Below are 72,089 nucleotides of genomic sequence, written 5' to 3' on the forward strand. Positions count from 1 at the left end.
GTTCATGTTATTGCTTCGAATACTTGCCAAGCACATACTTTCCCTTCTCTCTTATTCCTCTCTCCTGTCTATGCTCCTCTCTTCCCTCTCCCCTCTGCCCCGTAAGCTCAGGTCTTTGCAAATTGTCAGAGAAGCAACTTAAAACGTTCTTGTTTTTTATTACAGTCATGCTTCATTTTTTATTAAGAGGTAATATCTTTTTGATTGTAAAATTTAATAAAGTATATTCCCTTTCCTCAAAGACTGTAACATTCAATAAGGTATATTCCCCTTTCTCAAAGACAGAAACTTCACCCTAAATATTGAAATAAACCAAATTAAAATTTCTAAAGATATGTCATTTCCAGAAAGAAACCAAATAGCCTGAAGAGAACAATGTGTGATCTGTGTATACATTTTCTCAACGTGACTACTTCCAAAGGAAACCAGTTATTAGGTGTATAATCTCTAAGTTATTTGTACAACATGCATTAATCACTTGTATTTAAATCAGGCACTTGCTGCATATTGTTCCCACACTTTAAATTGTTACATTTTTCTCCATGATATTTTGAGTAACTGATTGTGACTTGAGTCAGACTTTGTCATTAGCACTGTAACCAGTGTTTATTTTTTGTCCCCCAAGGAAACCTATGGGGTCCCACTCTTTCTCGGTCTGGCAATTAAATTGGCCATGATAGTTAATGGAATTCATGTGACTTGCACACAAACGTACTTTCAAGGAGCTAAAACTTAAAGAGTTTTATTGTAACTACATCTTTACCTTGCAGAAAAGGAGAAATGTTAAATATTCCTCAATTCAGTCACTTCTATACATTTATAAATTTACTTCTTTACTAATTAAAAAACACACATAGGCTCTCTTGTTCATTTTGACTTAAAAATTGAAGATCTCTGCCACTTGACTACAGTAATGATTTAAAACACCAATGGGCTGATTTCTGCCCCCTAACATGCTTTTACTGATGCAGTTCTGGGGACACTGTAGAATACTTATATTTTTTGGTACATCTTAGATGGTGTGGGCTCTGAAAATCCAAGTTACACCCAAGATTTCATTCCTCTGTGATCACTCACCTGGACGACAGACATGCAGGACCTGTCTGAAGGAGACACTGACATCAAGTGGGCCCCACCAGTGACTCATCCCTTTAATGTAGCGAAACTGTAGAGGGAAGAGCAGGGAGGATGTATTGGTCGTTAGGAAAGTCCAGTTTACCAGTGGAAAATGACATCCTCCATGAATGAGATCTAAGGTGCGACTCACATAAATGTCCTAATTTGAAGATTGATGGGAGATCATGAAGCATTTCTTTACGTCGATGACAGGTCATCATAAATGCCTCAAGTGTATAGGACAGCATATGGTTTTAGAATGTGACTTTATGAAGAAGGTGGAGATCCCAACTCCCTCTACCATGTCCACACACACACACATATATATACATATGACTGAGTGTGCATTTGGGTGCTCCGGGCAGTGTCTTGACCGAGAACCTGAGCAGGACAAACCAGCCTTGACCTGAGCGAGCTAACTGGCACCATGAAAATATCAGGTGTCTTTCTGCTCCTCTCTCTGGCTCTTTTCTGCTTTTTCTCAGGTGAGTTTTTTTTTTCTTTAAAATTGAAATCCAATATTTATGCTGAACTGGAAATGCCAAGTGTATTTGTCCACCCAGACCAATTCTGAGAGGTTATCCTGATGATGATAATGATTGTGATGGTGAAAATGATAATAGTAATAATGATAAAAATAACTTTCCTTTGTTGAGCATATACTATATTCTAGGCATGTAATAAGAGCTTCTAGGCATTATCTCTAAAACACATAGAAAGATACATTTAGCTGTAGTCTACATGTAAGAAATCAGGGCACAGAAAAATTTAAGAATTGCCAAAGGGATCACAACTCATAAGTAGAATTTGGAATTTGATCAGGTCTTTTAGGCATCTCAGCTTATGCTCGTTCCACAAACTAAGCTGGGGGATGGCTAGTTGTATTAAGTATTAGCTGGGCTTTCTAAGACAAAGAAAAGCATTCTTGTCCTCATTGTTCTTATACAATAATTGGAATTAAAATTAAAACAAGGTGGGTAAAGGAAACTCAATTAGAGAATCCTTCAGAAAAAGAGCTATCCCATGTTCGAAGACTGCAATGTATATGCTGCTGGAGAACTCAACAATTCTTCAAGAAGGGGAATGTCTTTGAGCAATAGTCTTATGTTCTACCAGTTCAGATTGTTCAAAGGACAAGCATACTTCGATCTGATGTCTTCCAGTCCAGGGTCATGTGGATGGGCAGGGCTGTGTATCCCTTTCTGTCCTCCATGCTATGGCAGTGGACAAAGCACACACTAAAGGCTCTAGACCCAAGACCTATGCCCATCTCTTTGGCTTATGGCCATGCCAGCTGGAGATACAGCTCAGCTCTCTGAGATGTTCTCTCATTCATAAAGTTCTAGAAATGAGCCTGGGTCTTGGAACTTTCCATGTCTGACCTATCATTTTCTGGGACAAAAGCTGTTGAATGTGGGGATTATCAGAGATTTTAAAAGCCTGAACATGGAAAAACAACAATTTTTCAATGAAATTAAATAGATAAAGAAGTTGCTGTTCACAGGAAATCAATCATATTTACATGAACAAGCACATTTAGAAATATGAAGACACTGGATAAAGAATTACTTTGATATTAAGAATAAGTTCAACCACTAAGACTAAAAGCATGAAATGGTATTTCTGCCAACTGTGGAGATGGTGTAAAAAATAGATGTGACTATATTAAAGTCTGTTTACTAGGACACTCTTCAAAATTAATTGATATGCTCTTATTGCTTCCCTTTAGAAAGGTAAACTGATTTGTTAATTGGATCTGGTGGACTAATGCACTTAATTTATCAAAATATGGTTCTTCCTAGATAAATTAGTGTTTGGGAAAGCTAATGTCTAAGAGCCTTCATGTTGAATTTCAGTCCTGGCATTTCCATTCTATAGCATGTGATTTTTCTGAGTCTCTCACTCAGCCATAGTAGAGGGGTATGAAAAGAACATTTCTGAGTGTGCAATTAAGTAAGAAAATGCATGTAAAGTGCTTTATATAGTGAAAGGGATACAGTTAAAGTTCAAATGTATGTTAATATTGACATTTTTAAAGTTTAGTAATAAGACCACTGTACTGAACTCAGGCCTTGTTTATGTTAACCCTCCCTCTGCCTTAATACTTCATATGTATAAGACATTGGACACAAATCTCTCCTCTTCTCTGGGATGGAAGTAAAAGATAGACAATTGTACATGAACAATAATTAAAATAAAATTTTAAAAAAATCTCTCCCCTTCTGATAAAAAATTCATACCATGAAGAAATGGCTGAGAATTGTAATAATGAGTTTCCGTCAGCCATAAAAATCACTTTCAGTGGTTTACAAAACTATAGACTTCCATGCCCTGTTTGGTCTATATAATGGCATTTTCAAGTCATTGTCCTCAGCATCTGTATCTTTAATAACAGGGCCGCGGTGAGGTTGGCAGTCATTGCCGCAGATGGCCACTGACTTCATTTCAAATTTAAAAGCCTTGTTCCCTTCTCACCCCCACGAACAGAGAATGTGCTTTAAGATATTGCCAGTTGTCATCCCTCACACGCTGACACTTATCCACACACTTTCTGTCACCGAGGTGGCTCCTGGCTTTGGGAGTGCCACAGAAATGACCAGAATTGGGAGCATACCAGAACTGAACCGAAGATTTTATTATTTCAGTATTTGAAACCATTGAGCTAATTAGCCACAACCTAAAAGCATGGACATAACCACAAAGATGGGAGGAGACAGAGAATCAGGACTGTATTTATAGATGGCTTTTCCTCTTTCAGGAATTTAAAGAGATGTGGCAAGAGCAATGAGTCACAGAAGCCAACTGGACTCTGCCCTTGACAGTGTCTATTTGGGCCAAGTCTTTAAAGCTGAGCATAGAAGTCAGAAAAGCAATTTTGAGCTCAAAGAACAAATGACAAAGTTAATCTCTCCCTGAACTGCCCGTGACAAAGACAATACACTGAGCCTCGAAATGTCCAAGTTAGAGGTGACTTTCCAGCCCAACTTCTCTGAAGGAAGGCCAGGGATGAGGTCATCCCCACTGTGAATTAGCAACTAGGCCAGAACTGTAACGCGAATCTCCAGATCCCCAAACAATTTTCTCCCACCCATCCCCCAACCCCTAAGAAATGTGACCTCATCCTGGTCCATCTCCTTCAACACTTTCCAAGTTTCTACTGCTCCCTAAGAAGTGAAGAGGCATAAAAAAGTAGAACAACCATGCCCTCCCTTGCTGGGAGGGCCAGGAACCAAGAATAAGCATCAGTTCAGGCGTGAGGATTTCTTAATTTTGCAAATGCCACCTTTTGTACCTTCAGCAATTACAGTGTTCAGATTTTGTGCCTTTCTTTTTTCCAGGTGTCTTCAGTCAAGGAGAACAGGTCAGTGTATATTTTTACTACTCTTCAGACCTGGGTGAGGCATGCCTGGTATTTCCCAGGGCCAAACAGAGGTTTGTCTGTGGGTAAAAGAGCAAAAACAAAGAAGCAGGCCAAATCCAGAAATCAGTGGAAGTAATTCATTTTTTAACTCTAAATTCTCTATGAGTTAAAAGACCCTAACCACCCATTCGCAGGTTTTCTTAAAGTAAAATAACTATAAATGAAAATAGGATGAATCTATGTTAACACTCATACTGTATCCCTGCTTTCCCTGTAGGACCTTGGGCAAGTTACTCAGGTCTTCTGAGCTGCAATTTCTGCAACTATAAAAAAAGGGGGACAATCTTATTCACCTCACAGAATCGTAGTCAGATTGAAATTAAATAAACTGTGTGGAAGCATTTGGCAAACTGTAAAAGGACTGGTTATTGACTGATAATTAACAACTTTTGAAGGCATTAGGACAGAGGTTATCTGCTTTGTAGAAGTGAGGCCACCAAGAGTAGACACAGAAGTTGCTCCCTGCTCTGTATTGAGTATACACAGACTCATTCCTGCAAATGCAAATACATTTTGGGCAAAACATTGGAAGGGGCACAGATTGTCTTCATTGTCTGGTTGGTTTTTTCCCAAATGAATCCACCAACTTTTTTCTGGATTGCTTGTTCTATCAAAAGACAACATAAGCAAGTGGTATTTGCACAGTCAATCCATCTTGCTCCTGTGTCCGTTGAGAGCATTTCTACTTGATCTTGACAATGGCTCTCGTTAGCCTTGGTGTGCCCAAGAACCTGACATCAAACGTTTCCAGACCCACCTGCCAACTATTTGGAGTTGGCAAAAGAGTTGAAAACCTATTTCAACTCTAGTACACCTACTATATTGCATAAGACTTTTCTCCTTTCCAATTTTAGGATCTCAGAAATTGAGATGTGTTGTATAATGGATGATGCCCTGTAATTAACTCGCATTGTGTGTGTGCACCCGTGTGTGTAACACACGTGTGTTTGTACTTGTATATGAAATTGTTCATCTTGAAATTAATTTATTATTATGTTTAAACATATATGTTAGCACCATCTATGTTAAATATCAAAGCAAACAAACAAACAAAGACCCCGAGATCCAGCCAGCCCATTTTGTATCCCACCAGGTGGTAAAATATGAGACCATGCCATGCAGATTGAAAACATACGGAATATAATCCCAGTTTTCTCATCAACACATAAGTCTCTTTCCTTGTTTAGGCTTTGATTTCCAGGATTCTTAATGTTTCCCAGATTTTCAGTGTTTTCTAAAGTTCATTTAAAGTCAGCTATTTACTGATTCTATTCCTGACAGGCCCAAGATTCAGAGTGCGCTTGCTGCGGGGTTGCTGGGGCGGCTTGCTACATATATAGATCCCCAGCGCTAAGCCAGACTTACTAAATAGTAATCACACAGGTAGCGGGGTTGAATCTGCATTTTAACTAATTATTCAGTGCTGAGGAACACTAACTTTGCTCAAATATTTCAGGGACAACATACATGAGTTCTAATTCCAATACTTACTGACTGTGTGATCTGAAGAATGTCTCCTTCCCTTGTCATTGCTTTTGTTTCCACATCTCTAAAGTAAAACATTTGGATGCCATGATTTCTAAACCCCCATCTGACTTCAGGTATCTGAGCCAGTGTGAACTACGCCTGGCCTTGCCAGGACCCCTGTCTTTCCCCCACTGAATCAGACAGAGAAGGGAGGGTGCCAACTTTCAGATGGCATCGAGGCTACCATTTCTTTTTTTGTGTGTAATTGTTTTCCATTACCATTTAGTCCTCTTATACCCCTCTGTTCCCTCACAATCACCACACTGTTGTCCATGTCTGTGAGTCTTCTCCCTCTTTTGCTCTCTACCATCTCTCTTCTGCATGGCTGGAAAGATGGTGGTGGTCCCAATGACAGGCAGAAAAAATGGAAACTAACCTCAGGAGCATGCCTGCTCAAGTCTGCCCCCACTGAGACAAAAAGAAGGAAGGTTTCCTGCCACATTTAAGTCATTTCACTTATGCCAAGAAGTTTCTGTGCTGAAGCATCTGATGGTAGATTATAGTTAACAGTCTAAAGAATTGTACAAGAATACTTTTAGAATAATTTACTATGTTGTCTTTATTTTTATTTTCCTACTAGCCATATCCCCGAAGAGTTGTTTAAATGAATATTCCAGATTCAAATGAACACAAATTCCTCAAAAACAATGATTGGCAACCATTTTCTGTTACAGTAATTTTGGAGGGATATCTACATTTATTTTTGTTTGTATTTTAAGATTAAGACACAATGAGTTTTACTACAGTTAGTAGAACAATGCTCCATAACTAGAGTGTGTCTTGGGCTATTCATCTTTCCTAATTAGTTTGAATTCACCTACTATTAAGATACTGGCAAAATACCTAAATACAGTTTGAAGATGTTAACCAGCATCTACAAGTTAACAACAGGTAGGAAAATTGAGGCCTCAGAAAGAGGACCTAAGGTGATTCCAATTTACCAACAGCTTTAATACAGGTATAGTCAACACCTCAGGACCCCTGGCTCCCTAAGGAGTGAGCCTCCATGGCCCTAGGCCACCTTTCAAGAGCGACAGAAAGCCCCCGTGCAATGCACGGCAGTGTGCTTTGGGCAGTACAATCTTCTGAGCAAATAAGCCATAGTTTTTGCTATGCTCCCTTCTTAAACAAAGAAGTCATCATAGTATAATGAAAACAGTAGTTTAAAGTAAGATAACTTGTCTCCACGTTTAGGAGGGACTTTGAGACACAGAGGAAATGAAAGCGGAGAGAATAGGATTTATTGCATTGACTCGGCCAGGACTACTGAGGGTGGGTATAGGTGGTAAATTTGGAATTGGTGAAAGGCATGTGAGACAGAGAAATACACAAAAGGTAACACTTGCAAGGGGAAATAAATGGCAACGTTTTCATCTGAGAGTGGGCTGAGAAAAACTGAAGAATGGTACTGTTCTGTAAAAAGGGAAAATTGGAACGTACAACTAGTTTGGAGGGAAAGATTAAAAGTCATATTTTGGACATAACTGAGCATTAAATATAAATTAAATTGTTACCTAGAGTTGCTCTGTACATTTCTAACCATAGGAATTAGAGGGTTCTTTTAAAAGACTTTATCTATCTTTGGAGAGAGGAGAAGTTAGGGAGAAAGAAAGGGTGAGAAACATAGATGTGAGAGAGAAACACGAGTCCATTGCCCCTTACACACCCCCTGAGTGAGGGCCAAACCCACACCCAGACGTGTGCCCTTGCCGAGAATCGAACCGGAGACCTTCTGCTGTGTGAGATGACATTCAACCAGTGGAGCCACACTGGTCAGAGCATGGAGTTTGAAATTTTGATGAAATCAAGAAAAACCGTCTAAGACTCATCAGTATGATGAGTATGACTTTTCTCTCTTTGAGAGAAAAAAATTGGAATATATAAAATTTCTTGAAAGTGACCATAGGGAACACTCGGGGAGAAAATTAAAACGATGGTAAAAGGGGCGGAGAAGAAACAGGTGGAGAGCCATAGCACTGACCTGTTACAGGAGCCAGGAAAGAGTTCCAAAAAGGAGACAGGGGTGTCCAACCCATGGCCCGCAGGCTGCGTGCGGCCCAGGATGGCTGTGAATGCAGCCCAACACAAAATCGTAAATTTACTTAAAACATTATGGGGGGTTTTATTTGTGATTACGTGTTGCAATATATTTAATGTGTGGCCCAAGGCAACTCTTCTTCTTCCAGTGTGGCCCAGAGATGCCAAAAGGTTGGACACCCCTGGATATCATAAGAAAACCATTAACATTTAATAATAGCCAATGGGTGTATCCTGAGACATTTTTTAGAGCCACTTTTGATAGTGTGGAAGGGGCATAAAAACAGGGAGAGTAGAGGCAAGTTAGGGAGGGGGTTAGAAGACGCCCCTGGTGTGATTTAAAAAGGAGCTGATGCAACCACACGGGTGGTTGCAAAGGGAAGAAGAAGAGGCAAAGTCCTACACTCTAGGGAAGTTTGTGTGTGCGAATTTCCATTGGCTTTATTTGTAGAACCAAAGTGCCAGATTAAAATATTAATGATCCTGCCTTTTGGGGTTAATTTTTGTGATCATATAAGCTCATTTCCCAGCAAAATTCAATGACTATGTAGTTGCCACTAGGTGATTAATCTGGGCACTCACAGTATCCCTGGATTCCAGAATGTTTTTGAAGGTGCAGTTCTTTGACGAACCACAAGGGGTCAGACTGATACTAAACATTGGCACCCAAGTACCTAGATGCAGTCTCAGGAAGCTGGAGGATCTAAGGAAAGCAGTGGAGGCTTTTGTTAAAGCCAACACCATCTGAAAAAACACTCAAACAAAAACAGCAACAAACAGCCCTATTTTCACTGAATAGAGTAAGAAAGAATGGGCTCCAAAAATTCTGGAATGTGAAACAATTTACATCGTTGGAGTTTAAAATAGCAGTCGTGCACACCATACTTGGAACTTTACAAAGTAAAGTTTCAAAGGATTTGTCATTAAAACAACCCTAGAAGACAGACATGTCCAGGCCTCAGGGAAATAAGAAGGAATTCAACTCAGAGCAGCCAAGTGTTTGCATAAGGTAAGGCAGCTAGTGAATGGAAGAAGCAAAATTCAAACCCAGGTCAGCCAGGGGTGTCAAACTCATTTTCACCGGGGGCCACATCAGCCCCGCGGTTGCCTGCAGAGAGCCGAATATAATTTTAGGGCTGTATAAATGTAACTGCTCCTTAACTAGGGGCAGGGAGGTCAGCACTGCCGCTGGGTAGAAACAAGGTGCTGGGCCGCATAAAATGAGGTGGTGGGCTGCATTTGGCCCGCGGGCCTTGTATTTGCTGCCTGTAATCTCCTAATATAAAGCATTACAGCGTTTTAAATAGATCCAGGGGTTTCAGCTCTCCTGGGGGAGAGGGGCTCTCATGGAGGAAATTTTAAAGAAGAAGGATAACCCTATCTCCCTTAGTCTAGACCTGCTTTTTGATGTCCACTAAGAAACCAGTGGTTGGGATTCCATCTAAAGGACACCAAAATAAGAATAAAAAAACAGGAAAAGAAATTTAGGTAGAAGAAAGGAATAGCTTTCTTAGCCTACTTCTCCTTAAGCTGTAAGAGCTGTGCTCTCTTTCCGGTCCAACTGGATACCCTGATATTCTCCTGTCTTGCTGTTTACCGCCCAGAAAGCATTGCTGGTTGGCTCTGCATAGTCATTCTTCACCTTTTCCAACCTCTGGGGGTTCCAGAGTGTGACCCCTATTTGTCCCCAGTCACCTTGCTAAAATTTCTCACACAGCGAGTGAATAGGGGCCCCTAGTTATAAAAGAAAGAAGCATTTGGTCAATAGTTGTTCCTTCTCACACCCAGTTGAGGAACTATGGACTTAGCTTTATTTGAGCCACTGTGTAGAAAGGGGTCACTGTTAAATCTTATATTGGCAAAGCTAGAAGAGGCATTAGAGACCACCTTGTCTCATGGTACTGAACATTTGTACGAGACTCCTTCCAAAATGTGGTAAGAACTAGAGTTGGAACAGGCCTACAATAATAGCTTAGTTTCTGCATGCTTAGTCCAAAACTGTTTCAAACCTTTTATACTGGCTTTCTACAACTTTTGTGTGGCTACATCTGATCCTTATAACAATCCTGGGATTGAAGCATGATGGCTGTTGTCTAACAAACTCTTTGGCTAGCAAATGAGGTGTAGACAGTGACCGGTTTGTCTGAAGCGACACAACCAGCCAAAGGGTAATGGCAGGACAAGTTCTGAAAACATGGTTCTCCAGCCACTTCAGGGATCCTTGAAGGACCGGACAAGTTAGAAGTATGAAATGTATCTACATGCTGAGGAAGTTTGTTCATATACCATTTGGATGATTTGGTTTTATTTACGGGAATCCTTAGCCCTTCTTAGTCTCATAGCTAGGGGGCAGTGGAAGGGGAAAAGTGGGTTTGGAGAGGGGGGTGGAGTCTAGAAGTCCTCCAAGTCAACACCCCCCCCCATGCGCCACTTCCATATCTGCTTTCTAAAGGACAAAAGAGCCGGCATCACAAGATCAGAGGGTCGAAGGCCACGGAAAGGTGGCTTAAGATGGCGTCTCTTTCAAGTAAGAGACTTTTTTTATTTTCTTTTCCTCACTGGCCTGTCTGTAGAGAGACACATATCCCTGACTTAGATGCTCTTTTTCTCAGCTTCCACGCTGCCTGTGTTTGGCCCACGGTAGCATGTATCACACACACTGTGCTGTAATTTTCTGTGTCCTTTCCTGCTTTCCTAACATGAATATGATGGTAAACTTATGGAGACAGTGTTTATACCTGATTCTTTTCTGTATAGCCAGCACCCAGAACCATGTCTTCCAAATATTAGTTATCTATTGGCTGTTGGTGGAATGCATGAAAATATCAATGGTGATTGTATGGTTTACAGTCTGTTTTTGGCTCAAGCACATAATTGCAAATGTGTACATTCATGACAAATACAAAATACATTAGCTTTTAAGAAAAAAGTGCCCTATAGTTAATCATGCCGTAGATTTTCCAGCCTGGTTTCTATTTGGGGACCTGAAGGAAAGGTTACTATCCTAGAAGTAGTATGAAAGAATGGAGTTATTTTTTTAAGGGCACTGGGGGCAGGGGAAGTGGGACCATAAAAAAAACCTAGGTATCTTGTATACAACCAAGCCCTAAGAAGATCTCTGATAAGCACCATACTACACCACCTCAACAGTACAAGATGTGAAATTTCACAACCAAAATGCATGTTATAGTCTCAGGTGCCTTAAGTCTGACATATGTTATAATATTTTGTGACTCAGTTGTGTGACTCAGTTTTATGACTCTTCTGATGAGCTTTTCCCCATGCAAACCTTCGGAGAGCTTTGTCCATGTATAATGGTTTGCTAACATCTTAAAGATATGATTCCTCTTACCAATGCTCACACATGTTTGTAATAAGGTATTTTAATAAAGCTTACATGCTTTGACTCTAAGTGTGTGGTCAAAGGTACATTGTGACAGTTGGCCTCCATTTCCCTCAATGAGGATGTGTTGGAAATCGACCATAGTAGGTTGTTGGAAATTGTGGATCAGCAATCAGAAGGAGTGTGGTCAAGCACTGGTTTGAATGCTCCCTGGCTGGGTGGCATTGGGAAACTACTCAGTTATCCTGAGGATCAATATGCACATCTGTAAACTGATTAATATAATATTGCTCCATGTGCCTCTCAGGGTTCTTGTGAGATTCAACTGAGTTACTCTGTGTGGTTTGGCTATTATAAAGCAATGGATAAACATAAGGCAGTATCCTTTTAAAGGAACTAAAAGAGAAGTGAGTATGGTCCCTCTCTTCACGTTAAGGATCACTTCATTTCCCACATTTGGAAAAGTTTGCTTCTACCTATTGTGCATTGCCTGTACCCTGGAATAACATGGTGTGCATGTCACTTGGACACCAAAGATTGACTGAGTTGACATTGAATCGAGAAGAATTTAAAACTCCAGGCTGCTCCGGAGAGATCACTGTAACTGGGGGCATGTATTAGGCGCTACCGCTGTTCCTTCTATGGAGCCCATGACCTTCATTATTAGTCATCATAGCACGTATTCCCACCAAGGCTGGATGCAGCCTCAGAATCCTAAATGGAGCAACTTAGGCACCAAAGTTCAAATGCTACAAACAGACTTGGGGACAGAGCAAGCTAATATAAAGACATTAAAATTTTTGTTTTCAGGAGAATAAATGAATGTAGCCACCATGGGGAAAATTAACAAGCCATCATGTAACATTTGGAAGCTCCTTGCAATAGTCACCCATATCTTTATAACAATACAGAAGTAGAGATATTAGAGTTACATTAATACAGTGAAAAAAACAAATGTCACTTAAAGACCAAAAACTAGTCTCCAGGGGAACAATTTAGGGTTGGAGCAAAAGTCATACCTGTGGCATTTGCCTTACTCCTTATATTCATAAGGAGTAAGTAAGTAACTGCCATACACCATTAACTTACTCTTGAATGCAATAAATACGGAAATGCGTATCTTGTGTCTCAAATAAAACGTCTGTTATGTTTAACACATTCCAGATGAACAAAGAAGGCTATTTTCTTTTTTTTTAAGATTTTATTTATTTATCTTTAGAGAGGGAAGGGAGGGAGATAGGGAGAGAGAGAGAAACATCAGCGTGCAGTTGCTGGGGGTCATGGCCCGCAACCCAGGCACGTACCCTGACTGGGAATCGAACCTGTGACACTGGTTCACAGCCCACGCTCAATCCACTGAGCTATACCAGCCAGGGCAGAAGGCTGTTTTCTATTTCAGGAAACTTTACCTCATATACATGCACATAATTTCATATAAATATATAAACAAATAAATATATGTAAATAAAGATATATTTGCATATACCTTTATATAAATGTTTATATATTTACATATACCTTTATATAAATATTTGTATATAAATTTGTATAATATTTAGATATACTTATGTATACACCTTTATATAAACAAATCTATGTATTTATGTATACCTTTACATAAATATTCATATATTCTATATAACTAAATAAATGTCTCTATATTTATACATAACTGCATATGAATGTATGTTTATGCATAACTTCACATAAATAAGTGTATATGTATATACATAAATAGTCATGAGCTTGCTGTCCGAAGCTTCTGTTCGGTGGGAGAGCCCCTGGGCGGATGCACTAACACCCACGCCACTGTGTTCGCTCCGGCAGGTTGACTGTGGTGAGTTCCAGGACCCCCAGGTCTTCTGCACTCGGGAATCTAATCCCTACTGTGGCTCCGATGGCCAGACGTATGGCAATAAATGTGCCTTCTGTAAGGCGATGGTGTAAGTATCACACTCACCAACCCGTCCCTTGGAAAAACAAACTTCCAGAGTAAGACAATGACACTTTCTTCGAGATAGTCTAGAAGTTTCTATTCATACCCACCCATAGAAACTAAAGAAATAAGCTTCAGGCAAAGAGACTGAAAACAAATGGGTCAAAAACAAATAAAAATTTACATAATAACTTATTTGAAAGCATAATCTTCATTACTTTGTGATTATTAAATGTGATTTGTCTTAGGGAAATTTTAAAACATTTTACATTTTTAAGAATTTTGATACATTTTCTTGTTTTTTCCACTTCTAACTAAAAATTTTAATAATTTTTATCCAGTTGTGTTTTGTAATTGTTATTATTATTAATTTTAGAGATTAAGTTTGAAAATTCACCAAAATCAGAAACATGAAAATCTTGTGAGAAAATATATTACCAATAAAAGCAATTATTGTATCTACATTATTTTCAAACATTTTATTTTATACCAAATTCTATGTTGCTAAGGCACCAATTTTCATTCATTCCTCTCTTTTGGTCGGATGAAAAGAGCCTTTCGACAAAGAACAGAGGAGAGGATCATTCTTCATTATTCAGACAACTCAAACTTTACAGACAGGGTGCTAGGAAGATTCTACCAAGGGCCAATATTTAATGAGTTTATGTGTTAATAAGGAACAGAACAGGTGCTCTAGATTTTAGCCAATAGACTGTGAGCTTCCAGATGGGACACATTTTATAATTAATAGAAACCTATTCAAACAAGCAATGTCTTAGTCTGATTGCTCCAAACTCCAGGAAATTATAGCCCTCTTTAAAAGTAACCTTACTTCCTTACCACTGTCATCCTTTTCTTATATTGGAGTTTCTTCTATGAATGTCTTAATTTCTCTCAACTTCGCTGTAAAATTTCTAAGCACAGGGGCTATATAACTCTTTATCAATAATAACAGCTAAGCACATAGAATTAAATGAATAAATATTGAATAAATATACAGTAACTATTTCTGCATTTATATACAGCATATCTGATTAATTAACACCAAACTTTTCTCAGGATAAGAGCCATTGGGTAAGTTGAGATTTGATATGATGAACACCCATTACCAAGAAGGCTTAAATGTATGGTCTGCCATAATATACCAGATGCCTGAGTATTCTGTTTAACTTCTTACATCTTCTACTAGCCAGAATTGTGACACTATAGTCTCTTTACCATTATTCCTTTTGTCACTTTTACCTTTTTCAGTTGTATATATATTTACTCCCAGAGAAATAATCATTGAAATCAAACCTCTCTAAGTTTGTTTATTAAATTAGTTGGTTTCAGATTCATGCTTTCTGCTGTTAGGACAGATGTCATTTCTGAGTGGATTTAATTAACGTCTGCCAGATCACTGACATGGGTACCCATACAATCCAATGATTGCACAGATGATGACGTGGTTAGACCCTTGTCCACCCTCTGCAGCGAACACAGATGATATTGCACTGAGCATGTTTTGTCTTTTTCTTTTATAGGAAAAGTGGTGGGAAGATCAACCTAAAGCATCATGGAAAATGCTGAATGAGAGCCAGGGTTCTGTGCTGGCTTCCCAGCTCTCTCATCCTTCTTTTCTTGCTTCTGCTTTTATTTTTCTCTAGCTGATCTCTTAAACGTACCTTCTGCTTTGCCTGGGTCACAGGAAGTTCAATATATATCTATTCCCTTGATTCGCTTAACAATAAAATAAATTCTGCAGAAGCCTGGCCTGTGTTTTTACTTTGAGATCAAGAAAACATACAGATACAATATGGGGTAATTGACCCGACATAAACCTGGGTAAACAGACCTGTTTTTCTGATCCAAATGAACCCTGAAGTCACTGTGGGATCTTGGGAAAATCCCTTCCCATCTCTGTTTTTGGAATTTCCATGTGGCTAATGAAGAATTTTTTTATTGTAATATCTATTATTTAAGGCTTAGGTGAGATAATACTGATTCTCCCCAATTTGGGGGACAATATTTTATATAAAATGAAACATTGATCTTCTTTGGACCATAGTCTCTCATCTCTATGAAATGGTGGATTTAGACTGTAGATTATGAGAACACATACATTATTTGTTTTCGCAGCAATATCATAGAGTCTAGCAGACAGAAAGAAGTGAATAAATATTCAATACATAGTGACTATCCAGTCAATAGTGAATGGAGGCAAAGTCTATAAAAGTGTGTACATTTAAAGAAAACAGTTCATTGATCTTAATCATGGAATGAGAGAAGTGGATAAAATGTAAGGACTCATAAGGCCCAGAGAAAGTTTAATTAGTTAATGGCCGAAGAAAAACGCTCCAGGTGGTAGAAGAATCAAGGTCTCAACACAGGTCTTTCAATGACTCACTCAGTCTCCATTTAGCTGGTTCAATCTTCTGAAGACAATCCAGATATATAGGTGCCTTATTCTGAGTAATCCAGATAGAAGTCTGGGGAGAAATCTCCCTTTGAGCACTTTCTTGGTGCAGATCACGTATTTACTAGTAACATGTTCTGGGGTGAACTCACACAAGACATCCCTAGGTGCATTCACTAGGTAATAACTATCAATAAGCACCAGCAGGGCACCTACTCTGTGGCAGGTAGGCACTTGGACACAGTTACAGTTAGGGATGAAAAGAACTAAAAATCCCATTCTTAATAGAATTTGCATACCAGCAGGGAGAAATAGACAAAAAAACAATAGGGAAGTACATGACATAGTAATGTTTGGGAAGATAATGGCCAATCGCAGTACTAAGTCAGGTAGTTAGAAGAGTTCTTATTAGGAAGATGTGGAGATAAAGGAGTTAGCTGAGCCAATATTCTAGGGAAGAGCAAAAAGTAAAGCTAGAACACAGTCCATCCCTCTTGGTTCAGGGTTCAGCGGGGAAGCAATGTGAATGAAAAGGTGCATGTGAGTGGGCAAGTAATGGGTGATAGGTTCAGAGAAAAATTAATGCAAACCATGAAAAGCCTTGTAGTCACTGGTAAAATTTTTGCTTCTATTCTAACGAACAAAATGTGTTCATTATAAATACTAAGATCTTATTTCTGCTTTTAAAAAATCTATCTTCTGCTTTGAATATACCGTATGGTCTCACCTCTAAGAGGAACCTAATGAACAAAACAAACAAATGAGCAAAATAGAACCTGAAGCATGGAAACAAGGAACAGACTCACAGGGACCAGAAGGGATGGGGGAATGGGATAAGGAGGGAAAGTAGAGGAAGGGTCTAGTCAAGGAACAGGTGCAAATGACCCATGGACATGGACCCACAGTGGGGATTAACTGTGGGAGTCGGAGGTGGGCAAGGCAGGGGCGAGCAATGGGGGAAAACTGGGACAACTATAATAGAACAGCAATAAAAAAAATCTATCTGCTTTAAAAAATGTCTATATTCTGTTAACATTTTAAACAATTTCTCATCAAGTGCTTTTTCTGTCCCTTTGACTGTACTGCCCCTTTATCTTCAGGGCATACATTTCAAGACCACCTCCAACAGATGCCTAAAACCACAAAGAGTAGACTATATACACTATATATACGTACACAAAGGCACCTATACGAAGATACCTATGATAGAGTTTCAATGACTCTCACGCTTCGGGGCCATTAGGAAGGAAAAGAAGGGCTGCGTGTGCAGCAAGCACTGAGGTACCCCAACGGTCGACCTGATGACTGAGGCGGCTCCTAAGTGACTAGGGGTGGGGAGCATATACAGGGTCCCCACCCATTAGTGGACAAAGGGATGATTCACAAACTGGGTGGGAGGAAGTAGGACAGCATGAGATTTCATCACACTACTCAGAAGAGTGAGGAATTTAAAACTTAGGAATTGTTTATTTCTGGAATTTTCCATGTAATATTTTTGGACTACAATAACTGACACTATGAAAAGCAAAACGGTGAATAAAGGGGGACCGCTGTATATGAAATTTCCTTCTTACTTGAGAAATTAAACACTTTTCTCCCTTTTAGTTTCTACCTATGAAGTAATTTAGCTACCACTAACATAAACCCGTGGAGAATAGAGTGCAGTTGGATAAGTGAGCCATCACCCATCTTTAAAAGCGTTGCCCCTCCGCGTGACCTCCCCTTCCTCTCTCTGGTGGGAACCGTCCAAGGCATTCAGCCAGGCCAGGTTCCCATGGGCTGTCCACACAGAAAGTGCATTTCCATCACTCTGCCCAGGCTGCCTGCGATGCCTCTGGGCCACCCACAGCCACTCTGCCTGTCCTTCCTCTCTCCTACAAACCTCTCACCCACATCCTAAGGTGACCATGTATTCCGTGGCTCATGTCAGGTGCTCTCACTGAGGAAATGATCAAAACACTATCTTGTCTAGCTCTGAGCTATTGTTTGGGGAGGGAAGGGAAGCTTATGAATGATAAACCACAGAAGACCTGAAATCTTGTATTTGTTAGAAAGAAGAGGCAAGTCACATATAAAAAATCAACAGTCAAAATATAGACGTTTTGGCTCAGAGGTGTACACATTTGTCAAATCTCAGTGAAAACACTTAAGATGTATAGGTATCATAGTTTGCAAACTTTCCATCAAAAGGAAAGATACAAACATATAGTGTAGTCTTAAATATAACATACATAGTGGAGTTTTTAGAGAAAGGGGTACTGATATCTGCAGTTTACTTTAAATTTCATCAAAGATGGATTAATGGATACACGGATAGATACATTAAAAACAAATATGGTAAAACTAATGGTATAATCTAGGTGGTGGATTTATAGGGGTTCACTATAAAATTATTTTAGCATTGCTGGATGTTTAAATTTTTTTCATTAAATTTTTTTATAATTAATAAAACACAGACTCAACCAAGAGGAACAAATATTCAGAATTTCATTTTTTGTTTGTCATTACTATAAAATCCAGGACAGAACACACTGTTTCAAGTACGGTTTGTACTCTTCTCTTAAAAGCAAAAAAAAAAAAAAAGTATCTGACCTGAACACCCATATCCATCAGCATGCCTCCAGATAGCAATAGGAACATTGCCGAGATGGTGTCGTACCAAACTTATAACCAGTAACTATCTCCATGTGTTTTTCTTTCCATGCCAACTGTTGCTGAGTTACATCTTTCTCAGCTGTTCTTCTTTCATTGAATTTTTTGCAGCTAAATTCATTGTGCAAATGACATGTGTCGATGATTAAGGAGGGAAGGGGCTTGTGTGCAGGCTTTTGTGAAGGTTTCTCGAGATGGCTTACACAGACATATGCACCACACAAATGCACTATAAAGTGACAAGGAGAACAACAGGGGTAAAAGGGCCAGAGAAAATAGTAACTAAGATAAAAATGGAAATGAGCCACCACGAATAAGTTTAGCCAATGTATTTACCGAGGACTTCACATGTTTCCTGGGATAAGCACATAAATATGATCACATTTAAATTGAGCAATAGCAAAGAAGTTGAAATCCCATTTCATGAAAGAGGAGCCTGAGGTAGAGAGATATAAATGACTTGTCCATGATTTTATAGCCAGTGAGTTGCAGAGTCCGGGTTTACTCAAGAGGGTTACATCAATTCCAAATTTCTAAACTTTCTAGCACATCATCATAGTAATTTGAGTAATTTGGATATGTGTTGCATTGGAAAGATTAATCCTATATAATTAGATACATCAGAAATAGAAGTATTCATAATTCAACAATACTTGGGCAAATATATAAAAAGGTGACATTTATCCATCATAATTGTTAATATGTGAGCAATTATGTTAATGTTGTGATGGGGCAACAGCTTTAGCCTGGAAAGTCTTGGTTCAGAGGAGCTATTAACTCGAACTAGGCATTTAGTGAAATGTTTTCTTTCCCCACCTTTCTTTTTGTCTTCCCCAGAGCTGGTATCTGTGACTTTACAGAATTTTGCTTCATTTCAGTGCTGCAGTTTGAGTTCAGAGAAAATACATACAACAGATTTCTCTAGCTTTTGTTGGCAAAAAATTTAGACCTAACCTAATCAGAAAAGGGTATCATTGTGTGGCTCACTTTGGCTCCCTGCAGTTACCCTTCAGATTGATAGGATGTGTACACTAAAAGAATGCACATAATAAAGTACCATTCCGTAAGTTCTGGTGTATTGTTTCCGTTTCCATTTGTCTCAAGTTGTTTGTTGTTGTTGTTGTTGTTTTAGAGAGGGAGGGGAAGGCAGGGGGAAACAGAGAGAAACATGGATGTGAGAGAGAAACATCAATTGGTTGCTTCTCGTATGCGACCTGACCAGGGACCAAAACCACAACCCAGGCCTGTGCTCTGACCAGGAATCTAACTGGCAACTGTTTGCCTTGTGGGATGATGCCCAGCTGAGCCACACTGGTCACGGCTCAAGTTGTTTTTCAATTTCCCTTTTGATTTCCTCCTTTGGCCCATTGGGTTTGGGGAATGTGTTGTTTAATTTCTACATATTTGGGTGTTTTCCAGTTTTCCTCCTGTTATTAATTTCCAGTTCCATACCATTGTGATTGGAAAAGATTCTTGAAATGATAATTTCCTTAAATTTGTTAAGACTTATTTTGTGGTCTAATATATGATCTATCCTAGAGAATGTTTACTGCGCACTTGAGAAGAATGTGTGCCCTGTGCTGTCAGATAAAATGTTCTGTTCCATCTGGTCCATCTGTTAGGTTCATCTGGCCTAAAGTGTATAGTTCAAATCCAATGTTTTCCTATTGAATTTCTGCCTGGATGATCTATCCATTGTTGAAAGAGGGATATTGAGTGCCTACTATTATTATATTGTGGTCTATTTCTCCCTAAAATTTTATTAATATTTGCTTTATATATTCAGGTGATTCAATGTTAGGTACATATACAGGGTAGGGCAAATGTAGGTTTACAGTTGTGAGTATGTGAAAACAGGGTTTATTCTTGTATTATTGTTTATTAATTATTATGTTATTTTACATATGAATAACTGTAAGCCTACTTTTGCCCCACCCTGTATGTTTATAATATATATCCTTTTTGATGAATTAATCCCTTTATTATTTTATAGTGAACTTCTTCATCTCTTCTTAAAGCTTTGATGAAAGAAATTGAAAATACAAATAAATGTAAATATATTCTGTGTTCCTGAGTTAGAAGAATTAATACTGTTGGAATGTCCAGACTGCCCAACTGTTCCACAGGTTCAGTATAAAAACTATCAAAACCCCAATGTCATTTTCCACAGAAACAGGGAAACAATTCTAAAATTCATGTGAAATGAAAACAACCCTTAATAGCTAAGGAAATCTTGAGAAAGAACAAAGCAGGCTGTGACACATTATCTGATTTCAAATTATATTATAAGCTATAGTAATCAAAGCAACATGGCATTAACATAGAAATGGACACATAGACCAATGGAACAGAACAGAGAACTCAAAAATAAACTCACACATATATATGGTCAACTAATCTTCTACAAATGTGTCAAGAATACACAATGGGAAAGGTTAGTCTCTTCAATAAATGGTGTTGGGAAAACTGGATCTCCACATGCAAAAGAATGAAATTAGACCCTTATCTTACACCATACACAAACATCAACTTGAAATGGATTAAAGCTTCAAACATAAAACCTGAAGTTGTAAAACTCCTGTAAGAAAGCATAGGGGAAGAGCTCATTGATATTGACCTTGGCAATGATTTTGACACCAAAAACACAAACAACAAAATCAAAACTAAGCAAGTGGAACTACATCACACTAAAAAGTTTCTGCATGCCAAAAGAAATAACCAACAAAGTTAAAAAGCAACCTATGGACTGGAGAAAATATTTGTAAAATATGTATGTAACATGGGGTTACTATCCAAAATATATAAGTAGCTCATACAACTAAAAATTTTTGTTTGATTAAAAAATGGGTAGAGGAACCAAATAGATGTTTTCCCAAACAAGCCGTACAAATGACTGACATGTACATAAGAGATGCTCAACATCTCTAAGCATTAAGAAAAGGGAAATCAAAATCCCAGCATTACCTCACGCCTGTTAGGATGGCTACTATTAAAAATTCAAGCCCTGGCTGGCATAGCTCAGTGGATTGAGCGCGGGCTGGGAACCAAAGTGTCCCAGGTTCGATTCCCAGCCAGGGTACATTCCTGGGTTGCAGGCCATAACCCCCGGCAACTGCACATTGATCTCTCTCTCTCTTTCACTCTCGCTCTCGCTCTCTCCCCCTCTCTTTCCCTCCTCCCTCCCTTCCCTCTCTTAAAATAAATAAATAAAATATTTAAAAAAAAATTCAAAAGGTAACAAGTGTTGATAAAAAAAAGTGGAGAAAAGGGAGCCCCTGTCGCTATGGGGTTGTAAATTAAGATAGCCGTTATGGAAAACTGTATGGAAATTATCCAAAAAAATTAAACACAATAATGCCATGTAGTCCAGCAATCCCACTCTAGGTGTGTGTCCAAAGGAAGCAGGATCTGGATCTCAAAGAGACAGCTGTGCTCCCACATTCACTGCAGCATTATTTGTAGTAGCCAAAATACCGACACTACTTAAATGTTCATTGACAGATGAATAAAAATATTCTGATATGTACTATTAAGAAATAAAGTGAGGCACATTAAATTCACAGGAGTTTATTTGGAAAAACATGTATTCAAATCACCCAGCTCTGAGAGGAAAACTGTTAGGAGTATCAACTGAAGTTACAGGGAAGGCTTCTATAAAGAAGACACGGAGAAAAAGCTATTTGTCCATAGCTTTTTAAGCTATTTGATTGGCCATAGCTTAAGTGGTTGTCTTATTTAGGAAAGCCTAGTTGGCTGTTCAGGATTGTGTTTTCTTAAGTTTTGTTTCCTTGGGTTTGGGTACATGGACTCGGGCTTAGTTTTGGGTCTGCTTACTATGTAGGCTACGAAGGTAATAGAGTCACCTCAGCCTAATGGCCTCCTTATTTAATTGCTTTAAAAATATGTATAGTAGACTATTATTCACCTATACAAAGGAGGAAATCTGGCTATTTGTGAAAACATGGCTGAACCTAGAAGACATAATGCTAAATGTTATAACCAGACACAGAAAGGCGCTTATATGATCTCACTTGTGTGGAATGTAAAAAAGTTAAACTCATAGAACCAAGAGCAGCATATCAGTTACCAGGAGCTAGGGAAGGGGGTTGGGGGGAATGAGAGGATGTTAGTCAAAGGGTACAAATTTCAATCATAAGATTATAATGATAAGATCAATATGTTCTGGAGATCTATTGTACAGCATGGTGACTATAGTTAATAACACAGTATTGAAAAAGTATAAGAAAGGTATGTAAGATCATCTGCTGAGAAAGGGAAGTGGTGGTGGGAGAAGGGACCACACAAGTCTCAGGTCAGAGCAACAGTGCCACTTAACCTGAACTATTACTTTCCATATGAATGGCTGGACTTGCCAAATACCATCCTCAGGTTCTCATTGTGCAGAAAACTGCTCACCCAATAAAAACCAACTCATTTTTGTGGTAGTAATTTTGTTAGATGCACAATGCTTTCAAAATAGTTTTATAGACTTACGCAGACACCATAAAACACTTTCCTATTTCCTTACCCACAATTTCAAGAGGAACGGAGTCCGTCCCTCCTACAGGCGTCATAACTAATTATAGGTTCATTTCTGGGACTTACTCAAAACCTTCATACACTTTTATGTAAGTGAAACCCGCAGAATCTCGTGAACACATCACTGCTTGTGATTGCATTCCTAGCCGCTCTAAGGACACCAAGCGTTTTTGTTCCCCAGATCCTCGAATCTGGGAAGGGCGTTGCTTCTACTTTCTCAGAAGCTCCTCACATGCCTGATTTGAAGGACACTTGTACCCTGCTGCCTAGAGGAGAAGTGTGATGTTGTAGAACACAGTGAGGAGGTAGCTCTGCTTGATGGAAAGGTGTAGACTAGTAGACTAACAAACAAAAAGATGGCCAAAGGGAAGGCTCATTCCTTCTCGTGGATTTCCTCAGTTGCTCCTCTAGCTCAAATGTCACCTCCTCAGTGGGGGCCTTAGTAACCTCTGTCCTCATCAGCAACCCTATCTGTAGTAGAAATCGCTCTGTCTGTGCTCTTGGTACACCTGTACTATCAACAGTCTGCCGGTCTATTTTCTCCAGGGACGCTGAGTCCTTGGAAGGAAATGAATTTGGACAGATTTCTGTGGTTTGGGTCCTATGAGCAATTTTAGGTTAAATCACACATGTTAAGCCCCAGTAGTGTCACAGGTGCAATAATGGGAAGACTTCACAGATCTAATTTTAGAAAAAGTGAGTGAATAGAATGTGATTAAATTTCTATGCGTACTGTGAAGTGCCGCGCTGTGTGCCTTTCAGGAAGTATGCTCTTAATAATAATAATACTCTCAAAGGAAAATATCTTCCAGTTATAGGGAAACAGCTCTGAAAAAAGGGAAGTAGCCTTACTGAGAATGAGCTGGAACTTCTAAGTATTTTTAATATTGTCTTTGGTTTCTGGCATAATTTATCTTCTTTTAAATTAATAGACTTTATTTTAGAGCACTTTTAAATTTATAGCAAAATGAGCAGGAAGTACAGAGAGCTCCAAAATAGACCCTCCCCTCCTACCCACCGTCAACATCCCCCACCAGAGAGGTGCATTTGTTAAAATTAAAGAATCAACATTGACACATCATTATTAACCAAAGTCTGTAGGTTAATATAAGGTTTACTCTTTGTGTTGTACATTCTCTGGGGTTTGATAAATGTATTAACATGTTTCTGCTATCACAGCATCACACAGAATAGTTTCACAGCCCCAGAAATCACCTGTGTTCTGCCTATTCATTCCTCTCTCCCCTTGAACTTCTGATGACCACTGATGTTTTTACTGTCACTATAGTTTTTCCTTCTCCTGCAAGTCACTTGATTGGAATCATACAGTGTGTAGCTCTTTATGGTTCTTAGATTCCAATTTCCATGTGAGGGGGTAGATTTCCTCCATAGCACCTAGCAATTCTCTAATGCCAGCTGGTTTCCCTAAAATTCAACTCAATTCTGACACTATCTACCTGGAGATAGATTCTAATTCCACAGGTTAAGGGTTCAGCCATATAACACTGGTCCCTACCCCCCTATTTCAGATGACATTCCCAAGTCCAGGTTGTGACCTATGTTTCTGACCACTGGCTATAGATCAGGGATTTCCATGATTCCCTCTTTGGGTTTGATTAATTTGCAAGAATGGCTCAGAGTAACATTTTACTTACTAGACTACCAGTTTATTACAAAAAACTATAACTCAGGAAGAGCCAGAGGGAAGAGATGCCCAGGGCAAGGCATGTGGGAAAAGCACAGAGCTCCCGTGTCCTCTCCAGGGGCACCCCTCTCTCCAGATCTCCACAGGGTCACCAATCCTGAAGCTCTTTGACCCACAGCCTTTTGGATTTTTATGGAGGCTTCATTACATCAGTGTGATTGATAAAAATCATTAGCCATTGGTGACTGATTCTATCTCTATCCCCTCTTTCTTCCCCAGGGGTCAGGAGGGTGGGTGGGACTGAAAGTATTTATCATGTGGCTGGTTCCTCTGGCAACCAGCCACCCCCACCCCCAGCCTTAGGTATTTGCCACCAGTTACCACACTGTCATAACAAAAGACCTCTTTATGGTGCCCAGCATGGAAATTCTAAGGGTTTTGAGGCAGCGAGATAAGAACCTTGAATAAAGACCAAGTGCGTAGAATAAATCACAATATAGCAATAACCTTAACAGAGTAGACTTCTTTCAGTTAAAAAGATGCATTTAAATTTCTTGCTTGTCTTTTTGTGACTTCTGTAGATCCTGTCAGCATTTGCTGTCGTCAGTGTTTTGGATTTTAATCATTCTAATAAGTGTGTAGTGAAAACTCATTGTTTTACTTTGCAGTTCCCTAAGGGTATATGATGTTGAGCATCTTTTCCTGTGTTTATTTACTTTCTGTCTATTTTCTTTGGTGCGGTAAAAGTTAAGATCTTTTTTCTCATTTTTAAGCTTAGTCCTTTGTTTTCTTATTGTTAAATTTTAAGTGTTTTGTTTGGTTTTGTATATTTGGATGACAGTTCTTTGGTTCCTATGTCTTTGGCAAATACCTTCTTTCATTCAGCAGCTCACCTTCTTATTTTCTTGAGAGAGAAGAAATTTTGAATTTTAATAAAGTCCAACTTCTCAATTTTTTTATATATGATATAAAAAAAATTGGTGGTATGTCTAAAAAGTCATCACCAAAACTAAAGTTATCTACACGTTCTCCTATGTTATCTCCCAGCAATTTTGTAGTTTTACATTTTATATTTAGTTCTATGATCCATTTTATTTGTTTATTTGCATGTGGAACTCTGGTGGGTCCAGTGTCTTTTACTGAAAAGGCTACTTCCTCCACTGAGTTGCCTTTCCCCCTCATCAAAGGTCAGTTCAGCATATTTGTGTGTGTAGTTTCTGTTCTTCTTTTGCTAGCATCGCGCTGCCTCTATGGCTGATCCCACAATAAGTCTTGATTGAAGTGTCAGTCTTCCAGCTTGGTGCTTCTCTTTCAACATGGTGTTGATGAACGACATCTAACCTTTTTATACCCAAGTTTCCTTTAGCATTTCAAAAAAATTATTTATGTAAACACATAGTGAAAATATTTGAAGGAATATTAACTTCTAGTAAATAAGAGTGGTGAGCATCTGTGTGTTTGTTCTTTGCTGTTTGTACTTTACTATATATCTAACAGACTTCAGTATTTAAAAATATTAACAATTATAAAATTTCTATATTTGATGAAAAATATAAATCTATACATATATACATACACATATATGTATAGGTTTATATGTATATGCACACATATGTGTGTATACATAGGTATATTTATAGATTTATATGTATATGTGTATGTATGAACATGTAAGTGTATACATGTGGGTGTGTGTATATACATATGTATATAAAATCTGTTCATCCCTGTTTCCTGTTTCCAAGTAATTTATCTGCATCCAAAGACAGAGATAAAAAATATTTACAGAGACAGAAAAATATCCAGTGTCCAAAAAAATTAAAATTTACAATGTCTGTTATTCAAAGAAACAAACAAACAAAAGACCCTAAATCTGTAAATAGATTAATCATATAAACAGATCCAGAAATGACACAAATGATATAATTGTAGTTGAGACTCTTGATAAATCACTCTTTATTTTCAAGAAGGTAAAGGAAAGATAGAACATGTTAATAAAAATATATCTCTTTCATCTGTTTATTATACACGTAAAACAAGGGAGACATAAAATATACCATATAGGAGTAACAGCAGGTTAGCAGTTGAGAAAGAAAAGACAAATGAACTTTAAGACAGCATCAGATGCTAGCAAAAATAAAATGGAGAGGAGAAAAAAAACACCTGAAAGAATATTGGAGAGAGCATCAGGAAGCTGTAGGACAACTTCATGCAGCTTGGGGGAAGGGCAATGAGGCAATTAAACAATTTTGAAGAAATAGTACTTATAAAATTTCTAAATTTGATAAAAACTATAAACCCATACATCCAGGGATCTTGATGGACCCTAAGTACAAAAAATAGGATAATCCTTAACATAGCCTGTAAAACTCTTTTATCTTAAAGCCTTTCTCTGCATTTGAATCTAACCATTACTCTGATTTCTCAAAATAGGGCTCAGTTCTCATTTGCTTTCCTTCTTCCATACTGTTCCTTATTCTTGGGGTGCTGGCTGCTACCTACGTGTCTCTGACTTTCTGTTGACTCTGAGGGCCAGATCCTCTGCGGCGCGTGGTCATGGCCGCCTCCTCTCTGCCATTCCGCCGCTCTGTTCAGATAACTGTGTTCTCCTGTGTGCTCCCCTGAGTTACACACACTTTCTGCATTTGCCCATGAGCTTCACTCGTTCGTTCAGCTTTAAATTTCCAGATCCTGATTAAGTTCCTGACTCAGTAGGTCCCACCCAGCAAGTGTTTGAGAAAAGAAGGAAGATGGTAAGCTCTCTGAATCTGTCTTTATTGTCACATCTTCAGCATCTAGTGATACTTAAAATAATTGGAGTTCAGTAATTAGTTTTGAAGAAAGGAAGGAAGTTTCATTGGTTAGCCTTTGTAAAATCAGAATGGTATCTATGCACTTCTATGTGCAAGATGGTGTTCTGGGCATGGAGACATAGTAGTGGGAAAGATCCATGAGTTTATATTCCAGTCTGTATGCATGCACATGTGTGGATGGTTGTGTGTGCATGTGTATTTGTTTGGTGGTGGAAAAACACACAAGTAAATAATTAACAGGGGTCATTTTAGAGATTGCAAAGCACTAACAATGAATTATATTGATCTGATTTGGGGTGAAGGTGTTTGGAATTGTCAGGGAAATCTTCACTGAGCAGGTGATATTTGGACTTGTAGTTCTAGAAAGAAGGAACTAACCATTCTAGTTTCTGGGTCAGGAGTATTCCCAGTAGAGGAAACTGTAAGAGCTAGAGTCCTAAGGTGAGGACTGAGTACGTGGCATATTTGAGAAAGGAAAAGAAGGCAAGTGTGGATGGCATGTATGCACAATGACTGAAATCCACCTGTGAGAGACTTGTTCAAATAAAAATGTTACTTAGTAACCATCATGCATGTACTGCCCATTAGCAAAAAAAGGTTGAAGAAAATAGACGCCCCCACCCCCTGCTTCAACATTCACCTTGAATATCTAGAATTTTTAATTCAGTGACCATTAGGATTGTGTTCTTAGCCTGCCTAATAAATTCCTCACCTCAAAAACCCTCACATGAGCATTTTTATTTTCCTGGTAGCCATGACACCAAGCACTATAAATGTTGCGCACAAATTGTATGCACCATCCTACAAGTTACTGCCAGATGAAAGCTGTCTGGCCCCAAGGCTTTGCTGGGGGACGGTCCAAAACAAACTAATTGAAAGAAAATGACTTGATTGTAATTATCACCACATGCTGATGAGAGCAAATTCTGGGTGTGTTACATGTAACTCATTTCATTCTGCCCAAACATCACATTTGACCATTGTTTCTGACTGTATGGAAAAGGCATGAAATAAGCTGTGTCTCCAATCGCTGGGGAAATAGGTTACACAACGAGGGCGGAGAATCTGGCTGGCTTCCAAATGTATAGGTACTTAGATGCACGCATATGGATCCACCTATAAATACAGCCTGTAAAACATCCACAGGGTTGCACCCTATTGACAGGTTCCCTACAGGCCTCACAGACCTCATTGATCATGAAGCCGTCAGGCAGCCTTCTGCTTTTGGCTAGCATGGCCTATTTGTTCCTCTGTGCTGGTGAGTACGATGCATCCATGTGAAACAAAATTCTGGGCCAGACGGCTCAGTGTCAGCAGTCATGGTGAGCTGTTGTTTCTGATGATGATGATGATGATGACTATGATGATGAAGACTGTAATGATGATAAATAAGGATAGTTAATGATGGTGGCTGCCCACCACACTTTTTAGAGTTAGCCACTTTAATTATCACTGTAATACTATATCAGGGCTGGTTTTATCAACTTGTAAAGACAACATTACATCTCATAGGACGAGAGGGCCTTTTCTGGGTCACATGGGCCCTGAGTGGCTAATCCAGAACTTCCAGGCCCAGTGGCTGAGCACTTCCGTGCTTGCCTCAGCAGACCACAACTATGGTAACCAATAAGCTTCATTTTTCAAGGAACTGGTTTATATTGAAATTAGACGTTCTCATTTAAAGTCACCTGCAAGAAATTCTTATCTAATGAGCTTCAATGCTGGAATTTTTCTGGGATGCTTTCATTTTACTGAAAGCTAAGTCATACTTACCTCTAAGTAAGGAGAATAAAGAGATAATAGATGATAGCTAGCTAGCTAGCTAGCTAGCTAGCTAGATAGATAATAGATATAAAAAGTAGAAAATACCTGGGATGACAATTTTAAGATTTGGCCTCTAATCCTCATTCTGCTGCTATCCTTTTCTCTAATATTGAGCAACTCACGCCCTTCCTCTGGCTTGTTTCATCGCATGAAAATAGACTGTGAACGTTATGTGCTCTGACTTCCTTCAATAGAAGTTTTTTGTTTGTTTGTTTTTTGTTTTAAAGTACATTGGCTTGAGAATGTAAAAGACCAAGTTTTGCTTTCTGGCTCTGCCATTTACAAGGTGAATGTTCTTAGACAGCTACCTAACAGCTTGGTTTCCTTACCTTTAAAACAAAACTGTTCAACTTAATGTGAATGAAATTTAATACAGTGCTTAAAATATAGAAATCTTGCATGTAAGTTGTAAATATTGTTAGTGTTAGTAGGAATGGTGATAAATCATATGATCTTTTTTGAATGCTCTCAAAAATATTTTGTGTTATATTATTACATTGTTGCCTTTTTTGCCAGTTGTTTTTATTATCCTTTAATCTAATGGCTTTAGATTTTGAAACTTCATCTTCTTTCTGGTGAAATATAGGCCTCCTTGACACAGAAGAGGTCCACAGTTTGCCTTCTTTTGTTCAGGTATAGCCTAGTTTCAAGGTAAACATTATACAAAAGAAAACAGCATGTTGGATAAAAGTCACAAAAGTCACCCAGAGCAAGTGCGGCAGAGAGCACTCTGCCCTGGTCGTTTGAAACTTGTCCTCTGGCTCAGGCATGTAGTGCACAAGGTGAGTGTCCTGGATGAGTTCTCGTCTCTTCTCTGGGCCTCAGTTCTTAATCCATAAAGCAAGACAACTGTCATGGAAGATTTCTAAGGGCAATGTTAACTGTTAACTTCTGGAATTCTCCTGAGGTGCTGTGATTAATCAGCGTCTGTTTTCTCATTGCAGGGGCTGTGAGCCAAGGAGGCCTGCAGGTACGTGCATCTCGGTCACAGGCACTTCTCTGTGACAAGAGGTTGTCTTGCAAGGATGGTGACAAGTTGGGAAGTTCTGTGGCTATTTCAATAGGATCTTCCGAGTTCATTTGGTTGGTCTGGTGAGAGGGTGGAGTGATAAAATGACACATTGATCTAGACAAAGTGTCATCATTCATACAGATGCATTTTTCTTTTTTTAGCCATTTTTAAAATTTTAATTGTTGTTCCAGTACAGTTTTCTGCCATTTACTCCCATCCCAGCCCACCCCCCAGCCCTCCCCACCTCCCTCCCATTTCCACCCCCCCACCCCTTGTTTTTGTCCATGTGTCCTTTCTACTTGTTCCTGCAAACCCTTCCCCTGAAATTCCCTCCCCTCTCGCTTCTGGTCAACCTAATCAACAAAACAAACAAGCAAGCAAAATATAACCAAAGACACTGAAACAGAGAATAGGCTGACAGATGCACTTTTCTTAACAGTGGAAAAGGACTTGAAAATTACCTCCCATTTTCTTTAAATGAGTCAGATGTCACATTTCCATAGTAAGGAGTTTATATGCAGTCAAAACCTTGAAAACAGTATAGTGCTTATAAAAATATGGTATAAATGTCATTTATTTTCCAAGTCAGGATAATTTTGAGAGTAAAAGTAGTATTTACATGAGTTATCACAAGAAGTTAATCATAAACTGAGGACCACAGGCAACTCGGAGCACACAGTTACTGGAGATCTGAGTACCTTGTTCATAAGCCACTACAAATGCTTTGTTAAAACCATATTTATGTTCCCTACACATACATGTTAAACCTATTGATTGAACAGGGATCTCTAGGGCTACTGAGGCCTAGGATCCTACATTTAGAGAGTCCCTTGACATAGCTTTGTAAGGGATCTGGGCATAATTGCCTACAATAATGAAAACCTACAGAAATGTTTAAATTTTTCATTTTCCCATAGGCATATATAGTTTCCCCAACCCTGCAACCTGCTCAAGCAGATTATTCTGAGTGAGTGTGTGCACACAAAATACAAAGACAACTATCATGTTAGTAAAATATTCAACTTGAACTGCCCCCTCCCCCAAAAGAAGCCCCTTGACATTTTGGGGCACATTAAAACTGGAGAATCACAATTCTAAATTTTACTAAACAGACTTGGGTATACAGAGAGAGTATTTGGCAGATTCATAATACTGAATCTCCCAGTAGCTTGGGTTGGCAATTACTAATTACAGGATGTGCAGTTTTGAGAGGGTAATTAGTAATAATAGAGTCTACATTCATAAAAGTAGCTATATACCTTAAAATACAAAAATAAATAAGCAGTAAGCTTTTTTTAAATATAGGCTTTGAGAAAGATAATATTTAGGCTCATATTTCAGCACTATTACTCAGTAAATGTTTGACTTTGAGGTCATTGACTTTACCTTTATAGGTTTTGGTCTCTTTATCAATAAAATTCATCTAATAATAGTACTTAATTAAATGAGTTAGTTTAAATACAGTTCTTAAGAAGGTTTAGTGCATAGTAAATGTTAAATACTTGTAACTGTTAAATACTAATTATAATTTTTATGATTTAATCTTAACTACTGAATTACATTTGTAATTTTATTTTCTAATTGAATATTAAATATTTTTAACAAAATAGTTGTAAAGAGATATAAAGAGAAACAGCTCCATTAATTTTAAAACATTAATTCAGTCAACAAAAATCCTTCACACAGATGCCAAAGAATATTCTTTCTAACATTGTAATACTCTTCACATCTCAATCCAACATTACAGATAACCTCCCAAGAGGGTAAGTTTCCAGATCCTTAGCCGGCCAATCAAGTTCCTTCCCAGTCTGTTGGCAACCTCTTCGTTCAATGCTCGGACCACACCAGATGGTCTACAGTTTCTAACATGCCAGGACCTCTCATATGCTTTTGCTAATGCTGCTCTTCCATTCTGAAACACAATTACCCACCACTATCTGCGTGATTATTAAGAGTCTGTTTATTCTCTCATTTGGAAGGACCCTTATGCCCCCTCTCATGTACCCCACATCCGTGGGAAGCCCCTAAGAGCAAAATCACTTCTACTGTATAGTCCCCATGAATGATACATTGCTTTCTTATCTGCATTTCTATTGGATTTTACTAACACACTTACTTCAACATTTACTATATTTTGTTACCCTTCACAGATAGTATTCTCAGAATGTGAACCCCTTAAGGCCCAGCAAAGTGTTTCCTTTCCTTTAAGGATCCTAGCGCTTTCGTCATGGCACTAATTTACTAACCGATGGATGGATAGATAGGTGGTTTGGTAACTGAATAGATGGATTTATGAGGTAATGAAAGATTCAGCCATTTTAAAGAATATACAAAAAGAACAATCAAATGTGAAATATAATATCATTTCTAGTGTGTAAAAAAGAGTTCAGTACAAACATTTTGAGATGTGCCTTTTTAATCTATACATTTACTTAAACTTAGTTTAAGATATGTTCATGGAGAAGTCTAAGTTGACTTTCTGTACTTTATTTTTGAAAGGGAGTTTTAATCTTTTCATTTTGAAATAATTTGACTTAAAAAGGTGGTAAAAGTAGTACATTGAAATACAATATATCTTTTAGTCAGCTTCCCCAAATGTTAAAATTTTACATAACTTCAGTACAATCTTCAAAAATAAGAAATTAACATTGTTTTGTAACTGCTAACTAATCTATCATCTTGTTCAAATTTTGCCAGTTGTCCCAGAAATATCATTTCTTCTAATGTAGGGTTTAATCTAAGATCACACAGAGTTGTTTTATCCCCTCAGTCTCAACTCTTTTTAAGCAGCAGCTACTACTTTCTTGAGGAAAAAATCAGATTTTTAGATAAATGAGTTACAGGTGATTTAACTAAATCCCTCTTGTACTGCTCTATATTTCTAAAGGTTCTATTACAAATATGCATTGTTTGTATGATTGATAGGTAGAGAGCTAGATAGTTAATTAACAGGTCAGTAATAGAACTATGATTATACATATACATATTTTATTACCCATTTCTTCAAGGAATTTGCATCTAAAAGGAAAAATATAAGTAAAAACTAACGGGTTTGCACTATTGAAATTTGGTGTCAGATCATAAGTTTGTAGCATTTGGAAAGCGGAGCAATCCATTTTTCCCTCAGGGTCATCTGGAAAATTTCAGCGTATAAGATGGTATTTGAGATGGACCTTAAAGAGTGATATGACAGAGAAATTTTATTCCAGGGAAAAACAGTAGTATAGTATTAGGAAAAAGCAAAATGTTTTCAAAGGTTGTTAGGGCACCAGTGTGTCTCAATTAGTGGGTTCCTACACGGCCAGAATGGTGCAAAGGTTAAGACAATAGGCTCTGCAGTTGAACTGTCTTTGTCTGAATCGTGGTTCTACCACTTCATAACTCTGTGATCTTGAACAAGCTGCTTAGCATCTCTTTTACACCCATCCCACCAATGTTTTTCAACATTTGACTTCTACCAGGCTCTGTCTAGGGATTGGATAGAAAGGTGAATCAGATATAGCTTATTATCTCATGATGTTTTGGCTGTGTTGAGGAGTGACATACAAGAGGAATATAGACAAATACTTATAAAAACTCTGAGAAAGTGATGAAGAATTTGTGCCATACAATTATGAAAAAGCAATTTGGCAATCAGTATTGGAAACCTTAAAAGTTATCAACTTTGAGACAGCAATTCTTCTCATAAAAACACACTCTAAGAAAATAATCAAAATACACAAGTATTTTATATCTAAAATGATAACCACAGCTAATTAATGTAAAAAAGAAACATGCAACGATAGGGTATTAGTAAAATAAATTAGTTTACATCTTTATGAAGGCATGTTGCAGCACAAAACTACTCTTTTCTGAATATGCATAATGGTATAGAAAAGGTAAATGATAAAGAGTAAGTGAAACCTATATACAGTGTGACTCTATTTCTAATGTTATACGGTGAAAATAACAATGTATAGAGAAGAGATGAAAGAAAAAATAACAAATGCTAAAGAAGAGGGTGTCTGTGTGCTAGAACTACAAGTGATTTTTACTTCTTTTTATTTTTAGCGTATATTTTAATTGTAATAATAAGAGCTTTCAAAAGGATTGCTAAGCAAAGGGTTAGCATGTTTTTATTGCTTGAGAGGGCTAATGATGTCAATGCCTTTGATCATCTAATAAAAGCAAGAACTTCATTTAAATCACAGGCTTTCTGCAGCAACTATGAGAAAACAGCTACAGATGGAAAGCCTTGTCCCAAGATCCAAAAACCAGTGTGTGGTACTGATGGGCAAACTTACAACAATCGCTGTGAATTCTGCAAAACAGCTATGTAAGCACTTGGAGGCAGATACTGGAACAGCACCCTTAGTTTGGGTCAGCGGGTTATGAGTCAGGGAAGTTATTTACTAAGCCTCTACTATGCTAAATATTTTACATATACTTCATATTTAAAATAAGGCAGTGTTATTATTCCCAAACAAACCTAGAAAGTTTAAGGAATCTTTCAAAGTTCATCCATCCTTGGCTTAAGCCATTTCTGCTGAGTCTCATCCTGAGCATTATCTCTCTTCTTGCAGGGAAAGAAATGGAAAACTTGGTGTCAAACATGATGGGAAATGTTGATTCCTTTGATGCTGCGATGCTGGAAGTGCCTTCAATTTGTCTTTTGTCTTAGAAGATTTATTCCCCCATACCCAATCTCAATTGCAATGTAGTTCCCACCAGTAATTATGCATACAAGAAAGTCATTTTAATAAAGTTACCTTGGCAGAATTTTTACACTGAGATTCTTTTCAGGTAATAGTACAGCTGCCTTTGATTTAGTCAGACCAGCTGCTCAAGGAAATGATAGAATTTGCAAACAAAGCCAGGGCAGAGTGTCTATCACCACGCTGATGGCACCAGGAATTCTTCCTTCAGTGGTGACTCTCAATGCTTCATCCAAAAGAATACACATCACCTGACACAAATTAGCATTCTTTAGTACATGGCATGTTTGGGAAGTGTTTCCCTATGGAACATAGTGAGCTTGTTTTAGAACTTGCATGCAGAGACAAATAAGTAACAAGTGAGACTAAATTTTGACCACTTTAGTCATCAGGGCTGCTGAAAAGGTTATGGGACAGCTGAAGCCTTTCGCCTAGTTGCCTCTGGCTTTATCAGTTTACCGCAGTGTACTCCACAAAATACTATCATTTCCTATGAGCGTTAACTGATGAAAAAACTTACAAGTATAGGTTTATTGACATGTGGGTCCTTAGAAATCTAAAAATAGATCAAGAAACCAGGCATCTTGAGAATGTTTATAGACTATTTGGAGAGACAAATATATATACCACCTAACTAAAATATAGTTCAATATGTTGCTGTTTAAAAACATCCCAGTGAATTATCCCATTTATTAATTGTACAAATAATTATTCAATGTTTATAATGTACCAGATGCCATTCCAAGCACAGGGCAAATAAACTCCCTACTTTAAAGAATTTTATGCTTTAGTGGGTGCACAAGAATAAACACATTAAAATACGTTTTCAGTTATTAATAGATTTATAAAAGAAATAAAGTTGAGGCATATAATGAAGAAAACTAGTACAGTTTGGAGAAAAGAGGATTTATTTGAAATTGATCACTTTGAATAGAATAATGAGACCTGAAGAAAGATTCAGGCACAAGCAAATTTGGAGAAAGTGTGTTCTGAGCCAAGAGAAACATGAACATAAAAACAACAAAACACAAAACACAAAACCCTGGGATGGAAATAAGGCTGACGTGATCAAGGGTGAAAGCCAGTTCATACAGAGCCTTGGGAGCCGACTTAAAGCATTTGGCTTTTATCCTAAGGATGACAGGAAATAACTGAAGTACACTGAGAGAAGACACTAGAGAAGGGATGTCATTGTAGCTGACCCATGACATAGGAACACTTTGCTGGGGAGGGGGTGGGTAACGGTTTAAGCAGAAAACAAAACACACCCCCCCAAAACATTGTTAAAAATGGTATCTTTGAGAAGTTTGTTTTCCAAGTCTCAAACTGAGTATGTGGGCAGAAATAAGATAAGATCAGAACTCTGATAGGGCATGTACCTGCTTTGACATAGTGCTTCTACAGAAAAGCTCTCCAATGAATGATAAACAAGATGGGCATGGCTTATGGGTGGTTCTTTAACTCATAAACTTATGTTCAGGTAGATGCCAATACTTAAAAATTGAGAACGTTCACATAAAAAAAAACAGATTTCTAGAAACTCTTGAAAAGTAAGAAGATATGCTTACACAGTGCCCCTATTTCTTAATAACCAACAATTGGTTAATTTCTGACTCCTCTAGCTGAGTCATTCACACAGTGCCCTGGGATCAGCGGATCATCCCGATAAACCTCACACCCATCTGACGCCATATGTAGTTATTAGAGTATTATTGACTATATTCCCGTGGCTCTATTTACATCCCCATGAATACTCTGTAACAGCCAATTTGTACTTCTTAATCCCTTCACCATTTTGATTTGGGAAAATTCACAATCTAAAGTAGCAGTTAGTATTTGCCTCTTTATCACTTTCACCGAATGGCAATACTTCTTTCAGCTCTGAAACCACATACAAAACATGGCTTCCAAATCAGACATCCATGCACACACACACAAAACTTGAACTCCCCCTTTTGACATCCGTCTTCCTCCTACACTTACCTTCTTTCAACAGAATATCATCAGCAGTCTTAGCAAACTTTATTTAAAATCCTTTGTTCCAATAGTGTCAGCTTAGACTAGTGATCAAATTACACATCTAAACAAAAAATAATAATAGCTAACATTCATTGAGTTTTCTAGTATTTTTATGTGCTAGGCATTGTTCTAAGGACTTTACACATATTGATTAATTAATATTCACAACAACCCAATGAGATAAGTATTGTCATTTTATTTATCTTGCATAAGGGCAATCCGAAGCACTGACACCAAGTTAATGAGTCAGAGACAGAATTTGAACTCAGGTGAACTCTCAGTGTAAGAATTGTGTAAACATTTTGTCCATGGACTTATTAATAATTAATGTCAAAGCATCCTGAGGTACCAGTGGAAAACAAAGGAAATAAATAAACCTGGATGTTTGAGTTGTGCTAAGATGTAATGCTGATTATGAAAGATTTAAGGACTCCCCAACGCACTGTGAAACGTCATACTGCACCATGCTGGGTAGCATCTGATAAAGGGGAGAAGCTTGTTGCTTTTTAAGTCTTTAATACAGTCTTTAAGTGTTTAAGTCTTAATACAGGCAAGTGGCTTATAAAATTGTAATAAAGATAAAATTTAGAATGTGAACTCTGTCACAATATAATTCTGTGACATTAGGCTCTGTTTTGTCATTAGAGAAATGGAGATGATAATAGCTATATAATAGGTTGTTTTAAAAATTGAATAAGCTCATTCATGTAAAGCACTGGCACAGTGTCTGGTCCTGGGCATGTGTTTAATAAATATTAGTTATTTTTAATATAGGGTACATAAGTTATAAATAAAATATTCGGAAAAAAACAGTGAATCAGAATACGAGTGTGACAGAGATGATAGAGATAGTATGACAACCAAAAAGATTTATGTCCTTGGACAATATGTTTCCCTCTTACAAACATTACAGGGACTATGAGGCCACACATAGCCTGGGCTCACAATTTCAAGGTCTCTGGGCCTTCTAACAAAAGAATCTAGAGATTGGGCTCACTTATGTGATGGCATCAATGTTATAGGTTGCCTGTATCTGATCTGGCCACAGTTGAAATGGCCATGTACATATACTCATAACATGGCCATTTACACTCTGTGAACATTACCTACCAAACAAACACACAGAGGAGTGGACACTGGACTAGGAATCAGACCCAAGCTTTGACGTTACTTTTGGAATTTCAGTGATTTTTTTTTCTTGATCCTCCCTTTCCTATAAGTAAAATAAAGTTTTGTTCTTCTCTAAGGTTCTTATAGTTGTGATATTCTACTACTTAGTCATCTATACAACCCAAAGTTCCTTTTGTATAGTAGGTGTTCATCAGTGTGTGAGGTGTTGAAATGAAAAAGAAGTAACCTGAAAATCCATAGGAAATGTGTGATAGAAGTATTGACACAATGTTTCTTAAAGTACTAAACTGATTTCTGCTTTTAAGGTATGTAATATGATGATCTATTGAAAAAAGCTTATATCTATACATTTGTTTTAAAGGGTACTTGGAAAAAGAAAAGTGTCCCATAAAACAAATTATATTAGTTAAAAGAAATGGCTCTAAATAAAAACAGTTGATCAATTTAAGGAAAACTGTAAGCATTAAACAGAACAAAGAGTATATCTCTATACATGCCAAAATAACTTAGATTTTATTCAAGAAAAACTGGTTTCTTTTTGGAAACTCCAAATCAGTAGATTATAAAACTGATTTGTTTGGTTGGTTTGGTTATGGTTATAAATATTTTAAAAATACAATGGGATCCATGAACTTACTCTTCAAGAAATATGTCTACAGACACATAAAATTTAGTTCCACTATCATGCTAAGTCAAATAAGCCAGTCAGTGAAAGACAAATACCATACGGTCTCACTTACAAGAGTAATCTAATGAATAAGATAAACTAATGAGCAAAATGGAACTGGAGGCATACAACCTTGTAACCGACTGACAACGGTAAGAGGCAAGGAGGGAGGTGGGGAGTGTTTCAAAGAAAGTGAAGGGATTAGTCAAGAAACATGTATGAGGGACCCATCAACATGGACAACGGCGTGGGGACTGACTATGGAAGTGGGGGGTGGGCTGGGTAGACACGGGCAAAGGAGGAAGTAATTGGAACACCTGTAACAGCATAAACAACAAAACATTAAAAAAGGAGCAGGCAAAAAAAATTAGTTCCATTTGACTAATGGAATCATCTATCTCAAATTTAAAATGACTATGCTAAAAAAATAAATCACTAAGCCACAGGCTGGTAGAGTCCCCTATAACCCTCCTGAGCAAAAACTTGACCTTGTCATCAGAGATGTAGGCTGTTAACTTAAAATTAACTTGTGAGGTATGACCCAGTGTATACTAGGGGAGTCTCAGAAATCATCTCCATGTGGCTGGACCAAGATCTATTTTCAGCCTTGATTTACACTAGAATCTTAGTTCTATACTGCCAAAGACCAATTGATTTTCAGCTGAGGGATTCATAAGCTGATCTCTTAACCAAATGTTTATTTTCCAAGTCTTTATTTCTAGGAAGGGTATTCCCATGCTTATAGATAGTCAGGAGTGGAGTTCCTTAAGTCAAAGTATCTCTACTAAGGTTAACTGTGTAAAAATGAGTTATTTAACAACCTTGGGCTACAGTTTACTATCAAATATTTATTGTTACCAAAGTAGTGGTAACAATACTTAAAAGACTACTTAAAAGTATTCAATGAGATAATGCATTTAAAATGCCTCCATAAATGGTAGCTATTATAGTTATCATGAAGTGTTAATTCACTGTGGAAAAGTAATCACTCTCTTATCAATAATAATCTATTGTTGCATAACAAATCATTTATCTACCCACAATTCTGCAATGTGTGCAGGCTTTGCAGAAGTGGTCTGCCTCTGCTCATGTCGTGTGGGCTGTGTGGCTCTATTAGGACCCACCAGGTCCTAATTGCTGATGTTTCGGTTTGAGTTGCTAGAGAGGTTTCTCTTTTGTCTGTCTGTCTCTCTCTCTGTTTATTTCTCTTTCCCTCCCCCCTTCCCTTTCCATAGTCTCTCATCCAACCCTGCCAGACTTTTAAGGCTTAGTCCTGAAAATGGAATGTTGTCACATCCACTGCATTCTATTGATCAAAGAAAGTCACATGACCAGCTCAGAGTCAAGGGTAGGGGAAAGGGCCTCTTCTGCAGAAGAGGAATAAATTGCATAAAGAGAGATTGAGGGTTTGTTGGTATTGATTTCTGTATATTCTAAAGATACACTCCTTCCTTTATAATTGTAAGACTGATTATGAATGAATATTATAGGGAAGGCAACTGGAAGTAAGGTTTGAGAAAGCAGTTTATAGCCTGTGTGGACTGGAGTGGCTAAAAATAATAAATCTGAAGATCAACATGGGGCCAAACTGTGTAACTTGTTTTCTCATAAGTTTGAAGATAAGTTTTAAAAAGAGGTACTGCAATTATTTATGGGGGTGGTGATAAAGAGGTTAATATGAGGCTGAGAAAGAGATTTGCTGCAGATTTTTTTCCCATAGAATTTGTAAACTTGCACATCAAAGATTTCCACATAATGAAAGTCTCAGGAATAAGTCAATAGATGCTTATTACAGCCAATTTAGCCCATGACTATTATAATCATGCTCTATTTAGTATTGTATTGTTCTGTAGTCACCACCTGTGTATTTAACTGAAGTGAAGGTGGCAGAGGTCACGTTTCTCATCCCAAATGCTTACATAAGTATTATAACAATAGCCAACTTTAATGGAACACTTTAATGGGTGTGTCAGATACCCGCATTATCTCAATAAACAATGATGAAACTAAATACATTTGAATTCCAGTTTGCATTGAAATTTTTCATGCTGAATGAAAAAATGTAGGCCCAAAGCAGAAAAGAAGTTACCCGAGATTCGATCGCAGGCATTTGCCACCCAGCAGGACTCCGTGTTCTGAAATTAATGGTTTCATGGGGGTGAAGGTGAAGTGAAACGACCAAATAAGTCAGTCAACCAGGAAAGGGCAAAGGCCTTAAGTTAGGGAGATATTACTGAGTGCTTGACCTTGGGCCTATTCCTTTTGTTTTTTTTTTAAAGATTTCATTTATTTATTTTTAGAGAGGGAAGGGAGGGAGATAGACAGAGAGAGAGAGAAACATCCATGTGCGGTTGCTGGGGGTTATGGCCTGCAACCCAGGCATATAACCTGGCTGGGAATTGAACCTGTAACACTTTGGTTCATAGCCTGTGCTCAATCCACTGAGCTACGCCCACCAGGGCTGGGCCTATTCTTAATACAATTGTGAAGTATTTACTGAGACTTGCTGACAGCCTACAAGTCTCCCTCTGATGGTACTGTCAACGTGACACTGAATTTAAAAGACATTTTCTTCCATGCAATATGAACTTAAAAGACCAGACCAAACATTCAATTTGTCTGCTGGATTCAATTCAACTTATTTATGTTTAAGTCTGAATAGCCAGCCTAATGAATGCTATATAACTGAAGTCTTCTAGCTTTTACTATGCTCAGTCTTCACACACCTCCTGAGGTTCAAAGAACAGAACTTGACAGCTGTTATCCCTCCCTCCCCCCGCCACGGGGGAGGAATTGAAGGAAATATAGTGGCTAGAGTCTCCAGCAGGAGAAAGCACACAAGGAGCTCAAAGTTCCCCACCCTTTAGCTGCATGACAAGTGGCTTGTTGAGACAGAATCAAGTATCTGGGTGCAGGACACTATAAAATAGGTCACCATCAGAAACCAAGATGATTAAACTTCAGTGAGGAACTTTTCCACCAAACTACAAAACTCTTGGCAAAATTTGACTCCTGCAGTGGGGTATTATCATAATTCTAGAAATAAGAGAAAAGAGAAATGGAAGAAATAAAAGGCAAATGGAGAGAGAGAGAGAGAAATTAGCTAGCATAAGATCATAAAAAAAAGAGGGGAGCCAAACACCTCAGGTCATTTGACATCGTTGCTGTTGTTATTTCCACCCAAATATGATGACTCCTATAAGAATAGCCTTGACTACCTGGCTGGTGTAGCTCAGTGAACTGAGTGTGGACTGCAAACCAAAGGGTCGCTGGTTTGATTCCCAGTCAGGGCACATGCCCTGTTGCGGGCCATGTCCCCAATTGGGGCCATGTGAGAGGCAACTACATATTGATATTTCTCTCTCTCTTTCTCCCTCTTTTCCCTTTCTAAAAATAAATAAATAAAATCTTTAAAAAAAAGAATAGCCTTGACCTTGAATCCCACTCCAGGATACATGACACAGCCTCTCCCTTTCTCTAATAAGTGGCTGGGGTGAGCCTTTTCGGCGTCTACTCCAGGGCAGAATTTTGACCTTACTCCCAAATGTAAAGGAAGACAATAATGGAAGACAATTCTAAAGGTGGGAGAATTGTCCTTAAAGGAGAAATTAAATATTCCTTTTCAGAGTATTAGAAGATTAAAAGCAATTATTAAAAAGGACCTCTGGAATGGTTTGAAAAATAAGCATACAAAGCGAGAGTGCATTGCCTTACTTAATGCAACAATACTCACTGAGGTCACCTCTGGGCTTCATGAGATTTTATCTTCTCACTGCAACATCCTCACGTACAAGGCACTAGTCATAATTGTTATAAAAAACAAATATGCCTCAAAAGATAATGACACTGGAGAAAAAAGCATGGCTAAGAGAGATGATGGTGCTAAGTGTTTAAGAAGTATTTGTTTTGGAAAAATGCAAATGCAGCTATTGTGGTCTATTTGTTGATATTCAGGAATTCACTGCGTTGAATGCTATAGATGAGTTTCTGGATATGAAATTAACTGGTATCATATTTACCCATTTTGACAAACATGGAATCAGGAAAGTGTATCAAAATATTAGTTGAAGAATTCTGGTGGTCTGTCCATGGATTTTTACTGTACAATTATCTCAATTTGTCTATATTTTGAAACTTTCAAAATGAAATTTTGGTAAAAATCATGTGACCTTTAATAAATGTATATGTAATATGGAGTAAATTATATGAGGTACATTGTATGGGATATATATTAATATGTACATGTATGTATATATATATGTACATTTATATGAATTCTAGTAAGTATAGAGAATAATTATGTAGTGGAAAAAGGTTGCCTTCTTACTATATTTTTTATTTGTCTCTATTGGTGCCTTAAAATAGTTGGCTTGCTTAAAAGAAATCATTTATCGTTTAAAAATATTGCCCTTCTAAATAGGCTAACATAAAAATCAAACACAATCCACAAACCCTAAATCTGGGGATCTTAAAATTGTAAGGGATCGTAAAAATAATCTCGTTCATCTCCCTTTCCAAAGCTGAAATTTTCTTTAGAATTCAAAAATGTTTATCCTACACTTATATTGGAAGAGTTTTGTCATCCAGTACTATGCTGACCAAATTCTATCTTCTTTCTCCATACAAATGCCCTTCAGATGATGAATGCAATGTCAATATCACTGCTAAGTCTGTGTTTATTCAAGCTTATTTTTCTCACTGCCATCAATGAATTTTTTCCTCTATGGTCTCTAGACCTCACTTTATCAAGGTCATTTTCTTTTAGACATGCTTCAATGAATTCAAGTTTTTCTTATACGGGACAGCCAATCTTCAACACAATATTCCAGTGTTTTATAACCTTGAGTTTATGACTGACTAAATATTCCAAGGTGACTTTCACATGAGCTTCTGTTTGGCATAACAGCTTGAGGCAAGAAGGCCAAGAGTGTAATGCTATTCTCACACATGAAATCTATTGTCTCCTGTTACCTCATAAAACTACCTTACCCATCATCATCCCCCACTGGATGTATTCATCCCTTACAAATGTCCAATACTCAATGTGGTTTTACTTGCTTTTAAAATATAATTTGAGGTAAGTAATTGGCACATAATTTGTTTGCAGGGAAAGGTCGTGGGAATGTCTATTGTGGACATACAACCTTACAGGGTCAATAAGATCACTGACTGAACATAAGTCTTCTCTTAGCAATAAAAAAGGTGAACACTGAATTTACTTTCCCAGAAGGGTTTCTTCATTGTAATTTTTTTTCTGTGAGGAACATACCCAATAGAAGCATATTAAAGTTTGGATATTAATGGGAGTTGGGGCGTGAAGCTAATTTTAAAAATGACAATCCACTCAAGACGCAACACCTTCCAGTTTGTGAAAGTTGCTCTGTAATTTTTTGAACACAATGACCGTGTTTAGCAATTAGGGTGGAGGATTTTTCAAATATATAACATGGTGGGGATCACCATGTTTATTCAGACAGTCTCTGCTGAAGCGTGGCCCTTGGCTTCATCCAACTCAGCGGAGTCTGAAACAACTGGCTGTAACATGAAGGCCTTCCTTTTCCTTCCCTTCATGTTCTTGACCATGTTCTCAGGTAAGAAAAGTTACATTCAGTGACTGCTCTTCCAACTCTCGAAGTAAAGAAATAGAAATACTCAGTGACTAGTTCTTCGTCAGAGATTTTTTTAAATAGGAGTGTCTATCAGAGAAATGGAATAAGGTAATTTTGGATAACATACAGACCAGGGGCATAAAAATAGTGATCAGGTGAGACAACAGTGGATAGTTTGGTGTGCCTGAGGAGAAACGAAGACGAGTGAGTGGGAAAAGTAAGACTTCATGCTGGAAGGAAAATTTAGTCTAAAAGGCTTATGAGAGTTTGTGAGTCTTTGTTATGTTCCATAAAAGATATGATTTTGTGTGAGGATCCAGCGCTGCATGGTCAAATAGAAAATGGTTCAACTCCTGGCTTTTCAATGTTCTACTTATGTTTTGGGGTTGGTTTATTTAACTTATTTTAGCCTCATTTTTCTCATTTGAAGAATGGAAATAATTATACACTCCTACACGTGGTTATAGGGATCATGAGTATGCTAGCATCAGCCACCATTACTTGTGTCCTTCTTAGGTGCCGATCATCCAACATACTTCTCTCCATTCCTTACCTCATACAGTTAGGTTGTCCAGCCAGCAGTGTACATTTCTCAAGCTATAAATGGCACAGATACTACATTTCTCAAGACAATGAATTAGGATAAATGAAACCTATTCCAATTTATCTCCAAATTATGATCTCCTGCTTGACCATTTTTTTCCTACACGTAGTGAAAGGAAGTAATGAAAGTAAAGTGCCTATGACCTTCAGCTGCTTATAGCTGGAGCACAAGAAGTAGTGGTCCTCTTCTCATTTTGATCGTTGCAGTTGTTTTCAGGTTTTGAGTACAGGGGTGATCAAACCCATTCCGTTAAGAACTATCAGTCTGTAGTGATATTGAAAATGGATTAGATGTGAGGAAAGTTGTACAGAGATGCCACTTAGGGAGCTATGAAAATAATAGAGTTAAGAAGTAATAATACAGAGCTAAGAAACAGAGTGGGAGAAGGGAAGAGAAATATATATATGTAAAAATATATTTATATGCAAAAAATGCATAAAGTCCCCTACTAAAACATGTATATTTCATGATGGCAGGTACCATATCTCTAGTGTACTTCAGCATCTTGCTAGGTAACATTTAGTATGTATTCAGCAGGCATTTGTTGCTGAAAAAAAGTACATTAATAACACATGTAGTGGTTATATAGATTTGGAGGGTAAATAAGAGTGAGGAATCAGGAATGCCTGATTACAATACATAGCAATGCTTAGCATGTATTTAGAGTTTGTAAAATCAGAAGAGAAAAATGCAAGAGGAAGAGTATGATTGATTGATTGATACTAACGCCTTTATGGGAAATGGTGGGTGTAGACTGATTAAAAAGGAAAGTATGTTCTCAGGAAGGAAAACCATGCCTTTAGAACAGGGCATGGGGAAAGACTATATCTATGGAAGGCAAACATAAAGATGGAGAGAATATGAAAGGAGGGCTCATGTCTGAGGGCTTTTACATGTAGGAAGTTCACGGCATTTTCAGTAAGGTGATGCTGGGAATATGGGAAACAGTTCTGCGATATGGAGGAAGTTTTCAAAAGGCATTAATCAGAGTCTGTTTAATTAATGAGGAAATCATTAAAAGGAGCTTGGAATCATATGAAGGCCCAGTTCAGACAATTCACACTCCAATTTAGAAATGGGGCAAGCTGTCCTGACTCCATGCTTTTGGGAAACCAGGTAATATGGTCAAGAAAGAAATAGAGGAACCAAAATATTCAAGTTGTGAGATGTAACGATAAGATTCCATTCTTGAGTTTGGGTTAGAAAAAATATCAAAGAAGCGTTAAGTACAAACTATATCTTGGGATGAATGCTGGTGATTTTAACTTCTTGAAGTTAAATAACTTTATTTTTATTTTTGTGCTTATGGTATCATTCCAGTGTCTTCAACCCAGACTTTGAAGACAAGTGTTATTAAACTGGAAGAGACTCCAGAACCTGCATTTATGTTAGAGGGAAAAAATGAAGCTAATGCTCAAGGAGGACAAAAAGAATCTAATAAGCAACAAGATGGCAACACACAAAGAAAACCAGGGGTTTTTATCCTGCAAGGACAACGAGGGAAACCAGGGAGTGTTAATCAGCAAGGGAAGCCAGGAGTTTTAAATCAGGCTGGGGGTCTGCAAGGGCATTCAGGGGAGTCTAACCAAAAAGGTAGTTCAGGAAATGCTAATGAGCAAGGACAACTGGGATCTTCCAGCCAACAAGAAAAGTCAGAATCTTCTGGCCAACAACTAAAGCCAGGGTCTGCTACCCAGCAAGGAGTTTCCAGGTCATCTAGCCAGCAAGGAAAACCAGGATCTTCCAACCAGCAAGGGGGTTTAAGGTCATTTAGCCAGCGAAGAAAACTGGGATCTTCCAGCCAGCAACGAAAGCCAGGGTCAGCTAGCCAGCAGGGAAAACCAGGATCTTCTAGCCAGCAAGGGAAGCCGGCATTTTTAAGCCGCCAAGGAGGTTCAGGGTCAGCTAGCCAGCAGGGAAAACAAGGATCTTCTAGCCAGCAAGGAGGTTCAAGGTCAACTAGCCAGCAAGGAAAGCCAGGATCTTCTAGCCAGCAAGGAGATTCAGGGTCAGCTAGCCAGCAAGGAAAATCAGGATCTAGCCAGCAAGGAGACTCAGGGTCAGCTAGCCAGCAAGGAAAACCAGGATCTTCTAGCCAGCAAGGGAAGCCAGCATCTTCAAGCCAGCAAGGAGGTTCAGGGTCAGCTAGCCAGCAAGGAAAACCAGGATCTTCTAGCCAGCAAGGGAAGCCAGCATCTTCAAGCCAGCAAGGAGGTTCAGGGTCAGCTAGCCAGCAAGGAAAACCAGGATCTTCTAGCCAGCAAGAAAAGTCAGAATCTTCTAGCCAGCAAGGGAGTCCAGGATCGTCTAGCCAACAAAGAAAACCAAGGTCTTTTTACAATCAAGAAGAAAGAAAAAATGTAGGCAACCCTTTGGATGGCAATATGGAAAGTCAGGTTTGTGTTAATTTCTTCACTTTCTTCAGTCACCTTATCTCAGCCATTCTATTTTCCCAGTTTTGAAGTGGTTAACAGAATACACTGTACTAATGACAAGCACTTTGCAATGACCCTGATTCGACAAAAGGAGAGGGATTTTAGATATTTGTGTATACATCTATGATTATTAATTAGTGAGTGTCCCGGTCTTCCATTACATCTCTCATGTCCTCCTACCCTTTCCACTCAAGCCTTTCTACCTATACTGGACTAGCTCAAACCCTTATTAACTGAGCCTCATTTCTACCAGATTTAACATTTCATGCTCTTTTCCATCCCATTCATAATCTACAAAGCACTCTGGTGGTAGGTACTTCTAAATCACAAATGTGATCTGATGTATCACTCTTCTGCTGAAACTTCTTCCGTGGTGCCACACTACCTAGAAGGTAAATTCCAACCCCCTGAGCATGGCATTTAAGAGTTTTCAAGACTCAATGCCTTGTTCATAACTGGACATGATCAGACATATCATGCTACTCTTGCTCATTTATTGTATGCATTGTATAGAATCCTTTGATTTTCTACAAATGTATTCCTATTACTAATGATATCCTTTATCGTGGTTGGTGTGTACCTTATTGTTTGGTAATTGACTGCCTGCTCGGTTAGCATAAACTCTTTTAAAAAGTACTATTTCTTTCCAAACTTGTATCTCCAAATGCTAGAAGAACATAGGCATAGGATGGGTCCTCTTGAACTACTGGTCAGATAAGTAGATGAATGCCTGGTGTTTGGGAGCCGTCATGCAAACAGGTGCCCCTCCATGACACCTGCATTGCCTTCTGAGTTCTGCTGTGCTCTGCCTTCACAGCCAGTCCCTCTCTCATCTGCCAGCCTCCTAACGCCATTTAACAGTGACTCTGGACACTTCCCTTAATACACCCAAAGGAGTTTTCTAGAACACTTCCCTCCATTTCCTTATCTTAACAAAACTTCATTTTTATCTCATAACTGATCATTCTTCAATTGCATTTGAAATGAAAGCTGCCTGTCCCTCTTGGTCTAATGTCTTGGCTGGCACGAAGTAACAATCTCTCACAGACATTCCTGCCATTCAGACCTTAATGCCACCACTGGGAGGTCTCTGAGTGTTTAGATGGTCACTTAACAGAGTATGTGGAAATAAAAGTAATGGATGAAGAAGTAATGTATTTTCCATTGGTCAACTCTAAACCAATGGAAAATACCAAGGTATTTGTTCCTCTTCCTTGGCTCTAAGAAGACTAACATCCATGTTGTAGGTCTTCCCCAGGGCATTTAGTGTTTCTGTTCCCATCTGCTAGTCAAAGCCTCTTTCTGTTCAAAGGCTGCTGTCATTCTAGAACTTGATCCTGAGGAAATCCTTCAGGTACTACTTAACTGACTCTGCATAAGTCTACCCCCTGTCTCATTTTCTTTCAGGAAACAAGAAGGAAAGTACAATAAGTATGGCCCTATGTGCTTTTTATTTGCCAGTATTATTTTTCCCTAATTATCATTTCTCAGGGAGGAGAAGGCTTGTCTAGAAAGTTAAAGTAAAGGCATTCTAACATGTAATAAAGCAGGGGCTCTGGAGTCAGATAACTCAGGGTTTGAATCCCAGCTTAGGTATTTAATCCACACATGGTCTTGGATTTATCATTTAAATACACTGTATGCTGGTGACTATACAATGAGGCAGATTTATACTCTTATATTGTTGCATGGACTAAGTGAAAACACAAAGGATCAACCAAATGATTGGTTTAGTATAATGCTTAATCAATAGTTAATGAGCAACAAATGTTTCTTTTCTTACGATATCAGAATTAAATTGAGTCCCCCATATTTATCCAATGGTCTTTCATGTTACTGCAGACTGGCACCACCAGCAGCAAGAACCCAACTGGAAAGACAAAATGTAGCTCTATCTTCAACCCAGTCTGTGGTTCTGATGGGAAAACCTATGGTAACCACTGTCTATTTAATGAAGCCAAAAGGTAAGAGGACTTAATGTTTCTTTGGATCAGAAAGTACTATTCTAACCAAAAGAAATAGAGAACATTTTTCTCTGTGCCTTTGTAATTTCCTCCCAATAGTGCCCTGGGTGTTTGTCCTAAGGGTATGTTTATATTCAGCTTCCCATGTTTATTATTGAGTCATTCATTTAGCAAATATTCATTAAATATCCACTATGTACCAAGAATTGCTCTAAGCACTAGAGATAAGATAATGAGCAAAATACACAGAATTCCCTGCTTCCATGGAGCTTTCATTTTTTTTGCAATTAAAAAAAAAAACCAGCAAACAAATAAAATCTATTGGAGGATAAAGGGGACTTTGAATCCCAAGGATCCCTAATTGTAAACTACTAAGGTATATTTTAAATTTAAAGGACAAAATTAAAGGTCAGTTTTGGTAAGCCATGCCAACCTTTAAGAATTACACTTTATTTACCTATAAAAAATAAGATGATTATAAGGCTGTTTAAAATTAGAATATGTAGCTAAGAAAGAGGTAGATATCTCAGCTTTCAAAACAAATGAACATGTATTTTCTGTGTTTATCTGTGAAGGCAGAAATAAGGTAAAATCATACCTTTTGTGTTTTTGATAGTTCCATAGTTTATCAAGTGCTTGGTAAGTAGTTATTACAGAAATAAATAAATGTTAAAGGCAAGTGTGCCCTATAGTCATAAAAGTTAGAGTTGAAAGGAAAGTTAGGTACCCCTTCTCCACTTTTATAGATAAGGCACCTGGTCCAGGGACCCAAAAGGGCTGGCACAAAGTTCACAAATTCTCAGAACAATCAATATTAAACAGGAAATCCAGAGCCCCCGCCTGCTTTTTCCCACATGATTTTCAAATAATCACATTTTCTATGGTGGTGCCACAATTACTTGGTCCTTGATTTCTCTCAATAACTTTTTTTGAGGTCGAGGGATGGAAACCTGACTCTGGATCATAAAGGAAGATGCTAAGCATTTACAGCAACCAAATTGCCTGGAACCTCAAAATTCGCTTTCAATTCTCTTTAAACAGTGGATTTCCTGGGAGTTCTATTGAGGTCAGCACAAGTCTAACAGATATGATGGATCCTACATTATTTTCAAGTTTGTTTCACCATGAATAAAGTCACTTCCACAGTTGCTTGTGATTTCTGGGACTGTTTATTTTCAAGACTTCCAAAAACCTTGTATCTGTGATCTATCCATTCGAAGCAACTAATACTTCAGGACCTATAGTAGCAACTTGTAAACTCTAATAGATATAAAAGCCTCAGAATTGCATGTAAAAAACATTCCCCACTTTAGAAATACTTACACTATAGGTCTGGTAACAAACTATAGTTTAAACCACAGTCCAAGTAGTCTCTGGACACTTGATTTGAAACTGATTTAAGATTTTTGTAAAGGATGCATTGATTGGCTTCACAATATTCTGGAACCATAGGCAAAATAAATTCTCTGTGTACTTTTTCCTTACAGGTGTCCAAAGCTTTAATCAGATTCTTTTTTAAAGTATTTTAAATTTATTTTAATTGTTGTTGCAGTACAATTTTCTATCTTTTACTCCCATCCCAACCCACCCACCCAGACCTCCCCTTCACCCTCCCATCTCCACCCCCTCCCTAGTTTTTATCCATGTGTCCTTTATACTTGTTTCTGTAAACCCTTCCCCTTTTCGCCTGAAATTCTCTCTCCTCTCACCTCTGAACTCTGTCAGCCTGTTCTTTATTTCAGTGTCTTTGGTTATATTTTGCTTGTTTCTTTGTTTTGTTGTTTAGGTTCCTGTTAAAGGTGAGATCATATGGTATTTGTCTTTCACTGCCTGGCTTATTTCACTTAGCATAATACTTTCCAGTTGCATCCATGCTGTTCCAAAGGGTAGGAGCTCCTTCTTTCTTTCTGCTGCATAGAATTCCATTGTGTAAATGTACGATAGTTTTTTGATCCATTAATTTACTGATGGGCATCTAGGTTGCTTGCAACACTTGGCTATTGTAAATTGTGCTGCTATGAACATTGGGGTGCATAGGTTCTTTTGGATTGGTGTTTCAGGGTTCTTAGGATATAATCCTAGCAGTGGAATTGCTGGGTCAAAAGGCAGATCCATTTTTAGTTTTCTGAGGAAGTTCCATACTGCTTTCCATAGTGGTTGTACCAGTCTGCAATTCCACCAACAGTGCACTAGGGATCCCTTTTCTCCACAACCTCTCCAATACTTGTTGTTTGTTGCTTTGTTTATGATGGCCATTCTGACTGGTGTGAAGTGGTATCTCATTGTGGTTTTAATTTGCATCTCTCTGATAGCTAGCAATATTGAACATTGTTTCAGGTGTCTTTGGATCATCTGTATGTCCTCCTTGGAGAAGTGTCTGTTCAAGTCCTTTGCCCATTTTTTAACTGGGTTGCTTGCCTTAGAATGGAATCGTGTAAGTTCTTTATATATTTTGGAGATTAAACCCTTGTCTGAGGTATCATTGGCAAATATGTTTTCCCATACAGTTGGTTCTCTTTTTATTTTAATACTGTTTTCTTTAGCTGTGCAGAAGCTTTTTATTTTGATTTCATTAGATTCTTATAGGGATGAGCACAGATAGATTTTAAAACCATTAATCCACAGATATTGAAATATAAAAAATTAATGTATTCACCTGAATTGAGATTTAACTCTGGCATAGTCTAAAACCTATCTGATTAGCAAGATCTCACTAAGATATTTATCATGTTGATTAGTGACATGGGTCTCAAGAATAGGAAGAAAACCCAATATGATGGTGAGATCAGAGCTGGCAAAAAGAATGGTTTAATAAAAATGATATCAGAGGTACCGAACAGAGGTCAGTGGCGAAAGCAAGTCGTTTTATATCCAAGGGAGCTCTGTTTAGCAGTAGGGAATTTAGATAGTAATTTGTATTTGGAATACACGGATCCAACACAGCAAGGGTAGCACGAAAGCAGACAATGGAATAGGGCACACAGTTCAGATCAAAGTGTAGAGAAAAGCTGGAGTATCAGACAAAGTAAGTAGTTAAATCTAAGGAGAAGGAAATGTAATAGCAGTCCAATCGTGAAAGTTTTGGCTTAATTCTTACTATCAAAGTTATTTCTAAGATAATTTAACAAAGTAGAATTTTCGACGTAAAATGGTGGCACGCCATGTTCAGTCAAGTGATTCTTTTATATTATTTCCTTGAAAGGATGCATTTTAGAGTTTTCTTGTTTTGAACTTGACTCGTCTGACCCGGATACATTTGTATTGATCATCGCCTGAGCCTCTTTATAGCATAGTATAAGACACCAAACAAATTTGGTCTCTTCTGAGACAGGAGGTAGACTGGAAGACTTTAGACTCCTTTGAAATATTGGGAAATGTGGGCTTTTTAAATCCTTTTTTTCAAAGTATGAAGTTTCAAAAACAGAACCCAAAACTAAACAAAAAACCCACATTATTCAGGGACCTGGGAAAATGTTGCATCCAAGTCTTAGTTGGTGTTTTACATGCTTAGGTTCAATTCAGGTAGCTCCTTCCTGTTATTGCCCAAAGTGATGGGTTTCTTTGCCCACAACATACAGGGCAGTGACACGGAGGAGCATAAACACTGCTCTTACTTCCCATTTTCTCTCTCTCTTTTCCTCTTTATCTCTTTTAGTATTGGTATTATGTTAAAGACACAGTCTTCTGCTTACCTTACCTCACCTCTGGTGCAAATGAAAGGATATATTCTTTTTCTTTCTTCATGAAACTTTTAATTCACACATCTAACTTTCCCTTTACCAGCTAATAAAAAAACGAAACCCCCAAATCTTATAGTCTGCTGTGATTGACAGTCAGTCTCTCCTGCTCCTGATGTCTGCTGATAAATAAATATATCTGTATGGAGAAGTCCAGTGTATGAGACATAGAAGGCTTCACAATAATTTGAACTCCAGGCTTCAGCTGACTTTTTCCTCAAATGTCCTGCACCAGAAGGACTGATTTGCCACAGTTGCCTCCCATATGTAGGCAACCCCCAGGTGTCTATGTAAATGATCCAAAGAGTTACTGTAAGAAACTATAATAATGGAGTAATTCCTGTACTCATCAGATTTTGTGTTCTTCTGCTAACTTGGAATTGAATACTGCTACACTCAAAGTGCCCTACTTGAATCCTAGCTTTTTCCATTGCTCTGAAAGGCAGGTTAGATCATGATGGCAAATGTAAGTCTAACACCCAACCTGAATGCAGACTGTCTTAATATTTTATCCCTAGCATCTAAGAGACAGGGATTTTTGCTTGCCTATTCAAAATAAAGAATTTACTTATTAGACAGTTTAAATATTGTGTCAAGGTTACTCAATGGCAAATGGGATTTGGACTCAGGTATTTCAACTGCCAAAGTCTTTTCAGAAATCGGACTATGAAAGTTAGTTAGTTGGGGAGACATGTAATTTCAGGCATTGCCCCATGTGGCCTCACCCTCACTCCCATGAGCCTTCTTTATTTTTTTCCCCAGTTTTATTGAGATATAATTGACATAAAACATTGTGTAAATTTAAGGTGGACAACGTGTGTATGTCAAAAATGATTAACACAATAAGGTCTCTCCTGTTTCTGCTATTCACACCCTATCCTCTAGTCTGGGTTCCAGAGCTGGTTGATCAGATAAAACATAGCTCATTTATAAACAATTAATTCACAATCTTGAAGGTGACATCTGACATTGATAAAAGGTCTCTAGCCAATGTTACATCCCGCTTGGGAAATGTGTACAATAGTTTTACAAGATGTTCCCATAGGCAGAAACTAGTTAAAGGATTCGGCTGAACTCTATTGTTTCTTACAATGGTATATGAATCTACAAATATTGCAAAATAAAAGGTTAAATTTAAACTTTAAGGAGAGTTTAAATTTAAAGCAAATCTCCAGTTCAGTCTACTGTGCTCTAGTGTTACGAACTACTAAGGGTCCAGGCCTGGACCAAATTACATTTCATAAAACTCTTTTTGGCTAGTTTTGATTCTCTTGTCCTTTCCAACTCAATAACTTGGAAGGCTTACATATATTTGATCTATCTTAGGATCTATAGTTATTCTTTTTAAAAAATATAGTTTATTGATTATGCTATTACAGTCATCCCATTACCTCCATTCATTCCCCTCCACCCTGCACACCCTCTTTCACCCACATTCTCCCCCTTTAGTTCATGTCCATGTGTCATAAATTCTTTAGCTTCTACATTTCCCATACTATTCTTACCCTCCCCCTGTCTATTTTCTCCCTACCATCTATGCTACTTATTCTCTGTACCTTTTCCCCCTCGCTCCTCCTCCCTCTCCCCTGTTGCTAACCCTCCATGTGATCTCTCTTTCTGTGGTTCTGTTCCTGTTCTAGTTGTTTGCTTTGTTTATTTTTGTTTTTATTTTAGGTGTGGTTGTTAATAATTGTGAGTTTGCTGTGATTTTACTATACATGTTTTTTATCTTCTTTTTCTTAGATAAATCCCTTTAACATTTCATATAATAAGGGCTTGGTGATGAACTCCTTTAACTTGACCTTATCTGAGAAACACTTTATCTGCCCTTCCATTCTAAATGGGATCTTTGCTGGATAGAGCAATCTTGGATGTAGGTCCTTGCCTTTCACGACTTGGAATACTTCTTGCCAGCCTCTTCTTGCCTGCAAGGTGTCTTTTGAGAAATCAGCTGACAGTCTGATGGGGACACCTTTGTAGGTGACTGTCTCCTTATCTCTTGCTGCTTCTAGGATTCTCTCCTTCATTTTTACCTTGGCTAATGTAATTATGAAGTGCCTTAGTGTGTTCCTCCTTGGGTCCAACTTCTTTGGGACTCTCTGAGCTTCCTAGATTTCCTGGAAGTCTATTTCCTTTGCCAGATTGGGGAAGTTCTCCTTCATTATTTGTTCGAATAAGTTTTCCACTTGTTCCTCTTCCCCTCCAGATACCCCTATAATTTGGATGTTGGAACGTTTAAAGATGTCCTGGAGGTTCCTAAGCCTCTCCTCATTTTTTTTTGAATTCTTATCTCTTCATTCTTTTCTGTTTGATTGTTTCTTTCTTACTTCTGGTCCACTCCATTGATTTGAATCCCAGTTTTCTTCCCATCACTATTGGTTCCCTGTGCATTTTCCTTCATTTCACTTAGTGTAGCCTTCATTTTTTTCATCTAATTTGTGACCAAATTCCACCAATTCTGTGAGCATCCTGATCACCAGTGTTTTGAACTGTGCATCTGATAGGTTGGCTATCTCTTGGTTGCTTAGTTGTATTTGCTGTGGGGCTTTGATCTGTTCTTCTGTTTTAGCCATTTTTTTTGTCTTGTCATACCTGTTACATATGAGGGGTAGAGCCTTAGGTGTTCACCAGGGTGGGGCAACCCAGTTGCTGGATTGTGAAGCTGTATGTGGGGGCGGGGTCTGAGAGGGAACAATGGTGCTTGCTCCACTCTCTGTTGGACTTTAGTCCCTTCTGCTGCTTCCCCCAAGCAAACTGGGCCTTTCTGGTGCTAATTGCCATGTGGGTGGGCTTGTGTGCATTCTAGGACCCTGTGGGTCTCTCCAAGGACCTCTCCTGTGAGGCTGGGAGTTTCTCCATGTGCCTCCACCTGCACAGGTGTTTACAATCAGTGCCCCAAGGCTCTATTTCCCAGGGGTGGGACCCTGGGTTGCGCACAGTGCCTTGCCTCACAATCAGTGCCTCGCTGGGTCTGCCATTTGCCACCCCACATCTGGGGTCTGCCAGCCACAGCCTGCACACTCAGGATCCACCTGCTGTGGTCTTGCTCCCAGGATGCCTTACACACCCAGTCCCACCACTCTTTGTGCCTGGACCTCTCTCCACCTGGCTGCCCGACTCTGCCCCTTCTACTGGTCTAGATGGACATGTCTGCTTTAACTCCTTGGTTGTCCAACTTCCATACAGTTCAATTTTCTGGTTGTTATTCTGTTTCTAAACTATTGTTGTCCCTATCTTGGTTGTGCGAGGAGGCACAGTGTGTCTACCTATGCCTCCATCTTGGGTGGAAGAGCTTATAATTATTCTGAATACTATTTCCCATCCTCATACTTTGTGTTCATCAGATCAAAGTGGCCCAAACCCCCTGCTGAGGAAAGACCTATTGAGATAGTTCCTGGTGCAGAACACAAAATACCTCAGGGTCTGATCTGCTTTAAGCCATTTGTTTTGCCCCATTAAGCTGCTCACCAGTGGGCAGATAAAGGAGACTCCTCACCAGGTGGAGGAGGCCAAGGAGGAAAGGTGAACAAAACAGGAGCAGTCTCCTGAGCTGTAGGCCACTGTCTCCACTGCCCTGTCTGGTTCAGGTAGGGCAGGTGGGGAGGCTGTGGGGTGGTCTGGGGGTGCAGCGCTGCTGTGAGGACTGCTCCAGCTCAGCCCTTCCTGAAATGCTCTGTACTCCGAGAAAGAACGGAGAATCCAACGTGCACATTTCCTCACATGGAGTCAGGCCTCTGCGGGCTGAGCCAAGGGGTGGGAATGAACAGCTCCTTCTTCAGGGTGCTGAGAGTACTTGTCTTGAGATTTTGCTCACATCTCTAGGAGGCCTGCTATTCATGTAACTGTCCGACTGAATCTGAGAGTTGTGGGAAGCAAAGAGAGTACAGTCCACCTTCATTAAGACTCAAAGGGGCAGAGGGGTTTCTTCACCAATTAGAAACTTTCCTTAGGAGATGGGAAATGTGTCCCTGTGCCATGTGGTGTAAATATGCCAAAGGTCCCTTCCACAGACTTGGTAAAATGTCTTTCTTGTCATCATGGATCAAAGCTATGTTCCTCATTGCCTTGGCATTTCCTCTTTATTCTGGTGAGTGCCTTTTCCAGTCTGAGATGAAACATTTCACATCTCAGAACATGCAGGAGATGACTGCTGTCATCTAGGAACAAAGGAGCTTTATGCTGCCAGGTTTGTAAGCCTTGAACTCTTAAAGCGAACAGGGCATATTACGAAGGCCCTTTAAGTCAGACTAAAAAAGTCAAGGACACTATGATTTCACTCAGATGTGGGATGTAAAACTGAAAGCAACAAATGAACAAATGAGACAAAGAAACTGACAAAAACTCAGAGACACGGATAAACAGTGTGGTGATCACCAGAGGGAAGGGGGATCTGGGGTAGTAAGGGGGAAAAGAGGGTCAAATATCTGGTGATCGGAGATTTGACTTTGGGGGCGGGGCACACAATGCAATATGCAGATGATGTATCATAGAATTGTATATTCTAAACATATATAATTTTATTAACCAATTTCACCCCAATAGATTTAATTTTAAAAATTAATGAATTAAAACATACAGTTGCATTAGTGGGTTGCTTTTGGTCATTTCCCATTTAGAACAAGGAGAGACAGGGCAGTGGGTGAGAATGAGCAGAACTTTCGCTCTTTGTTCATGTACGGCCAGTGAACATTACCTAAATTCTTCCCCCTACTCTTTGGAGGTAAATTCCATGGTTGTTAAACACAAACTGTGGGGAGGAATGATTTCTTTTGAGGTCTGGTATTGCTTGATACGCATTCTGATTTTTTTTAAGATTTTATTTATTTATTTTTTAGAGAGGGAAGGGAGGGAGAAAGAGAGACCGAAACATCAATGTGCGGTTGCTGGGGGTCATGGCCTGCAACCCAGGCATGTATCCTGACTGGGAATCAAACCTGTGACACTTTGGTTCACAGCCTGTGATCAATCCACTGAGCTACGCCAGCCAGGGCTCACATTCTGATTTTTTGATCACTCACTCTACATCCCCAAAGACAAGCCTTTGTTTAAGGAGAGAGCACATGGACACCTTTGGTTACGTTAACCTTCTCAGAGCCCAAGGTGGGCCATGAATTTCAGAGTAAGGCACCTATGAGGTATTGGATAAACACACACACACACACACACACACACACACACACACACTCAAATCAAAGTACTGATGAACCTCTGGCTGGTGTGACTCGGTTGAGCATTGTCCTGCAGAGAGAAGGGTCACCATTTTGATTTCCAGTCAGGGCGCATGCCTGGGCTGCCAGCCCAGCCCCCAGTTGAGGTGCATGGTCCCCAGTTTCTCTCACACATCAATGTTTCTGTCCCTCTCTCTATTCCTTCCTTCTCCTCTCTAAAAATAAGTAAATAAAATATTATTTTAAAAGTACTGATTAATTAAGAAATAGTTGATGTCTTCATATTGAAGTGACATGCTGTAAAGCATTGTCTTCTCTGTCTAGAATGTCTCATCTATAAAAAATAAGGACAGAAACACCGATATCTTCAAAGAAGGATGTTAGGGATTATTAAAAATAATACATGAAATTATTTCTCACAGGGGGAGAATTGGGAATTTTAAAGTATTTTCAAATTTGATATTATTTCATAAAATTTTTCTTTTGCTAATGGCATGAAAGTCTTGCCTCATTACTTGCAGGAGTCTTGAGGAAGCCATCTACGTATGATTCAGCTGTTTAGAGACAAGGGTTCTGTTTGATTCTTCTCCTCTCCCTAACCCTGCCCCACTTCCTCTTCCTGTTTCTCCTTCTATTCTTCTCTCCTTTCCTCATCATCCTCTTCCCTTCCCTCTCTCCCCCTCCCCCCTTTTTCCTTCCTCTCCTTCCCCTACTTTGACTTTCTCCTCCTCCTTCTTCTTTATTAACTTTTCCACTTATGTATTGGTTGCAGACAATTCTTTTGCAACTGAACTATCATACTCAGATTTCATGGTTCCAGTAAGCCAATATTGATGGAAGTGTAAAAAGATAAACAATCAACTTTTTATATGTAAATTTGAACAGCAAAATTCATCAAACAAAATGTAGAATAGAGAGATCTTTCAAAAAGTAAAAAAAAAGTGTTATTTTTATACTAAAGTCAAGAATTAGGGGCTAAGCAGCCTTATAAAACTGTTTGTCATTATCTAGACAACATAAAATGGGCATATACCATTACAAAAAAATTAATAAATAGACATAAATGTTGTTTATACAAACATTTAAAAAGGGTCAAAGGGTGTTATGGTGTTCATATGAACACAAAAAGAGTAAAAATAAACCAATCTAAATATACATTTAAGTGTCAATAAAATACTAATTTCTATATACCTACATAGGGTAATACTACACAGAAGTGAAAAAATTCAACAGCTCTAAATATCTGACTAAACATAGTCACAAAGCATTTTTAAAGGCGGTTAATGTAAGGATATACACAGAAATGTTTATTTATGAAAATTATCAATACTGTCAACACTTAATGAGTTGTATTTATATCTGTTTACACACACATGCACAAATACACACACACATATTTATATAGTAAGTACACTAATCAATAAAGACAGGGGAATGATAACTAGGAAAATTGGGTTTCATGATTTCTTTTTGAGTTTGGAAGGAGAAAGATGTCAAGGGAAGTGAGGACTGTGGTCCCTACATTAGCAAAGCACATTCAGCCAGTTCTATGACCCTCCCAAAAATGATAGCAGGTTTGTAAAAACATTAATAATATTTATTTTTAAGTGGGATATGGTTTATTTTTATAGGTGTTTGGGCTGTGAATGTTAGTTTTTAAAACTACATGTAGACTTTATTGTTTCAATTTTGATGCATGGCATTTCATATTAAGATGAAATACAGCCCTGGCTGGTATAGCTCAGTGGATTGAGCATGGGCCTGTGAACCAGAGGGTCCCGGGCTGATTCCCAGTCTAGGGCACATGCCTGGGTTGCAGTCTGGGTCCCCAGCAGGGGGAGCGGGAGAGGCAACCACACATTGATGTTTCTGTCCCTCTCTCCTTCTCTTCCCCTCTAAAAATAAATAAATAAAATATTTTTAAAAAGATGAAATACAATTTTATTCAAAGTTTCATGCCTTCACACATTTGTGTTATCTTTCTATGTTTAACAGCCAAACTGTCAACTATATCCACCTCAACTAGTAACTTGGTCCATGGAATTGGATCCAATCTGTGCAACCAATGCAAAAACGTATGGTAACGAATGTATCTTCTGCACTGAATGGACATAAGCACACAATAGCAAACATTTGCTCTTCCGAGGGATACAGTGGCAGCAAAGTGCTAGCGAAATCTGTGCTGCTGATCACCTAGGCACAACATATATAGAAAATAACTGAAGATCTCTGTAAAAAATGAGGGATGATGCTTGTCCCTTGCCCTGAAGTTCCTGTTTCTGAAAGTAATTTTGTGTTTGAGCTCCCACTATAGTTTTTGCTTAAAATTGTGCCCATATATAAATCAATTAGTTGAACTCAATTATGAGTTACTAATGACAGACTATCAATCAATATAATGTGATTCCAAAGCCCAGATGCAGAACAGTAGATGCCTGTGGTGGTCATGATACTGACCCATGCAGGCCTCTAGCTGCAGGAAGCATAATTATGCAAGAATCAAAGCTGATCACTGCACTCTGAAATCCATCACAAAGGGGCCATCCATGCTAGTAATGGACCCCTCTGGTGGCCCACATTGTCTCCTGAAATCCATGATGATGCAGACTCCGGCCCAAGGGGTCTGTGAGTTGTGGCTGCAATGAACAAATTCACATGGACTACAGAAGTCCTGTGGAGAAAAAAGGACAGCATGGCCACTCTCTGAGTGAGAGAGAGGGCTCCTGTGTACCAACTAGCCCCCCATCAGTTTTCCAAATCAGGGGATGGACTACATTCTCCATACTACGCGGGTAAGTTCCCTATACCATGACAACCTCTGAATCTTTCTTGGAGAGCAACACATTCTACAACATCTCTATCCAATCTCTCTTCCTCTTTCCTTCACTTTGAAGGAGTTCGAAGTCTAATAGTTTGGCCAGCATTTCTCTCCTTCCTCATCTTCTCTCACAAAATCATTGCAAATTTAATCCCCCAAATTGGTAGCCGAAGACCCACTAAGACATTCTCCAATCTCTCCTCACTCTGATCTATGTGCGTTCCAAGACTGAGTGAAGACTAAGCATGTAAGAAAAGTTATGTGCCTTCAGGAGTAAGCCCAGCTCATCTGCTTTGAAAGTCAAGTACCATCTCTCCATCATGTTCCATGTTCAAGTCCTCCTTTTTGAGAAGTGTATGCATATGATCTACATTTTTTGCACCATAGAGATAGATCCAAAGTATGCAACATATGGTTAAACTTGTAGAAATAAAAGTACTTTCTGCAGTGATACTACTGAGGGAGTTAAAGTACTTTTTTGGATATAATTTTTATTTTGGAAAATTTTTAGATTTACAGAAAAATGTCAAAGATAGTACCAAGTTTCTACATCACTTGCCCTGTTTCTTCTAAGGTTCACACCTATAGAACCCTGACACACTTGTCCAAACTAAGAAATTAACATTAATATGTCACTATTAACTAACCCTACAGAATTGATTTGGATTTCAGCAATTGTTTCATTAATGTCTTTTTTAATATTTTAAAAAATATAATACACTACATTTCTTCCTTGAAACTCTGTAATTTCTCCCCCTTTCTTTCTCTATGGGAAAAATGACAAGCAATTTGGTTTTGTACATTTTGGTAGGTGTGAACATTGATGGGGCTGCACATCAGAATGGCTTTTATTGTATTCCCATTTTGTGGTGCATCCTACAGACAATCAGAGTCTGCGCAGTCAGAGGCGTCAGTTCAAAGATGACCAGGTGGATCCTATGTGACGGAAGATGGGATACAGGGCATTCAAAGATTTTTCCAGCTCCAAGTGCCTGCGACTTCAGGATTTTGATTCTCTGTTTCATTATTCAATGACAGGTTGAAAAACTACTGTCTTAATTGCATGTGAGAGCAAAATGACTGTAATTTAAAATAATAAATATTTCACTCATTAAAATGTTACAATATTAAAATGCCTTTCTTTTAGTTAAAACATGGGTAACTATAATTGAAGCAGTATTTTCAGAGGTGAGCAAGTAATACCTAACCTAAGTATTTAATAAAAGTCAGATTCTTTGGCTTCTTTCTATCCTAAAGAATCAAATTCTTCAAGGAACTAGGTCTGGAAAATTGAATTCTAAAAAACACACAAGGTTAAGGTTATGATCATGAATACTAGGCAATAAGAACTTTAATTAATCAATGAATTATAAGTTAAATTCTGTAACTGAATGAAGAACCTATTCAAAGATACTATAAGATTTCTGAGGCTTGGGAAAATATACCTTCTCATTTTCTTTTTCTTATCATAAGTGAGTGATAGGTGAATGACCTCTGAATGCTAGATGACACTGTTTTTTACAACCCAGGGTATCCATCTGTGGCATAAGACTAATGCTTTTCCCTTTCTTTCCAACTCACAATTAAAAAGAGGCAACCCTTAGCTGAGGGGCCAAATGCTCATTTATTGAAAGGTTGATTTTAAAGACAGAAATATAGATTGACTATTGGAAGATAAGTATCAATCTGCCATATAGATCATGACAAGCATGCTCTTTTGAGGTAGATATTTTTTACATTTTATTGCTATGTGTGATCTGTGTAGAGGCTATTTCTTTATTTAAAATATCTTATTAATTCTTTTTTTATTTTTTTAAGATTTTATTTATTTATTTTTAGAGAGGGAAGGAGGGAGAAAGAGAGAGAGAGAAATACCAATGTGAGGTTGCTGGGGGCCATGGCCTGCAACCCGTGCATGTGCCCTGACTGGGAATTGAACCTACGACACTTTAGTTCACAGGTATCTTATTAATTCTTAAAGAAAATTCTCACTGGAGTGTAAATTTTGGGAGTCACATTGTAAAAATGAAGTCAGCCAGTTTCATGACCTTTTTCCTCATAAAGAGGGGGGAGGATGTGGGGAAAGGTACAGGGAATAAGCAGCATAAATAGTAGGTACAAAATAGACAAGGGGAGGCTAAGAATAGTATAGGAAATGGAGAAGCCAAAGAACTTATATGTATGACCTACGGACATGAACTAAGGCGGGGGGGGGCGGTGTGTGTAGGGGGGATGCAGGGTGGAGGAGAATAAAGGGGGAAAATGGGACAACTGTAATAGCATAATCAATAAATATATTAAAAAATAGACAGGGGGAGATTAAGAATAGTATAGAAAATGGAGAAGCCAAAGAACTTATATGTGTGACCCATGGACATGAACTAAGGGGGGAGAACGCTGGTGGGAGGGGTGGTGGAGGGGGGAGGACGATAAAGGGGAGAAAAAATGAGACAACTGTACTAGCATAATCAATAAAATATAATTTTTAAAAAATATCTTGTATTCAAAAAATTCTTAAGAAGCAAATAAAAATCACAATGAGATGACACCTCGTACACATAGAATGGCCATATGGAAAACAGAAGCACGTGTTTCTGTGTTTTTGAACACAGAACACACTTGGCAAAGTGATGGCAAAAGATGTGGAGCAACCCTGCACACTGTTGGTGGAACGGAGAATGGCACAGCCACTACAGAAACATACTGGTGATTTCTCAAAAATTAAAACAGAATTACCATGTGATCCAGTAATTTTACTTTGGGGCATATTCTGAAAAGAATTGAAGGCAAGGTCTCAAAGAGATATTTACATACCGATGCTTGTTTATAACAGCATTACTCACGATAGCCAGGAGGTCAAAGCAATATAAGTGTCTACTGACAAATAAATGGGTAAACAAAATGTGCAAATGCATACAATGGAGCATCATTCAGCCTTAAACAGGAAGGAATTTCTGACGCATGCTTCAACATGTACAAAACTCAAGGACATTCTGCTAAATGAAATAAGCCAGTTACAAAAGGACAACTACTGTCTGATTCCACTTACATGAGGTTCTGAGAGTGGCGGTTGAATTCACAGAGCCAGAAAGTAGAATGGTGGTTTCTAGGGCCTGGGGGGAAAGAGATGACAGTTGTTCAATATGTATAAAATTTCAGTTTCACAAGATGAAAATAGATCTGGAATTGGAGCTCAATAATGGCAACGGACTTAATATTAATGAACTGTACACTTAAAAATGGTTATGGTGATAAATGCCATATGTGTAAATTGTACCACAATTAAAAATTTAAAAAAATTATAGTGAGCACTGATATATTCACACACATATTCTTTATATCTGTATTACTCATGTATAAAAACCTATTCTGCACCATGCCCTAAGGTAAGATGCTAAGAAAAAGTAAAGCACAAGTAGATAAATCACTACCCTCTAGGAGCTTTTGGTGTACTAGTGAAATAAGCCAGGCAATGAAAGACAAGTACCATATGGTCTCACCTTTTAACAGGAACCTAAACAACAAAGAAACAAGGAAAATATAACCAAAGACACTGAAATAAAGAACAGACTGACAGAGTTCAGAGGGGAGAGGAGAGGGAATTTCAGGGGAATTTCAGAGGAAAAGGGAAAGGGTTTACAGGAACAAGTATAAAGGACACATGGATAAAAACTGGGGCAAGGGGAATGGGAGGGAGGAGGGGAAGGCTGGGTGGGTCGGTTGGGATGGAAGTAAAAGATAGAAAATTGTACTGCAACAACAATTAAAATAATTTTTTAATTAAAAAAATAAAATCACTGCCCATTCTAACATGGAAACTATTCTCCACTGAGTCACTGCTTTCCACAAAACTCCGAGAACAGCTTCCCATGTGTTATCTAACTTAGTTCTTATAAGAATCTTGCTAAGTAGACATTGGCTTTATATTTAAGCCTCAATAAAAAAAGAAACCTGGACCCTAACAATATTTAAAACAGCATTTTTGGTAATAAAAAGAAGTTTTAACATAAAACTTATTTTATTGCTTCCTAAATATCTTTATTGTGGTATTTACATACCCAAAACGTAACCAGTTTTAGGTAGAATACAATGATTTTTGTCAATATACAGAGATAAATAATCATTACAACTCAATTTAAAAACACATCATCCAGTGAAGGTCTCTCTTCTTACCTTTTGGTTGTCACTCCCACTTCCAGGCCCCAGCACCAGGCAACCACCAGTCTCCATTCTATTTTTGTTGCTTTGGCTTTTCTGGACACTTCATGTACACATAATGAAAGACTATATCATCCCTTGAGTCTGCTTCCTTCACTTTGTATGTTTTTGTGATTCTTCCATATTGTAGCATGGATCAGGAGTTCATGAGTTGTTAATCCCGACTAATACTCCATTTTGATTGATAATCATCATTTTGTTCATTTCTTCACTAATTAATGGGCATTGGTTGTTTCCACTTTTTGGCTCTTGTATAACAATTTGCAATGGAGAGACATTTTCACTTGTCTTGGATAAATGCCTAGGAGTCGAATGGATGGTTCATACAGTAACTTTATGTTAAATTTTCATTTAAAACCCAGCCAAATTCTTTTATAAAGAGGATATGTCCTCTAATATTTCCACCAGTAATGGATGAATTCTTCCAGTTTCAGCTCTTCCAAATCCTTACCCATAATTATTAGAACTCTCTTTTTAACTGTAGCCATTCTGGCCGATGGCTTTATTGATTTTATAATTATAAGATGGCAGTCTAATAAGTACATGAAATTTGTGTATATATTCCATGGCCAAAATTTTTTTTTGAAAAGATGAATAATGAATAGAAGATAACAGTCCAAAATATTTAAAGTGATTGCCTCTGGATGATGGAATTAAGATATTACTTCCTTTCGTCTTTTTGTACTACTCCTTCTAAATAAAACATGATCCCTTTAAAGTAAAAGAAGAACGCTACCAGTAAGCTGGCCCCGGGCGGCTGGAGCGCCCCGCGGACCTGGAAACTGCGTTCCGCCCTTCCACGGTTCCGCCGGCCATTCCTCCGCCGGAGCCGTTTTCCAGAAGCTCCTTGAAAGAGCAGGTGTTGAGATGAGCGGGACAGTGTACGTGGCTGAACCCCATGTAGGCCTCCATGTAAACTTGTACGATTCTGGCGGTCAGCAGGGCTGAGATCTTCTCGGCTTGCGGGCGCCCAAGACAAGTCTGGTAAGTTCCTTCGCTTTTTTGACCTGCTACCAGCCCACGTGGAGCGATTTGCCTCTCTTCGGCTTCTCCTGGCCCTTGGGGTGCGGAGGCCAATGCTGGGTTTCAACCAGGGACCTCCTGAGGTTGCAAACCAGCCATAGGCTAGCCAGCCAGGAGACCAAAGGAATGGGGAAATACCGAATTGGCCATCGGGACCTCCATGTGGGCCAGGGTGGTCTGTGTGTTAGACGCTTGTGGGCCCTTAAATGCCGCTGATATATGCGCTGCTTACAAAACTGCTCCATGGTGCACTGTTGCAAAGAAGGGAAACGAAAAGCCGCTGCAGTGGGCTGGCCCAGGTGCCCAGCGACAGCCAAAAGCCCAAGTTAGAAAGCTGGAAGAAGTGCTGAGATGAGACAAGGATGCGCCCTTGTCCACTACTCGGCTAGATTCAGGGTGAGTAGACGAGGTGGGAGAACAAGATAATACCTCGGAGGCTTTAGGGTGCCGTTTTACAAAGCTAGGAGGGCACAGATTGCCGTGGATTGAAAAGAGTGCTTATGACAAATGTAATTAGGGCAATGAGAGGTGGGATCCATGAAAAATGAGGAGAAGAAAAGGGAGGCTGTTTTGCTGATTGAAAATAAAACAGGTGAAGAGCCTCCATGCTGTCCAACCCCTAATCCAAAGGGAAGTTTCAAATAACCCCAGACTTCTGATAATAGAGAATATACCTCAAAACTCATAGGAGAAACTTTACATGTTTTTACTGTCCTTAGAAAATGTACATTTTACCATGTCTTTGGTAGTCCAGGCATTTGGCTTTCTATATAATCCTTAGAACCAGGTTGCAGATACCTACAAAATTATTTGTCACAGTTTTGATTGGGATCACATGGAACCTATAGATCAAATTGGGAAGAATTGAGATTTAAGTAATATTGCATATTCCCATAAGTAACTGTGGTGTATTCCTCTATTTCATGAGACCCCTTTCAATCAGTGCTTTTCCAGGCACTGTGGGTTTCATCAGGTCCACTGGGCAGCAGGACGAGAAGATCCCCATGGAGACTGAGGAGGCCCCGGTAGGGGATGTGAAGTAACACATGTATCCCTAAAGGACACCCACTGCAAATTCTAGTAGACAACGCCTTCCCCAGGCACGATGGGCTTGGTGTTCTCAGCACCAGAGCATGTTGATCCATGGTGAGAGCCACAACAGTGGCTGTCTCCTGTGAATTTTTTGCCTTTGTGGTACTGGGTGTTTCAGCCTGGCATATGTGGGTAGTAGGTCTTATTTGGTTGATCACTCAAATGTATTAAAGCATGGGATAGCACTTTAGCCAACCCGGATAAGGTGGTGTTACTTGTTAATAATTTCATCTGCTGTTTTAATATTCCATTCTTCGTTTTTATTACCTTTGCTGTTTTCATGTTCTTTTGTCCAGTTTTACATTTCATGACCTCTGAAATGTGACCCCTGATCACTGTCTGTTTGATGAGTGTATCTGTACATGGTACTCAGCTTCTCCACCCCTTTAATGGTGGCAGCCCAGTTTGCATGGCAGCAGGGAAAGCTTCGGTTAGGCCAGATGCCAGGAGCATAAAAGACAAGGCATACCTACAATCCTCACTTGGGGTGGAAGGAGGGCAATGTAGTTGGGTTATCGATCTTTCACCAGTTGGGAACTCTGAGGAATGACCCCAGATTCCTTTGGCAGTGCTTTGGGTATTTCATTTTCTTCCACTGCAGTATGTGCTTATTACATCACCAATACTACCCTGTTCTGGAGAAGGTAGCTTTAAATTAAATCTATTGAGAATATTAAATCTTAATATTGGGTAATGTGAGAACTCTGCCTTTATTTTACTTATTCATTATTGTGTTGGCCATTCCAGGCATTTGGCTTTCTATATAATCCTTAGAACCAGGTTGCGGATATCTACAGAATTACTTTTCATGGTTTTCATAGGGATCACATGGAACCTATAGATCAAATTGGAAAGAATTGAGATTATAATAATATTGAATAGTGCCATTAATAAACATGCTATAGCCCTCTAATGAGATCCCTTTTGATCATTTTTTTTGGGTAGATTTCTGTAAAATAGACCTTGTACATATGTTGTTAGGTAATATCTAATTTTCTGGTGCTATCGTAAATGATATTGTTCTTTTAAAATTTAAAATTCAGTTGTTCGTTGCTGGTGTGTAAGAATGCAGTTGACTTTGTACATTGACTTTGTTTGCTGCAATTGTACACACCTAATTCTGGGATTTGGGGGTTAGATTTAGGGGGATTTTCTGCACTGCCAGTCATATCACCTGCTAATCATTGTTTTATTGCCTGTCCCCAATATTTATTTTAAAAATTTCAGTTTCTTCTATTACCAGCTAGAAATGTCAGGGAGATGCTGAATAGCAGTAGCGATAGAGGGCATCATAGCCCCATTACTGGCATTATTGGTAGTTGTCGTTCTTTTTATAGATGTTTTGTATTCAGTTGAGGAAATCACTCTTTCCTCCTAGTTTACCAAGAGTTTTTATCATAAGCAGGTACTTTTACAGTGTAAATGGATATAACCATATAATTTGTATCCTTTGACTTCTAGATATGATGAATTACATTGATTGATTTTTGAATGTTGAACTAGTCTTTCATGTCTGGAATACGTCTAAGTTCGTCATAGTGTCTAATTTTTTATACATTGTTGGAATCAGTTTGCTAATGCATTGTTGAGGATATTTGCATCTATAGTTATGAGAGATATCATTCTGTTGTTTTCCTTTCTTGTAATATGTTTATCTGGTTTTCATATTAAGGCAATGCTGACTTCATAGAATAATTTAGAAGTATTCTCTCTGCTTCTGTTTTCTGAAGGAGATTGTGGGAAAATTGTATTTCTTTCTTAAAATTTGGTAGAATTTATCCATGATACCATCTGGGCATGGTGGGTTTTTTGGAAGGTCATTAATTACTGAATCAATTAATAGGTGTAGCTATATATGATATATACATATATAATTTTTCATTTGAGATATGGTGTGAGGTACAAATTTCAGTTTATTTGTTGAATATGAGTATCCAAATGTCCAAGCATCATCTGGTGAACAGCTATTCATTCTTCACTTGACTTTACGCCTTTGTCAGAATCAGTTGTCCATGTTGTGTGAGTCTGTTTTCTCATCTACATTAAGTTCCATTGATATAACTGTTTTTCCTGTGGCCGGTAAGGGACCGTATCGATTATTGTATCTTTATAATAAATGTTGAAAACAGATCATCTTAGCCCTTTGAATCTGTTCTTCTTTTTAAAATTTGTGTGGCTATTTTGTCTTTTATATTTCCATATGAATTCTAGAATTAGCTTAATATGGCTATGACAGGGTTTGTACTGCAAACATACATTAATGAACATGTAATGTTCATTACATGTTCATTACATGTTCATTAGGAAAATGAACATCTTAATCATACTGTGTTTTCTGACCAAATTCAGGTCATGTCTCTAAATTAATTTAGGTCTTCTTGAGTTTCTCTCATGTAATGATCACAAATGTACAGTTACACTTTTACATCTATTGTCAGTTTTATCATTATTTTTGTCAATATTATTATAAATAGTGTTTTCACATTTTAATTTTCTATATTTGGTAGCTAGTTTGTATGAAAATATTTTATATTCGTATACTGGTTTTGTGATTTTAAACCTAGCATCACTCACCTTATAATTTCCAGTGATTTTTGTAGACTATCGAATTTTCTATAGATGATCGTATTATCTGAGAATAAGGACAGAATTACCTTTTCCTTTCAATCTGGTAAACTTTATTTTTTTTCTCGCTGGATTACTGGCTAGATCTTTCATAACTATTGAATAGAAATGGTAAGACAGAACATCCTTTATCTTTTTTTCTTTTTTAATAACTGAAGGAAAACCTTTTGAATTTGAATCGCTTCTAGGCCCTATCAGCTGACATAAGAAAATATATTTTCAGTGAACACACAGAATTTTGGTCCACTTTTCTAAAGTTTACTACTTGCAAAGGAATGGCTCCTATGACCTACAATCCTAATTAAGGTCAACTAGTTCCTTTTTCTTTCCCAAATCCTGGGATCAACTAGATATTTATAACATGCGAACAGAAGGGCCCCTAAATATGTGAGAGAAAGTGCACAGAAATAGAGTTCTCTTTACACTCTTAAGAAGGAGCTACTTACTCTCCCAATCCTTTGGTCAGCCTATAAGAACATTTGCCATATTTAGAGAAAACCTTTCCCTTTGAATCTCAGTGTTTTTCTCAGGGAAGCAGGAACTGTTATTTCCGAAAGGAATGCTGTACAGCACGGCTCCTTCCCTGTATTCCCCACATGACCGGCCTCACACAGAGCTGGGGTGGGGAGAAAGGTTAACAGCTAGGGAGGCTGGTTATCTTACTTGACTTTTCTTCTCATTCCCATTGATCCAGCTGAGGAGTTCTTGAACTTCTCTGTGAGTGAGGAGCTGGGTGGGGTAAGACAGATGGCCCGCAGCAGATAAGACCCAGGGGGATTGTGTGCTCTGCCGAGAGGCTTTAAAGTAGCTCATGTGTGACTAGAGACAATTTGAAGACAATTTGATATGATCAACTCAAAAATATGGGGAAGGCAAAAGATACGAGGGGTTATAAATTCTAAGATAGAGAAGAAACGAGCAAGTTTTCTAAGCAAGTGACCTAGAAAATGCAAGAAAATCAAAGCAAGAAAGAGAAGAGTTTGGGGAACGACATACAGCATGACTGCTTAACTCAATTGAATTAATTTAATTTTTTAAAATTTCAAGCTGTTATCAGCTAATTTTATATTTAAATTATGTTTTTAAATGTTTAAAGATCTATGCTCTATAATAATATATTGTAACATATATGTGTACATATTATAATATGTGTATATGTTAACATAGAGTGACATATGTTTGTATGTATATATAATATGTATAATATATTTTTTGTATCTTAGAGCCATTTTGTTCAATTACAAAATTATTCATTAAGAGCCAAATGAAATCATTCAAACAAGTTAATAGAATCTCAATTTCTGTCTTTTATACATTCAAGTATTTTCCATCTAAAAACATAGTATAGTCTGTATTTTTTCCAAGTTCTTTTATGTATAAAGAACACATAAGAAAGCTGGGAACAAAAGCTTCTAAGAAGGTGTAAATACAAAGTTAATTACGAGAAAAAAAGATAAATTTTCTTAAATGTCAAAAGTATTTTAGAACATAAAAATGAAAGAAACAAATCATGTAGAAAAAATACATAGGAAATATACTGTATTTATACATTATATGTTATATGTATTATATAAAATATGTGTAATATTGACTGGTATCAGTAGTCATGATATATGGGAATAAACCTAACACTGTAACTAAAACTAAAAAAATTTCATATGGCTTACAAAGTAAGATCCAGCTAAATACTACTTCTAAGAGATACTACTATAGCAAAATGATTCTTATTTTAAGAATAAAATAAATGGCAAAGGTATAGTTTGTCAGTCAAGAGTCCTATATGCTGTAAAATGTCCCTCAAAAGTCAAGGGAAGTAAGCCATTCTCAGAATTAAAAAAAAAAAGAACCCTTTGCTCTTAGGCTTGTCTACAAGGCATCTTACGAGAGTTCAGGCTGCAGTGAGAGGACGTAAACAGGAACACGAATTCTTCCAAATAAACATGAGTAAAGGAGCCCTGGCTGGCATAGCTCAGTGGATTGAGCGCAGGCTGCAAACCAAAGTGCCGCAGGTTCGATTCCCAGCCA

General features: G+C 38.2%; 2 protein-coding genes across 3 annotated transcripts; both read left to right on the top strand.

Moving 5' to 3' along the window:
- The first annotated feature begins 1,367 nt into the window (after window positions 1–1,367).
- Window positions 1,368–15,126, top strand: LOC114510402 (serine peptidase inhibitor Kazal type 6). 2 transcript variants are annotated; one of them, XM_028529023.2, is made up of 5 exons: window positions 1,368–1,601; window positions 4,455–4,477; window positions 10,554–10,628; window positions 13,272–13,387; window positions 14,904–15,126. In XM_028529023.2, exons 1-5 carry the CDS (start codon window positions 1,544–1,546, stop codon window positions 14,947–14,949), a joined length of 318 nt encoding a protein of 105 aa, XP_028384824.1. In that variant the 5' UTR covers window positions 1,368–1,543; the 3' UTR covers window positions 14,950–15,126. The 2 variants fall into 2 exon arrangements, with proteins under 2 accessions (XP_028384824.1, XP_035870003.1); XM_036014110.1 differs by lacking the exon at window positions 10,554–10,628 and having other exon boundaries at window positions 1,444–1,601.
- Window positions 15,127–44,313: 29,187 nt separating this feature from the next.
- Window positions 44,314–50,886, top strand: MARCOL (MARCO like). The gene is made up of 6 exons (XM_036014485.1): window positions 44,314–44,362; window positions 46,305–46,577; window positions 46,713–46,884; window positions 46,939–47,380; window positions 49,262–49,383; window positions 50,871–50,886. Exons 1-6 carry the CDS (start codon window positions 44,314–44,316, stop codon window positions 50,884–50,886), a joined length of 1,074 nt encoding a protein of 357 aa, XP_035870378.1.
- Window positions 50,887–72,089: the final 21,203 nt, after the last annotated feature.

Source organism: Phyllostomus discolor, chromosome 13 (genome assembly GCF_004126475.2).
Source record: "Phyllostomus discolor isolate MPI-MPIP mPhyDis1 chromosome 13, mPhyDis1.pri.v3, whole genome shotgun sequence".
Lineage (NCBI taxonomy): Eukaryota > Metazoa > Chordata > Mammalia > Chiroptera > Phyllostomidae > Phyllostomus > Phyllostomus discolor.

Bases quoted from the DNA above. Each gene is read 5' to 3' on its own strand.
- LOC114510402 (XM_028529023.2), top strand. From the start codon at position 1,544: ATGAAAATATCAGGTGTCTTTCTGCTCCTCTCTCTGGCTCTTTTCTGC. The intron at 1,602-4,454 runs GTGAGTTTTTTT...TCTTTTTTCCAG, and splicing joins TCTTTTCTGCTTTTTCTCAG to GTGTCTTCAGTCAAGGAGAA. The intron at 4,478-10,553 runs GTCAGTGTATAT...TGCTTTCTAAAG, and splicing joins TCTTCAGTCAAGGAGAACAG to GACAAAAGAGCCGGCATCAC.
- MARCOL (XM_036014485.1), top strand. From the start codon at position 44,314: ATGAAGGCCTTCCTTTTCCTTCCCTTCATGTTCTTGACCATGTTCTCA. The intron at 46,578-46,712 runs GTAGTTCAGGAA...CTAGCCAGCAAG, and splicing joins AGGGGAGTCTAACCAAAAAG to GAAAACCAGGATCTTCCAAC. The intron at 47,381-49,261 runs GTTTGTGTTAAT...ATGTTACTGCAG, and splicing joins ATGGCAATATGGAAAGTCAG to ACTGGCACCACCAGCAGCAA.